At 45.5% G+C, this 72,089-nt stretch overlaps 1 protein-coding gene across 3 annotated transcripts; it reads right to left on the bottom strand.

Annotated features, from left to right (window-relative positions):
• Positions 1-46,868: 46,868 nt before the first annotated feature.
• SSR2 (signal sequence receptor subunit 2) lies at positions 46,869-67,710 on the bottom strand. Of its 3 annotated transcripts, none has more exons than XM_078671441.1 (6): positions 67,591-67,710; positions 56,992-57,146; positions 51,381-51,479; positions 50,495-50,603; positions 49,004-49,081; positions 46,869-47,789 (listed from the first exon to the last, which is right to left on the bottom strand). In XM_078671441.1, the coding sequence occupies exons 1-6, from the start codon at positions 67,645-67,647 to the stop codon at positions 47,679-47,681; spliced, it is 609 nt and encodes a 202-aa protein (XP_078527567.1). In that variant the 5' UTR covers positions 67,648-67,710; the 3' UTR covers positions 46,869-47,678. The 3 variants fall into 3 exon arrangements, with proteins under 3 accessions (XP_078527567.1, XP_078527569.1, XP_078527570.1); XM_078671443.1 differs by having other exon boundaries at positions 67,495-67,602; XM_078671444.1 differs by lacking the exon at positions 67,591-67,710 and adding an exon at positions 67,421-67,439.
• Positions 67,711-72,089: the final 4,379 nt, after the last annotated feature.

Genomic DNA, 72,089 nt, shown 5'->3' with positions numbered 1-72,089 from the left:
AAATAAATAAATTTTTTTTTCGTTTTTTTTTGCGTGGGGCGCGCCCGGTACGCGCACCGGGAAGCGGTCCGGGGAGCGTACTATGAGGAAAAAAAGAATGATAGACTTTTCAAATATTGTATTTTTATTGATTGTTCGTTTTGTTGTTTTTTTTTTTTTGTTTTTTTTTATTTTTGTGATTGTTTTTCAAAATTTAATAGAACGTCTAACATTTGACTGTCCGAAATGTCGTCATTTTCAGTGAACATAACTCTCCTTTTTTTCTTTCACTTCCTTATCTATTTTGTTTTTCACAATTATACCCTCTTCCATCTTTTCTTCGGTAAATAGATCTATTAAACAGTATCTCTGTGTTACTCCCTCTAGCTGTCTTTCTTTTAACATTACTCTCTGTTTCCTTCCCTTATACTTACTCTTCTTTTTTTTTTTTTTTTTTTTTCTGGTTCGCTTCCGGTTCGCGTACCGGCGCGCGAACCGGGAAGCAAATCAAAAGAAATAGAGGTTGCCAGAGTGCTAAACATTCTAGCAATTTTTAATAAAGGGGAGGTAGTTCTGAAAAGAACTTTTTTATTATTATTTTTGTTGCTTTATATTTTTTTATTATTTTTCTGAACATTTTTTTACTTTTTTTGTATTTTTTGAACGATTTAAAAAAAAAAAATTTTTTTTGAGGGGGAACAACGAAAAACAGGCATTAGAAAAGGCTCAACAGGAGCAAATTTTTTTTTATTTTTTGGGCCGTTTTGAGCACTTGTGGTTTTCAAATGCTCTGTTTATCAAATTGATACTCATATTTGCACATGAGAGTAGGTCACCACAATAAAGGCACACTATCTTCATGTACACAAAATTCTGTTGGATGTTTGGGACCGTTTCCCTCGCCTCTGGTCCCGACAGAGTTACCTGTGCCGATGTACTGGCCACAGGAGTTGGTGGGTTGCCTTGGAGGTGACGCATCTCTGCAACGCTGTAATTCAGTGGATGCCACCTCTGCATATGACGGTGCATAGTATAGTTACCATAACTATACTTTTCGTCTGTACCTCTAGATAAAACATCTTTACAAATGAGGCATGTCACATGTCGGGCATTCACTTTTTTTTGGCCTCGAGGAAAAGAATAAAACTGCCAAATAAAACTGTCTTTGTGGTGGGATTTCCGGGGCTCTTCACGTAAGAACTGCCTCCTCTCTACTTCCTCTTCCTCTTCTTCTTCCTCTTCCTCCTCTGGGTTGGGAAGGAACTGTGGAGGTGGTTCTTCCACTTGGAGAAGTGTGGCTCAGGGGTTAGAGGCAGCAGACCCGGAAGCTGAGATTGGTCCTGGACCAGGGTTCAATTCCCCGCCTCGGCGGGTCTTGGGCTAAAAATTCCACGGACTCGATAATTCTCGCCCCGGTGCCTCCTCGACTCACGGGTTCACACTCTGCGACTCTGGGCAATAGCTTGCTTAATCTCCACAATGGCCCCTCGTGGCGGGATGCCTGACTTTCACCTTGTGGATACCCTGCTATCTCACAGGGGAATACCAGGACGGGTTCCCTTAGCAAGCGCCGGGAAACCCACTGAGGGTAGCTGTGCGCTATATAAGCTCAACTACATTTACATTTACATTCCTTCCTAGGTGGTTGTGGTGGTGGTGGGGGTCCACCAGCTGCAGCTACTACAGATGCCATTATTTTAATAAGCAAAAACAGGTCTTCCTCTCACAAAGATGAAAGTCAGAGTGAGGAAAGAAGGTGGGGGCTTTCATCATTTGGGAAAAAAAAATGTTCTAAACCAATGAAAAGTGTTATTTTTAGGTCACATGACCTAGCCTTACATCATTAGGAAACCAAAAGTGAAATGAACCAATAGAAAGTTTTATTAACAAGTCACATGACCTGTTACGCTTACGTTACGCGCTCCGTGCCGCGCCCCGGATCGCTTCCGGGGAGCTGCGCTTCGCGCCTCGGTTCGCGCTCCGGAGCACTTACGGGTGCGCTAACGCGGCGCGTCATAAGACTCATTACGCGGCAACGCGATACGTCGCGCTTACGCGACGCGTCACGATGTTGTTTTCTAACGCGGCAGTTGCGCAAACGGAACGTTTACCGGTTCGCGGACCGGGTCGCGGCACCAAATTAAGCTAACGGGAAGCTACCCGGTGCGCGGACCGGTAGCGAAACAAAATAAAAAAATATATATATATATACATAAAAAAATTATATTAAAAACATATAAAATATATTTTTCGATTTAAAGAAGAATACATTTTAAAGCTTTTGATATTTGCTATTAAAAAAACATTGAAATTCACTGAAAAAACCATAGGTTATAGACCATATATAGTTAGGAATTAGCATTTACAAAACCTTGAAAATTCACTGAAAAAACCATAGGTTATAGACCATATATAGTTAGGAATTAGCATTTACAAAACCTTATTTTACTCAAACAAAACCATTGAAATTCGCATATATAGTTAGTTGCACTAACTATATATCGCGCACCCGCAATCCACTGCTGATCATGTCACATATTACATCATTCATGACATGGTCAGTGACATCACTGATGACATCACTGATGACATCTCAAATGACATCACTGATGACATCACTGATGACATCTCAAATGACATCACTGATGACATCACTCATGACAACATCCAGTGACTGTGCATTTCTGTAAAGTTAAAATATGTCTTACATATTGAAGAATGAGTGGATGTATAAGTGTCTGGATGAAGGATTTAGTAGGTGCATGACTCACTGTATGAGTGAGTGATTAAATGTGTCTCACTGAGTGCATGGGTTTGTGACTAAAGTGTCTTAATTTGTGCATCATTATGTCTGTTGTTCTATAAAATGCTGCATGTGTTGATCAGTAGCTATACGAGTAACTATATGGGTTATTGATTGGTTGCCCAAGTATTTGTATGGAAGACTGAGTGTGTGTGTGGGTGGCTGGGAGGTGTATGACTCTGTGCATAGATGTGTGAGCAGTTGATTCACTAGATGTATGGGTTCAAAAGTGCATGTGGAAACAGCTGTATGGGCGGTTGACTGTGTGCATGAGTGTATTGGTGAGTGAATGGATAGCTCAGTGCTACATGTCAAAGTAAATACATATGTAAAACACAGTACATGTGAGAGTTGACATATATAAATAACTGTGCATAAGAGCTAGTGAATGTGTGAGTGGCTGTATGGATCATTGTGAACTTGTGTCAGGGATTGTATGAGAGTAAATATGTGTTAGTATATGTTTGAATAAGTAAGGTGTGTATAACTGTATAGTTGAGAAAATGGAGGTGTGATTGATTCTTTGCATGACTGAATAGGTGTGTGAGTAACTCCATGGATGAGTGACAGTCTGTGAGTGTCTGTTTACACTGAATGTATCTAAGGTTATATTAGAGTCTGAAGAGGTTCATCATATTATCACATGAATAATGTCATCAGTGATGTGCTCAGTAATGTCATCAGTGATGTCATTTGAGATGTCATCAGTGATGTCATCAGTGATGTCATTTGAGATGTCATCAGTGATGTCATCAGTGATGTCACTGACCATGTCATGAATGATGTAATATGTGACATGATCAGCAGTGGATTGCGGGTGCGCGATATATAGTTAGTGCAACTAACTATATATGCGAATTTCAATGGTTTTGTGTGAGTAAAATAAGGTTTTGTAAATGCTAATTCCTAACTATATATGGTCTATAACCTATGGTTTTTTCAGTGAATATATATATATATATATATATATATATATAATATATATATATATATATATACGGGGCACAGGCAAGTCTTTAACCGCTAAACTAACTGGGTTCTAAATGAGAGTAACTTCGCCTTCGAAATTATAATAATGCCAAAAGACTCTGCCACATCATATGGTATTTTATCCTTTAAAGAAGCTCTAAGGGCACGTTGGTACATGTCACTAAGAGGGGATGAATCAATCAAAAATAAGACATTGGAGGGCTAGGACATTGTAAGGTGTCAACTACAAAGCATTATGGTTTTTGTGGTCCTCATGAAAGCAGTAAATGAGTTAAGTGAATAGTGACGAAAATTGGTGAATGCTCAGTTTTGCATTTCAATGGACTAACAACTGAATGGAATTTTGAAAGTACACACTGTTTTCACAATTTTTTGGATAGAACCAGGATGATAGTAATTACACTTAAATAGCATATTATGCAAATGAAGTGGTAAAGAGTGGAACATACACTACTTAGATCTTCAAAAATGTGCAGGGCTCCGCTTGTAACATTAACACTTATTAAAAGTAATTTTCACTGTAAAAAGATTCAACATCTCACAACTAGTTCGAGAAGCACAGATTCGATTGGGCATTGCAAGCATGTATTTAATTCCGTCCACTGAGTCTTTCAATATTAACTCTTTACAGAATCTCTCATGCCTCCTAATTATTGAATGAACACATACCTTTTTTTTCCCTTAAAGAAATCTATTTATTGTCGTGCAGAGCGATATTGATATCCTGTCCAATTACTATAGCTGTTAACTGCCATTCCATAGTTCAAAATGTTTGGAGGATAGATATATGTATATATATTCACTGAAAAAAACAAAGCTGACAAGGATGTTATAGTTAGGAAATTAAATTTAGAAAACATTAGGCATGACTAAAAAACAATATTGGTGACAGGGATGCTATAGTTAGGTTCAGAATTTGCACACACACAAACTATAGAAATTCAGCAGTCATAGTTAGAGTTATCTCAAGAAGCTATAACTCATGCCCTAAGCAAAGTATAACTCTCGACCCTGCCATGCATGGGTATCTCATCAATAATGTTACTGCAAATGTTGCAGTAACATTATTAATTATTTCATAGAAAATTTCATCAGTGATGTAATATGTGGGGTAATTAGCAGTGCATGGTGAGGGCCTTTTGAGGTTTCTTTTGCATTTCTTTTGGGACTTGGTCTGAGTCCCGAGTCCCAAGATGGCTGTCAACACTTCCTGGTTGGAGTGTTGGCAGCCAATCAAATCTCACCATGAGATCTGTTGGATCTGTGTCCTAAAACATCTATCAATCTTTTACTTTAATTACTTAAAACTACTGAACTTATGTACACAGAAATACAAAAAGCACTCTTTCTGGACGAAGATCTAGCTTTCAGCCAAATTTGGTGTAATTCTATTCAGCGGTTCGGCTGTAGTCGTGTCTAAAATCCCTATGGGAAATTGCATACAAAATCTGAAATGTCATAACTAATGACCAGACTGTACATGGAGGGGTCGCAAATTTAGTTACCCTAAGGAATGGGTTACAGTGATTAGAGATAACTACAACTGGTAAATTTCTGTGTTTTTTTTTTAGTTTAAAGCCTTACGTTGCCACTGAAATTTCCACCTAACTATAACATCATTTTAATCTTTGTTCTTTTCATTGAATATGTATATATATATATATATATCTGTGTGTGTGTGTGTGTATATATAAACATATATTTACTTCATGCAGGCACATCGAGGGAGTAATTAAAGCGGGGGTCTCATTTTCTAATAATCTTGGTATTATTTGATGAATCTGCATGAACTTTGCAAGAAGTTTAGCAGTTGTAAAATGGCGAGGTACGGATAATTAAAGGACAATAAAAGTTCAAGGCAGACACTCCAGCCATACCCGCTGCATAAGTATGGACATTGGCACTGGCTAAAAGCCATGTCCAGCACAGAATAGGTACATGGTATGCGATACATCGTAAAACAAATCTGCCATAATGTAGGCCATAACTCCAGCTTCTCGCCATAAACAACACCCTTAGTTGATGGCATGTATTGTAACTTAACATATGCAAGATAATGTAGTGACTACATTTTCTAAACCGGTGATTACATTATCACTTATGTGGGTGGAGTGCACTTTCATCCACTATGACACCATTGATATATAACATATGTTTATTATTACATATCTGATTAGCACTGGTTTCATCATCTACAGGCAGATGAAAGACACAGGAGAGCTGTTAGGATTAGAATCTCTGACCATAATGTCAAACACCAGAGCTGGATTGGATGCATTAATTACCTACTCATCCACTCATGTCAATCTTTACAGTATGAGAGAAGCCCGCCTGCCCAGACAAGCACATTGTTACCACAGTTCGGTATTCCACAAGTTAGCCCTGTGTGCACCTCCTCGTAGGCTCATGCATGGACCAGCTACCAAGAAGACATCTGGTAGCACTACGAAGCCACCTGGATGGCCCCGCTCAGCAACCACATGTGGGATTGCGGGAAATAATGAAGGTAAATAGAAAGAAATAGACTCAGAGTAATGGAATTACCAGTAATCAATTTAAACATTAGTCACCGAGCCACCAGACCCAGACTCTGTGGGGTCTTGTCAGTAATATTTTTCTCTTTAGCTAGTAGCTTTAACACTTCCCGCCTGTTGCTCAATATCATGTTAAAAAACATGAAAACTTTGTACTTATGTAGCGCGCAGAGGTTTCTCGGCGCTGTACTCATACCGCTGTAGGAACCCTTCCTGGTTTTTCCCTGTGAAGTGTCCACTACTGGGCACCCCCATGGTGAAATCAGGCATCCCAGCGCTGTTGGGGCGACTAAGCAAGTTATTGCCCAGAGTTGCAGCGTGGGACCCATGATTAGAATAGGCACCGAGGCGAGAATATCAGGTCCGAGGAATTTTGAGCCCGAGACCCGCCAAGGCGGGAATCGAACCCTGGTCTCAGGCCAGAGTTATGCATCAAGGTCTGCCGCTCTAACCATTGAGCCACACTTCTCTCATGGGCCCTAATGCGTGGTGTATTATTTAAAGTTTGCTCGATCCGCCTGTAATGTGTCTAGTGCAGCTTTGACTGGCTTGGCACACGCGGGGGCTGGTATCAACGGCCTTCGTGATAGCTGGTAAGCAGTCTGCCAAGCTGGGAGATAAGGCTCTGAAGCACTGCACCCAGGAGGCGAAGCTCACTCTGTGCAGCTACAGTTGACAATAAAGGTGGAGTTGTGTACTGAGTCTCCCGCTACGTCAAGGATCAAGGTAACCAGGTACAAAAGGGCTGGTACGGAAGAGGCCGGACGCACCCATGCACTACCACACAGAACAAAGAGATCTGACCAATCCATCACTAACATGCTGTGTCACCAGCAGAAGCAGTGCCTTGCAATTGCTCAGTACAGGCCTCTATGTATCTCCAAAGTAAATAATATACATAAGCAAAGCCAATCGGTCTGGCGTTGGTTGCTGGCTTTTCAGCACTGTCAACGCTTAATTTGTTTTGTCATGATTTTTGCAAAACACTATTGTTGGGGAAGTTGCTGGGTCCACGTCAATCTACAAATAGAGTGGCCAAAAGCAAAAATCTTTTTGTTTCAAAAAGCATGCATGCTGTAATAGATCTTAGTACAGAAGGGAACTACTTGTGGGTGGATGTGCTCCTTGTGAAAGAGCAGAATGCTGTCTTGGACAGTGAAGTTAGCCAATTTCTGAAGTAGGGTGTCCCATATCCTTTGCTATATGTTATAAGTGCGGCAGACAAATGTGACTGGCCCAATAGCATGCCAGTGGATGAAGAAGACTAGCTGAAAGCCACTATAAGTATATTTTATATATATATAACATTTTAGTACGCTCAAAAGGTCTTGGCTAACGCTAGACATAATAATATGCACACAGTGGTGATGTTTTTGAGCTTCACCACGTCTCCTTGTTTCACAAGGCTTCTTTACTCGTAATGCCTTCGGAGTTACAAAGTTTTAGAGGAAAATATAGCTTCCAATTTTAGAATTTGCACCAAACCATATAAAGTATCAGCTATTGAGCGGCTTATCCTACTTCCCTTTGTGATTGTTTCAAGTGGACTAATCTTTGATCAATTTTGAACTAATTAATTTCCGGCTTCTAATTTTTTTTAGCTTTGCACCAATCTTGTGATATTTTTTCTCAAGAATCTATGGGTAAATCTTGGAATTCTATACTTTTTTTCACAAGGAGAGACTGCCTTTACCCTTCTTTTTTCACTTAAACTAACCATTTTTCACTTTTTTTCCTTTTAACAGTTTGCCTATGTTTTTCCTCTTTAGTTCTGGCTTGGCTGCACTGCTGTTGTTAGATCTTATGTGATCAACAGAAAAAGAGCTTTCAGGAGCACTAGAGAGAGAGGCTTTGGCTGTATACACATGTCGATTTCCTTGAGTACAGCATTTGACAGGGCAGAAGTGTTATTTTATTTAAAAAGAGTGTGTCTGTTGCTTTTATTGTCTTGTGTGAAAATGTATGATCAAAACAACAGGACAGAGTTGGTTATGGAGACAAGCCAATGATCAAAGCTAAATGCTTGATCTGGTTATTATTGAAAAATATGACAAAAGGCAGTAATTGTCCTGGTAAATTTATTGTGAAAATCATTTGTTAAACCTATTAGGCATTTACGAGTAGATTGCAATTGCACTCTATTAAAGCCTGTAAGAAGGTATTGTGATACATGGACTCACAGAGATTACAGCTGTAGGCAATAGAGTTGGTTGTCCCCTTTAGAATGCCTTGAGATGGACGATTTGCACTATGATGATACTTGTTATGCCCTTTTTCAGAGGGGTTGCATGTTGTTTTGTCAACTGTCATTTTATATGTTTGTAATTTTATGAAAGTATACCTGATGGCTGGCATCTTATGTACAACACAGTAGGCCTACATTGGTTATGGTGACAAGTCAAAGATGAAGGCAATGGGCCTGGTCTGTACATTGGCTACGAGATGCGTGATGTCACAGGTCTGATCTGTGTGTTATGACAATTTGCCACAAAGGCAGTAGGCCTGACTTATTAATTTTGAAAAGCATATTTTGAAGACAACTGTACTTCAAAGACACTTAAAAAATGTTCCTTCTCATACTTCTTAGCCAAGACCTGGTACGATCTCCTGAAGCACCTCAAACCCTGCCTCTCCCTCGTAGACCTCCCAAGGAACCTCAAGACATGGCTCTTCCAGAAGAAACCAGACATGATCTCCTCCTCCCCCCTCAGGTCTGCCCTCCTCAGTCCCCTGATGCCCTCACAGGTGTTTATCTGTGCGCTACAAATTCACATAACATAACATTGGTATTGCACTGTGTTGAAACCCGTAGGCATGTATTTTGTTACATGGAATCTCATAAATGACCATAGTAGTCAAGGCCTTTGTTGTTGATTTACCGCTTTGACAAACTCTGGGGTAGAGGATTGGCTCAATGGTTAGAGCGGCAGACCCTGATGCAGAGGTCTAGTCTGGGACCAGGGTTCAATTCACCGCCTCGGCGGGTCTTGGGCTCAAATTCCACGGACCTGATAATTCTCGCCTCGGTGCCTATGCCAATCATGGAGTCCCACTCTGCAACTCTGGGCAATAGCTTGCTTAATCTCCACAACTGCCCCCACAACGCTAAGGATGCCTGGCCTCCACCTTGGGGGTGCCCAGGAGTGGCACCTCACAGGGAAAGCCAGGATGGGTTCCACAGCGTTATTCGTACAAGCGCCTTGAGACCCTTGCGGGTGAGTAGTGTGCTATACAAGTATCAATTTACATTTACATTTACAATTTTTACTGTGAAGTTCCTTGACAGATCCTCTGAGAAGGACCTGACAGGCTTAGTTTTATGCATGACCCTATATATATGAATAAGTGCAAGGATGAGTGAGTGGGTTAATGAATTCATGCATTCATGCAAGGATACGTGGCACCAATTATGCATGTGAAATGACTTATTGAGTGCCTTATCTCACCAGTGACTGTAAAGGCACTTTCAGTTATAAGCCAGACCTACTAGCACTGTTGGCTCCCTCCCACCTGTCTCACCCTTTGTGCTTCCATTCCCCCAACTGTGAACCGCTTCCTTGTTCCCCCACAGCTTTTTTGTCCCTCTCCCTATTGTATATCCTTCCCGCCCCTCACTCCGTCCACATTTCATTCCTTATGCCCCTACTCGCTACCCTTTCATATCCACCTCTTTATAAGTGGGACTTGGGTGGGGATTTTTGTTTTTTGTTTCCTGGTAAAGAAACGCAACTTCTACTGAAGGCTCCCTTGTCTTCCGTGCTTTAAATGGGCCAGTAATGTCCGGTACTACATGCCGGCACTTTTTTATTTTAAGAGGGAGAGTACCGGCACTTCTCAAGAAAAACGTAATACTTTTAATTGGAGAGTACCGGCACTTCTCCAGAGAAATTCAATACTTTTAATTGGAGAGTACTGGCACTTCTCTGAAATAAGCAGGTACTCTGGACTGCACTTCTATTTCTCCATTTCAAGCACTGCTTGTCTTCATTACTTATTCATTATATCTCTCTCAAAAGAAGATTGAGTGGCAAGGAAGACTTCATTATCAGTAAAGGAGAACTATAAAGAAGTCTTTCTAGCCATCCAAACTTGGACAAAGAAAAAACAGGACTGTTTAAAAAACGAGGGAACCTTCAATACAGTCCGCCTTTTGCTTCTTTGTCTATTCGTAGGCTGAATATGTTTAATATTTGCTTTTTAGAGCACATAGAAATGGTTCTATATGTCAAGACAGCCCTTACCCTAAATTCCCTTAAAAATTGGATGCTCAGAATCTACTCCCATGTTTATTGCCCCACCTATTATGTTCTTTTCAGGCGCATATTTGGAAGCAAACACGTGTGCAAAAGATATCAAATCTTTGCGAACAGCGACATAGTTACTACTATTTAGAAGTTCACACAGTTTGCACTGCTCACTTCCCTGTCCATGGGGATCTCCCACTTCTGCATTCCTGAGTGGCGCCAACAAAAGCGCAAAAAAACAGTCTCCATGTGTATTCCCCGCAGCCGGAAGTGACATCTACACCCATGGCAATCAGAGCTCCTGATGTCCCCTGCACAGCTTCCGCTTTTTCTACCTGTAAGTTGTATATAACGTGGTGTAAATCAGGCACAGACCCCTGTTATCGCACAATCAGCTGTGAATGTCTTTGAGTGTTGATCTGAATTTTAATTTTAATTTTTATCTAGAAAGTTCATCCTTTCTTCTATATTGAATGTTGCTTATTGATTTCTGAAAGGAAAATACAACAAACACATGCATTTTATAATGTTTCACCCGTGTTGGTCATAAAACAACACTACCTTGCCTAACCCCCATGCAATGGATTACTATTTGCAGGGCATTGTATACACATATGAGGTTCTCCTCTTGACAGCCTGTGGGAATATTAAACCAGAAAGGGTGATATATATTTCAAAAAGGTAGATGTTATATGGAATCGGAAGTCGCATCGGGCAGACTACAATACTAATATACAATTGACAAGATGCTTCACAGGTGAAGGACTGTGCCCCAGCCCACCCGGCCTCTCACTGGCACCTGCTTTCAGGAAGAGTCTGCCTTCTTCCAACGGCCACTGCCCCCTCACTGGAGGGGTGGGCAGAAGTATGCACAGGGACATTCTTCCTTCTCTCCCAACAAAAGATGGCGTTTGTCCTGCAGATGAGCCTTGCAGTTTGTCCGCCTACTTCTGGATTCTTGAGTCACCACCCTTCGCTGTGCAAAATGCTTGGGGGGCAAAAAAAAAACCTGGAATCATCAAAACAGAACTCAATCAACGCTTTGATGCCGGCTGGCCCTCGCACGCCCTGTACTTTAACCCCTAAAAGGTTCTTCGCCATATTTTTCAAAATATTACATCTGGGGCAGGGAACTTTTTAAAAATATGCGGGTCGTGTCAGAGGTGACAGAGTTGAATTCCAGCAAAAACGTCTCTCCCTTTGTCACTGTTTTCCGATCTTCCTTTTCCTCCTTTTGTGTCTTACCTGCTTCTCTCTCTTGCCCCGGGTCGAAGCCGAATTATAGGAAGGAATCCCAAACCCCACAAAAATGGGTGCCAGTGGTAACTCCCAGCCACCCCTGCGGCGAAGTGTTTGTAAAACAGATTTCGGAGATGGTATTTATGTCAGGCGATATTCTGATCACGATATTCCAGTACCATCGAAGTGGCACAATGTGTAGGGGGCAATGGGTAGGGGGCATGCAGAGGTCATGAGACGGTAGTCTGCTTCCTCTGATAACCGGAAGCGGCCTCATGGACAGCTTCCACCGAGTGGATGTTTACTGACTGTCTTCAAGATCCGGTAACTTTTCAATGCTTTGCCATCTTCATGGACCCACTCAGCCGCCTGCACGTTGTCCGCTTTCGCTCTGAGCAGCAACGTGTTGGGAGAAAGGGGGCTTTGTATTTTTAAATTCCAGCTGCGCCCAAAACAAAGAACCAAAGTTAAGGGGCTAAGAGGCCTCCTTTTGGGAATTCGGATCCTCACACCTAGACGCAAATGCAATTAAAGGAAGAGAAAGGTACAAAGCTTGTTATTATAAATTAACAGTAAATTCAATAAGTGTATAAATCAATGTAATCCATATTGACAGCACTTTGTCTATGAAGAAACAGGTGTCGGTAGTGGTAGGCACGTGTGTTGGTCTTCTGAGACAGCTCCGCAAGATCTCCCAACTGTTGTCGTTTTCCACTCTAAGAAGTGCTGTGTCAGCTCTAATTTTGGAACAACTGGACTACGGCAATGCGCTGTATATAGGGCTGCCCACGCAACAACTTGCGAGGCTTCAGACAGTAATGAACGATGCAGCGAGATTGATTTTTAAGAGGCCTAGGAAAACTCATGCTTCACCTCTCCTGCGTCAGTTACATTGGCTCCCCGTTAGACAGAGGGCATTGTTTAAAGGATTGTGTATTACACACAAGGCACTTTACGGTAATGCGCCCAGTTACATCAAAACCAGATTATCTAGCTATGTTCCTGGTAGGGTGCTGCGGTCCTCTGAAGCCACTCTCCTGGTTAATCCACGCTTCCGCCTGTCCACTTTGGGAGGGCGTGCTTTCTCCACTTTGCTTCCTGTAGCGTGGAATAAATTACCAACCAATCTCCGTAAGGAGTCCAACCTACTGCTTTTCCGTCGAATGTTAAAAACTATTCTTTTTCGGGAAGCATGGGGAGCGTTGTAAGTTAGCCACCTGTTTTCTGTAGAGTCGGTTTCTTTCCTTTTTTTGTACAAGCGCTTAGAGACCTTGGGGTGATAACGCGCTATATAAATTGAAATAAATAAAAATAAATAAATAAATACACTTGTGTTACATAAGACAAGATGAGATGGATACAAGGTGTAGGAGTCGCATGTCCTTTATGTCTCACTATGCTATATTAGAAGTATTGCAATTTTGAACTGCAAGTAACAAAAGGATCTCCATGTTAAAAGCAGTAACCCATTTACCTATCTACATGAAATAACAAGCATTTACAATGCAACGGTTTTGCCTTTGTAAAAGTTAGAGCTATTGGCATTGTAAATGACAAATTTTTTATTTATGTGTTCGTTTTGAAAACAGATAAGTAAATGGCATTGTCATTTACAATGGCAATAGCCTAATCTCTCGCAAATGCCACACACACACACCCACAGAGAGCCCCCCCACACAGAGCCCCTCCACACACTCCTCAAAAATCCCAAACCATCCCTCTCATACTGAGTGGGCGTGGCTCATTCGTGTTCTAAGTGTGATTCTTGGATTGTTCACGATCATTTCAGTGATGTAACATTGACGGCTGCTCCCCACGCTCTGAAAATTGCCTACAGTTTGCACACCACTGGTCCTTTTTCAACAAATGTGACATTTGCAGCAAAACAAAGCACAGGACGCAACAGGTTGATAGGCTGGGACATGCCATGTGACATCAAGGCGCCTAGAGTCTGATTCGAGCGCCGTGCAACCACACCTGTGCACCTACTGCACATACCAGGGTGACACCCAGGGGCCCACTACATGCCACCGGCTCCGCGGCACCCCGCACTAACACGTGGACGTCATGGATGGCGCTCGTGCGCCACTCCTGGCTACTACAGCCTTCGAGGCACCTTACATTCGGGGCCACTGTAATGACGTGTGTGATTGTGAGTGCAGTACGTTTCCTGCATAGTTACATTTGCATTCGCTTGCAGCATATTTCATCATATGTGGAATAATGAATAGAGTTCAACCAAAAAGTTTCAAAATGTAATATAACAAATATTACAAAACCGAGCATTGGGAAAGCCAACGGGTCTGGCTTTCCGTCCATGTCTGCCCACGATAGAGAGAGAGAAAACAAGAGAGAAAGATGGAGGGAGAGCGCAGGAGGAAAGAGAGGAAAAGGACGAGAAAGACAGAGAGAGCCAGAGAGGGAGAGAGAGGAGAAAGATGGAGGGAAAGGAGAAATGAGAGAGAGAAGGGACCGACAGAGCAGGGGGTGATAGGTTAGATAGAGATGGCGCGAAAGTTACAGAGCATGTGACAGACAGAGGAGAGAGAGAGGGGCGTGTCAGTATGACAGAGGGCAGCGAATGAGAGAGACGAACAGCCTGCCAGAGAGAGGGTGTTAGTGGGGATGGAGTAACAGATGGCGAGAGAGAGAGAGAGAGAGGAGAAAGATGGAGGGAAAGGAGAAATGAGAGAGCAAAGAACAGAGGAAACCGCCTCCTTCCAAGCACCAAACCTGACCCCTCAAGGCTGCTGGGTACTTCCAAAAGCTATTTTCTGCGAGCGCACAACAAATGTTCTGTACGTCTTTGACTTGAGGATGAGGTGGACTTCTAAGTGCTTGAACAGAAGAAGCCACAGAAAGGGAGAGGCCAGGACGTGCGGGCAGAGTTGTTTTATGGAGAAGGGGCTCTGATCGAGATGACCGGACACGGAGAGAAAGAAGGCAAGCACCGCAGATATACACACCCTCAAATCACAAGGATGCACATACAAACCCAAGCACCCCAGATAAACATAAATTACACATGCGATCCCAAATTGCAAATGCATGCAAAGCAGGAACCCGCAAATCCCCGAAGCAATTGTGCGCAGAAGAAACTACCGGCGGACCTTTATTCACATGTCCATTAAAACAAGGGTAAGATCGACTTCCGCCAACCATGATTGAGGGGGTGGTGTGTTTAATGTTGAAGCCTGGTGGTGATTCTGTGGCTCCCTGCGCATACAGTCCCTTAACTATGCTCAAAACAGAACTAAAAGTTCTATGCAAGATACTTGCACCACGACTGGGTGAGCTTACGCGGGACCTGGTCCACGAGGATAAATGTGGCGGCATGCAGGCTCGCAATACTCAGCGCAGACTTCGTAGGTTGATGATGCCCTGGAGCGAATCGCGATAATTTACCGACAACGGACGGGGGGGTGGGGGGCGGGGGCGGGAAAGGAACGGCCAGCGGGAGGGGCGGGAAAGGAACCGACAGCGGGAGGGGGGACAGGAAAGGAAAGAAACCACTCACCTGGACTTCCTCGGCCGGCGGTCGGCCGCCAAATGGCATAAACAAACCTCGACGAGCCCAAAAAAAAGCCCCGCCCACCGCCGCATGACGTGGCCAAAAGGGAAAAATTCTCAGGAACGCCCCCGAATCTGGTCCGGCCTTGACGGACAGATCCGGCTCCCAATGGCTAGCCTCCATTTATGGAGCTAGCCAATGGGAGCAGGGGGCGAGTAGGGGGCGAGTCCCTGTATCCCACTGTAAGACATAAGATTTTGCTAGCGCATGCGTACTTCGTACGCATTGCCAAGCAAAACCTAAAAATATGTCATCTGCATGTTACATGATGTGCTTTGGAGGAGACACATTATCCCTTTATGCTACTTTGATTCCATCAATCAATATAAGCTTTGTTTTTTAAAGAAAACCATAAATGCAGATTGTAAGAAAGTGCCCTCTTTTTGCATGGTTGCCCTCACTTTTTGCCAAACTGCTGATGTAGTTTGACTTGATGTGCCCTGGGTTCCTGCCAAACAGGTACCCAGGGCCTATGTTCTTTCCCTAAAACTTCATGAAGACAAGACCCAATTGGCACTCTTTGGCCACAAGTACCAAAGGCACTGTGGCTAGGGAAGGCCTCTAAGGGTTGCAACACTTATTGGGCCACCCTTAGAGCCCTGTACATTTACACTCACACACTGCCATTGCAGGCTGCGTGTTTTGGTGAAGAACAATATGAAGAATCTACGTGGCACACACCCCTGTGTGCCATGCCTACAACACACTGCCCTGGCATAGGTCAGCCACCCCTCTAGCTGGGTGCCCTATACCAGGGGTGAGGATACAGGTGCATGAGCCCTGTACCCCTACAGTGTCTAAGCCAATTCTTAGGCATTGTAAGTGCAATAAATCGTAAATCGTACGCTCTTATATAGCGCCTTATCACCGTAAGGTCTCAAGGCGCTTGCTTTGGGAACCCGTCCTGGTCTTTCCCTGCGAGATTACCCCTACTGGACATCCCCAAGGTGAAGACCAGGCATCCCATTGCAGTGGGGCCGTAGTGGAGATTAAGCAAGCTATTGCCCAGAGTTGCAGAGTGTGAACCCACGATTCGAGTAGGCACCAAGGCAAGAATTATCAAGTCCGTAGACATTATGAGCTCAAGACCCTGCCGCGTCGGGAATTGAACCCTGGTCCCGGGTCTGACCTCTGCATCAGGGTCTGCCTCCTCTAACCGGTGAGCCACACTTCTCCACAGTAATGCCATTAAGATTATATGGTGCTGGGAGTTTGACATTATGAACTCCACAGCACCAAAATGGATTTACAGGAAACTGGGAAGTTTGGTATCAAACTTCTCAGCACATTAAACCTGATGCCAGTATGGGATTGCACTCAGAGGGCATCTAAGAGAAGCCCCCAGAAAAACGACCTAACTCTAGTGTCGTGGCTGATTGGCTGCTCGCCAGCAGCCACCACCAGACATGTTTCTGGACCCCTGGGTCGAGAGCCTGCTGCTCACGGGGGTCTGAAACAAAGCACATACTGGGACGAGGTGCCAAGCCTCCTCCCCCAGGATTGACAGGGTCCACAAAGTAGAAGCTTCAAAGGCTTGCCGCCTTTGTGAGCTACCCCAGCCCTTTGCTGCTTCCAGCAACTGTCTGTCACCAGTCCTGACCCCCACTTTGGGTGGGAGAATCGGTTGGAAAACCAAGTGAGGAAGGGAGGTTTGCCCACTTTTGCCAACCCCATCTCTCAGATGGGGGAGGCAAGATGAAGCACAACTCTCAGTCCCCGCTATCTTGCAGGTGGGAGGACCCAGCCAATAAGAGAGAGGTATATGCGCCCCTCCCACTGGAGGGTGGCATAATAGGTGCTGTACCCACCCCAAGTAAAGGACTCATTTGTCCCAACCTTTACTTACCTGTAACACACCTAAATCTAGTATTTAGGGGCAACACCAAACCTTGCCTCCTCAAACAAGAACCGACCAGTAGAAGAGAAGAAGGACCGAAGAAGCCGAGATGAACTAAGAAGAGGAGTACGCCCACTGACTTGGCCCCCAGGTCTACTGGCCTGTCCCCACCTCGAACCTGCTCCAGCAAAATCCCGGTGTGTCCTGCAGCCAGCAGCCTCAAGAACCCGAAGAACCTGCTCTGCCTTCCAAACTCAAGACTTTGTCTCCTGTGAGCACCGGATTTGCTCACCCACAGACTCTGGCCGCAGCCAAAAGCGCAAGTCTGCACCACTCTGCACCCGACGCCCACAGCCCGAGTTCGAATGGCCCAACACCACAAGGAGGTCTCTCTGGTGATCTCTATCCTGCCTCAAATCTCCAATCGACACCTGCAGCCCCTTTCGGTAGAATCCCCCAGACAATAACTGGAGCTTGTAAGAAAACCAGACTATTAAAGACATCCAGCACCCGATGTCCCACAGCCTTGGGTGGCCCAACCGATGGTGTCCCAGCCTCCCCAGGCACCACAACTTACGTCTCCAACTGGTGGTCACCTCCAGAAGATCTTCGTCCCCGAGCCTGCAGTCTTTGTTGCAACCGGAGAATCCATGTTGAAATCAACAGGGCACCCGACACCAAAACAGCACCCTGCACCAATCCAGCCCTGCGCTGTTCTGGGTGTACTTTGGGTGAAAACTTAAAGTCCGCTTTGCCCGGAGCCTAACACTAGGAGCTTTGCTCCCACAACCTTGTGGCCTGCTCGTGAGCAGTCCCCTATCCCCCATTGGATAATATTGGGCCTCAGCACTCTGCAGCCGGCAGCCCTAGTGCCGCTGAGGGTGCTTTGAGTGCATCCTTGACCCTGGGGAAACCCTGGTTCTAACCCCAGAAAATCAACTCCCAAACCCAAGTACTTACCTTGAAACCGACAGCCACATTTCTTCCCATAGGACTGCATTGACTGCTTTCTTGTGAAAATTGTTGTGTGGAGTTGGTTTTGTATGAGAACTTCAAAAACTGCAAATATCTAAAAACTGCTTTACTTACTTTTCTTTAGGAAATGTTCCAGTGTGATATCTAGGCATATCACACTGAGTAGAAAAAGCAATCTGAGTAATCTAACAGTAATTTTAACCATATTCCGAGTATTTACAAACCTTTAATGTCATTTTCACTCAGCTTGCTTGTATTGTTCAACCTGCCTTGAAAAGTAGCATTTACACCTACCTGTACCAGGCTTGCTTGATTGTAGAAAATAAATATAACTAAATAATATTTGTAATACAAACAAATTGGTCTGAGTTCAGTCTTTGAGTGTGTGACATCATTTGCTGATTGAGTGTGTACAACAAATGCCTCACACTACCCTCTGATAAAGCCTTACTGCTCGCCCGAAATACCACAAATAGAGAGTAAGGTGCTATCTACTTTTACCCCTGCCTACCTTTGATGTTCCACTGGACTATGTGCACACTATACCTCATTTTGGTATAGTATATACAGAGCCAGCTTCCTACACAGATTTCATAAAAGCAAGGCACATGCTAAAATCCAATCTTAAGAATGTATGCAATAGTCATAAAAAACATTACTGACAAATACAATAGACATGGATTTCATAAGAACAGTAAAAAGGTATAAAAAGATATATAAAATCATGCCTTAAATATAGAAAAGGCAACTGCTACAGAGGGTCCAACAGAGGAAAATAACAGAGCCTGCAAGGTAGGAACTCCCAAGGGTAATACTTTAAAACTTCCATTAACCACCAGTGACATAAAGGTGATCAAGGCCCCCTTAAGGCCTACCAACCAGTGATTTCCCTGCTGCTAAAAAGAAAGTCCTGTACCTCTCTAAAAAGAAATAGTAAGAAATTGCCCAGGTCTCCTGTAGACAAATCATTTCAAACTCTCTAATGAAGTCCAACCACTTAAGGTCCTTGAAATTACCCGCAAGCCCAGAAATGTTCCAACTAATAAGTTTAAGCACCTTGGCATTAGGATCAGGTAGGTCCTCCTGGTGCTGAGCCGGTGAAGCCATTGTGGTCCCACCCAGGTGGGAATTTCCATCCAATCAATCGCAGTCATCAGGGGAGGCCGGGCGCAAATCTGTTGGAGGGATCCATCTCACATGGAGCTGCATGCTGGCCACCCCGGGCTGGATCTTGGCGCCTTGGGATCTGCCACTGATTTGGTTGTGGGACACGGCCACCGGCACGGGCCTGTCAACAAGAGGGTAACCTTCAAACTCCTCACCCATGCACACAAGGCACTCCACAACACCGGACCAACGTACCTCAACAGCCGACTCAGCCCCTACACCCCCACCCACCAGCTCCGCTTCGCAGACCACACCCTCACCACCGTTCCCCGCATCCGAAGAGTGACCGCCGGTGACAGATCTTTCTCCCACCTCGCCGCCGAGACATGGAACACCCTCCCCATCCACCTGTGGCAGACCGAAGACCTTCTGACCTTCAGAAAGCTTCTCAAGACCTGGCTCTTCGAACAGTAGCAGCTTCCCCCTCCCCCCCCCCCCCAGCGCCTTGAGACCCTCGCGGGTATGTAGTGCGCTCTACAAATGCCATGATTGATTGATTGATTGTAGACAAACCCCAAAGGGAGAACCATGATGGAGGTACAGGGTCTGCTAACATGAGGGCACCTAATAAAGACAATAATTCTTCCTACAACAAAAGGCCTATTAAAGTTTATGATAACACAGTCACCATCAATGGTTTTCTTGGCTTTACCTATCCAGTTAACCCTTCGTACCATGTTAATCCATCCTCCAGCATGAGACCCCAATGAAGAATTTGAACCCAGTCAATGTGTAACCGTATTCTTTAGTTGATTAAAGCTTTCCATGGTGTCTGCTTTAAGTGGAGGCATGTTGCTCAACACAACAGCATAATGTGTGGCTTCAGGGGTAGATTAAGACTAATAGTGTTAGACTGGGGGCGATGTCACATGCCTAGCGGTATTGTCCCGATCCCCTGCAATCGGACCCTACGAGGGGCCATGTTGGCGGGCACTACCCTCACTAGGCACTCCAACCCCCCACGTGGCCGTGGAGGTTGGCTTGACACCTGGAACTAGTCTACCAGGGTAAGCCTCCTCATTAGTGAGCGAGTGTGGGCTGGATGTAATAGATGAGGTGTTGCACTGTACGCTTAGCACCTCAGCGGCCCTTTCTCCTGCCATGGTTTGGATAGACAACAAAGTAGCAGCAATAGGGGAATGAGTCTGAACAAGAGTGGGTGTATAGGCTCTGAGGGATTGCACCAGCTGGTTGTACTTGTTTAGCTTTACTTCAATTATGGCCAACCGTACACAAATCGGTTCCAGTCTAGCATCCAAAGCGGCGATCAAAGTGTCATGAAGAGACTCCATTAAGATTTCCATATTGTCCTTTTCCCTGGCAGACGGGTCACTTACCCTTGGTGACTGGTTGATATTATACCTTAGGTGCTTCGATTTACTACTGGCCTCCAGTCTTTTCCACTTCCCTACCACTCCTTTGCCCTTATTAGGGGCCATCAAAACTTCAGGTCCCAAGGGAATAGTAGACATACAGAGCCTAGGTGACAAGAGAGCTACAGAAACAGGTGAAACAGGTAGGTAACCCTCCTGACCTTTATCCGGTGAGGTCACTAACCCAAGACCTAGGTCTGGGGCACAGAAAGGCAGACACCAGAGGGTCCAGGAAGCAGAGAAATTGGAGAAGAAAGGGGAATGCACGGCTTAGCCATCTCAATCTCCATGTCGATAATGCCCACTGCACGTTGCGGGAATGCGTCCACGGTTGTATTAGATTGAGGCTTTGAGGCACATACAGGTGACTTAGGTTACCCCATGATAAACACAGGCTATAGTCAGACTTTGTATGATATGTAAGGGCTACACTTAAAAAAATGCTAATTGTGTCGATGTGGTCTGGTGCCCGTGCAATGATGATCCGGAAAAAGTGGGTAAGGACCCCAAAAGCACTCTGGGACAGGATGTCATTAAAACTAAGCTTACTTGATAGCCACCAAATGGGGACCAGCTCTCATAAAGCCACAAGATTACTTCCAAAAGAACAGCAAAGTAACCCAAGAAAAAGGATAAAATGGACCTCTGCCCGGTGAAATGAAGCTGCTTATTGTAAATAGGAGAGGATAGCCAGAACTCCTGCAGACCCTTAAACACACAGGGGGTAATATCAAGGCAGATGTATGCAGAACGGTTGTAATGAGGGCCGGTTAACTCCACAGGAAGCCAGTGCCTGCACACAGAACCAAGAGAGGGGGTCCGGCCTACTCCGGGCTCTGCCGGGCATGGACGAGCTTCGAACTGGTAATAGGTCCCTCCTCTCAAGCAGCAATGGATTGTGGGACGAGAAGTCCCCAGCAGGGGAGCAGCGACACCACAGTTCAGTTTGAGTCAATGAGATAGCTTGATCTTGCTCGGAGGCCGAGGTTTGGTTGATAAGCGACCTTCCCTAGGGTTAGGGTGAATCAGTGACATCATATGACAATAGATCCTCAAGTCGTATGTGCCCAGAAAGATGGAGGTGCCTACGACTGACTATGACATAGTCAGTCGTAGGCACCTTCATCTTTCTGGGCACATACGACTTGAGGATCTATTGTCATTGAACAATTACAACTGCTGCTTTCCTTTGAAATGTCTTATACTGCAGTAACCTAGCCTGGTCACAGAAGAGTTGTGGCCTTCGAGTAAAAAAGTTGAGAGATTTGATTCAGAACTGGGACTAGACAAAACACAGGTCTCTCCAGCAAATGCGTTAACCTCCACAGTTAACATTATTATTAATCATTGAAAATTACTAGGTTCACGAAGATCTCTCCAGCAGGTCCCTTGACCCCATAAGATATTTTAAAATGCATACTTTGCAACCAATTAAGCAGAACAGATTTACTGCCACGTTTCTTCTTATTGCCATTTGCCTTGTGGGAGAGTTAAAAAAAAATAAATGTATAAATTGAGGGCCCAGATTTTGCAGCAGGATTGCGTACGTTTTTGGCACAACTCTGACAAAAAATTGCTTTGTTAAATATTGTGATGCCCTCAAATGCACAAATGATAAACCTGATTAACATATATGTGAGGTCTTAAGATCTGATGTCACTTCCTGTGAGAACATGGGGTGTGATGCCACTTCCTGTGATGCCACTTTGTGTGATGCGAAGTGTGCTGTAATGCACCGTGAATTCATGCAATGTGATGCCTTGCGCCATGATGTCACTTGCATCAGAGGCAGACGGTAATTGCAGGGGGGGGCAGACGGGACACACACGCACACATACACACTCACAACCATGCAATCACACATGCGTGCACACACACACATCCATTCACAACACTAATGACTAAATATTCAAACACGCACGCACCAAACATTAATACATTTTAAAAAATCACACTTACCTGTGGCCAGGGCCGGACTGGGAACCAAAACCGGCCCTGGCAAAGTGCTCGGCCGGCCCCCCTTCTCCCCCTGGGGGAGGGGGGGATGCCACCAAGCTCTTTACCAGGGCCGCTTTTCCGCCGAATTTGTTACAGGGCCGATTTTGCAGCTTTGCTGCAAAAACAGCCCTGTCACAAAAACGGCCCCCAGGGGCCCAAAAACGGCCCCCACCCTTGCGGCCGACCGGGGAATTGCCCGGTGCCCGCAACGGCCAGTCCGGGCCTGCCTGTGGCTCTGCCTCAGAGGTCCCAGGAGACTTGGAACTGCTGCCTTCCCTGGTTGGCTGACCTAAGGCTAGCCAATTAGGTAAGGCACAGTCCCTACATTGTCACAGAGTGGGATGGGGATAGCGAGACTGCTGAGCCCACCCCACTCAGTGACGAAGTGGCACTGATTGACACTCGACCCTGGGCACTTCAGGGTTTAAAACTGGAGTGCCCAGGTATGAGGCAAGGAGTGATGCTTCCCCGCGTCACTGAGGGGGAGGGCATCAAGAACCTTTCGGAGCTGAGGAGGTCTCGCCCACAGGAGCTGTGACATTCTCAGCCCAGCAAAGTTCAGCTCAGGCAGCCAGGAGTCTGCGCATTTAGCACATGTTTAGCTCCTGGCTTCCTGACCTGAAAATGAACAGTGTCTGTCAGGCTTGCTTTTACTCAGCCTGACAGACACGGTTCGTGAGGGACAAAAGGTGAGGGGGCGTGGCCTCTCAGCCCCAATGGACCGGCCATGGCTGACTTGCATACTGCTCAACTTGGTTAGGCCCCCCCTCACCTCTGTTTTTTTAGGACTTGTGCCCTTGTTATGCTAACATTAGCTGTCAACTCGCCCTGTGTCCTGATAGGACCTATAGACGGCCCTGGATGTTCAGCCTACTGCTAAGAATTCTGGGACTTATAGGTTCAGACCTTATAGTGGGAACAGTGATACTACAAATCCCAGCATGTTCGATGCTGCCAGCTGACCAATCAAGACTTAGGTGTCACTGTTAAGAACTGAAGCAAGATGACAACCAAGTCTGTAGTGAACCTGAAGGGCACAGGATAAAAACTCCAGGCAGCCTTGGTGTCTAACATGGAGGCCTGGGCAGAATTTGCATAATTTTCTTTGCAGACGTTAGGTGAAATGCCCACGAATACACCCGAAATTACGCGCTATGCTATTACGCGAATTGCAATCGGAAATGTTGCCGTATTTTTTCGATTGAAATGATTCCACGCATCCATTTCAAAGGCAAGGACACATTTTAAGCAAAAAAGAGCAAAAAATGGCACATGGAGGGAACAACTGTTCGCCTTCTGTTCATTCGCAGTGGTCGCATGTTCCCGCGATAGGATTTTTACTCGAACGGAAACCAAGTTACGCGATGTGGTATAAAATCGCGGGTATTTCGTGAACAGGTGTAACGTGAAATACTGGAATTTACACCATTTTTTGCCGGCATAAACGAAACTTTGCCGGGGATTATTTCTAAATTATAGCACAGATGGACTGAGGGCCCTCGTTTCATGCAGTTGAGAAAGATGCCATGGAGAGCATCAGACAGTTTAAGGCACGTTCACGATATGCTGCTGCGAGAAATGACGCACCAGGATTATTCTTGTTTAATTCATTATTTTTCTAACCAATGAGTTCAGAATCATTCAGTCATATGTAGTCGCATTTGCGAAAGGAAAAAAAAAGTAGGCGTTGATCAATGTAATTTAAAACAGATTTACATTGCATCAGAGATGTTTTCTACTGCGAATAATTGGCCTGGATGCAGAAATCTTTTTTTTTTTTTGGTTCCGTTTCAGCGCTGACATTGTTTTTTTCAAAGCTGTTTTCTTTTAGAATGTGGTTGGCTTAACCTCTAGCCAGGGTGTCGTGTTACAATGTTGAAATATGACAAAGAGTGGAACGAGGTCGCCACCGCGTGGAAGACTAGTGTAACAGCCACAGGTCGAAATCCGAGTCATGCCACTATACAAAGTACCGGTCAATGCTATTATAGCATTGACCGGCACTTTGATTTCAAACAGACTCAAAATGTATGAATTGAAATACACTATACCAATAAACTCCAAACAAGGTAAAGCATGCAGGTGGTTGTCTAACTTTAAAAAAAAAAATTATCTTTCGTTGACAAATTGATGGTGCTTTTAAATGTTGGCAATGTTTTGAACTTGTCATCAAAGACATTGGATCTATAGAAGGGACTGTCCCAGACGGAATGTGATAATGCACAGCTCCTGCAGGTGCGTTAATTCTTTTTCTTAGCAGTGGGGTGGGGGATTACGTGCTGCATATAGACTAGAGGCACAAGGTGTTAAACCTACGGAATTCATCTTTGTTCTACTGGCATGCTCGATTAGATAGCTTGTTCTCAATTGTTTTCCTCACCAAATTACTGAAGTGCATCAGAGTTCTGAAGTTTTCCAAGTCTAAGCCAGAGCAGCTCACCCGGTCTAGGTTTTTTCTTTGCATTCTGGAATTTGAAGCCCTGCCTTAAAATCCCATTAACAGGAGCACAAATTTCAGAATGCAAAAGACGACGGAAACTAGGCTGACTGAGCCATCACGCATGACATGGGAAACTGGAAAACTCAGAGGTAAATTTATACAGCCGCGGCCCGTGGAGGGAGTTCCGTGGGGCAGAAAGGCGGGGCGGGGGGTGCTAAACACCAGAATATGGATAATGTGAGGTGAGTAAACAATTTAATGAATATAACACATTTCGTAGCGCGCCCTGCCTCGCATTTTGAGATGCAGGGTGCGCTACGAAATTCGTTTTATTTATTAAATTGTTTACTTACCTCACATTATCCATATTCCGGTGTTTAGCACCCCCCACCCTGCCCCTCCCCCGCCCTGCATTTCTGGCCCACGGATCTCCCTCCACAGGCCGCGGCTGGTAAATTACATGGCGGACTTAAAGGACAAACTCTCTTGAAGCGTATGTTTTCCGATCTAAAACTTTTAGTAATGTGCAGGGTCGCACTGGGCTATAGGGCAATCAGTCAGTGCCAGAGAGGCTGGTCTGATTGGTCAGTGTGCGGGCCATTTTTAGGTCGAGCCTAGAGGCAAGCGCGCATGCTCTGCGAGGCATGCTGTATTAGAGTATGCACTGGAAGCCCCGCCCAATCTCCTCCCATATTTGTCATTTGCTTATGCCATTGTCCTTCGGAAATGCTGGCTTCTGATTCGTAAAAAGGCTTGTTAGTCCCTCCTTGGTACCGCCATGTCTTCATTTGTTACCTCCCATAACAACTGGACCTTTTAAATGTGGCGTTACACGGTCCCCTTCATAAGTCGGTGAGTACTATTTTCTTTAATGATCTTCCCTATTCCACCCACGACATCTCAGCAGGCCCTCTGGTTTTACTAATGTATTTATTTAAATTATAGCGCATCCGCTTTAACTAAAGCAGCCGCACTTATTTAATTAATACTGCAGGCCGCTTTAGTTGGGCCCGAGCAGGTGAGCATTCAGACGCTAAGGATTTAATTGGGTGGTAATTGGCCTTTCTGCTGCACTTTTTCAGCTGGTATGCAGTTTTTGTGCATTTATGCCTGGGGGATCTTTATCCAATCAGTAACAATAATCCATCGGAGGTGCGGGGGGGGGGGGACACAATGTCATAGCTATGCCTGCAGACTGAGTTACCCGGTCTCGGTGCACGAACCGAGATGGGATGTTATGAGCAAGCAAGCATTGCGTTCACTGGTGAGATCGACTTTCCGGGGATCCTCTTCCCTTAATGAGCTTGGTTACTTATTTTAATACATTAAGCCTTTTCGAGTGGGAAGGATGGATGTACAGAAAGAGACTGCTTTCTGTGGTGCAACTTGTTTATACAGGTGTGGGGCACGCTTAAGGTGAGGTAAGGCAGCCGCCTTACAGTGCTATCAGAAGGGTCCAGCGATGAGCAGCCACGGTCTCTGCAGGTAAGAGAGGTGGGGCCAGCTTGGGGGGGGGGGGGGGGGGGGTTCGAGAGACGACCACAAGGGAAAATGATTTATTTAATTTTCCCTTGTGGTCGTCTCTCGAAATGCCCCGCCCCCACCAATCTGATCACATTGCTTTACCTGCAGCGGCTGCAGTTGGCGATGAGTGCAAGCCTTTCCTGGAGATTTGCATAAGTAAGCTTTAAACTCACCGCAGCATTCCTCCTTCTGATTTTGGAATAACATGGTGTAGCGAGAGAGCGGGCAATAGACAATGATCCTTGGCTACAAGGGTCTGGCTCTCTACCCCCCCTCCATGGCTTGGCAGCAGCCGGGTGGGTGATTAATCTCTGGGGGGCATGCCAAAAACGCAGCACTGTTATTTCCACTCCCCCACTGAAGAAGAAAAAAAAGCATTTGCAATGCAATAGGTCTCGCATTTACGCAAGTTTAAGCTATTGGCATTGTAAATTACAGTGCCTTTTATTTATGTTTTAAAAACCAAAACATAAATAGAAGGCATTGTCATTTACAATGCTAATAGCAGAAACTCGTGTTAATGTGAGACCTACTGCATTGCAAATGCTTGTTTGGGGAGGTTTGGGGCCTGTTTTATGGTCTGGTGGGTCGGTTTTACTGTACATTGTCCTGATATTTCCACAAACATTGCTTGTAGCAAGATCAAGTGCATGGAGTTTCCTATGCTTTGCAGAACATCTATACCACCTGTCTTTACAAGTTCAGCACTGTCCAATTTGCAAACATGGGGCCACTTTTATTTTGGTGCCTGTGACTATTTTCTGTCCCAGTTTGACCCTGGTATTGATTATCTCATTTTAAAAGCGGGACTACATTTCACAGAAAGCCTAGCGAAAAAAACCTGGACTGCATGAACCAGTCACACACGGAGCTGGGAAACGTGAGCGCTCTGCATGCCACCAGACCTAAGAAAGCATTCTCATCATTTGGAAAAATTCATACTACTCCCTAAGACGAATTGAGTCAGAGTTTGGCAACTAAGCTCTATCAACTGCTTACTGGGGTGGAGCGGTCTACACATGAAGAATTCCAAAAAGGAGATTTTTAAGCCTTTTTCTGAAAGTATGGTGATTGATCCCAGTACAGAGACTGGAGGAGAGAGTATGTATATGTATGTATGGTAGAGCTCTCATGTTTGACCGGTAAATTCTGGAATAGCTAATCTAGTCCATTTGTTTTAGTTTAAACTGTGGAATTTGTAGTCCTTGTTTTATACTGGGATTAAAAAGGACTGTAAATCCCAGAATGCAACCATATCTACATTGACTGAGAAAGCTACTTCCACAAGGAAACTTGAAACTTGAGAGCTCTGATATGGGTACCTATGAACATGGCCAGGGTCACTGGACAGACGCAATTCTGTGGTTGCAGGGTTTTCTGCATAATTAAGGATTAGCTGCTTTTGTCATATAATGTATCTGGAAAGAGAATGGGAGCGACCCCACACCCAAGAGAAGGAGTACCACAGGTAAATAAGCACATTTCTCCTGGGAACAGATTAACACTATACTGAGCTCCGTACTAATAATTGGTCTTCACTCAACCACATTCATTCACAGCAAGCTATGGTGTCACCGAAAGCAACACCAAGAAGAATCATCTAAGGCCCCTATAGTCAATTATGTTGAACAATATTCAAAAGACAAATGATATCCAAGAGTAAACAAATTTTAATACACTCGATGTAGTTCACACAGTAATTAAAAAATCATTACCGAACAAATTTATACAAATACAATTTAAAAATTAAAAAACACCTATGTGTTAATAATGTAAAAAATATCAGATATAAGAGAACAAAGACAGTGTATAATCATAGGCACATCATGGATTAGTTACTCCATATAGAATTCATTGTGATAATATCTAAAAGGTGTCCACAAATCATTTAATCTATTAGCCACCCTATCGAATTCTTGGATGTAACACCATATAGTACGTCGACGCGTTTCGATGGCCCTTTTGTGATTGTAAGCCACCTTCTTCAGGACAAGGTTTATAATCTGTTCTCTTTCAATTAACAAAATACCAGGTAATCCGATCAGTGCAAGGTGATTGATCCTCTGATTGAAAAGTATTAAAAGTAAGCGGGGCTCCAAATCGCTTCTTAAAACTGGTGCAATAGCTTAGGGGATATGTATCCTCCCACGTGGTTTAGCCGATGTATAAGAGAGACCCACGTCTTCCCTTTGGACGGTGATGAAAGCAGGTTTTCCTTTATCAAGAATGTGGAAACTTTTGCACACAAGTGGGCAGCTCGCCTGTATCAATCCTCAATCTTCATCCACTTTCTACATATATGATGATAGAAGGGGTAGATCTGCGAGTCGGGTGACAGCGCCCTTCCGACTGTTTTATCCAAAGGGTCACTGGACAAACGCAATTCTGTGGTTGCAGGGTTTTCTGCATAATTAAGGATTAGCTGCATTTGTCATATAATGTATCTGCCACATAATCTGCAAATTGTAACAATTTTTTTTTGTTTCTACCAAGTACAGATCAAAAGTTACTTAGAACGGACCAACACATGTTGCGTAGTGGAAGGTGTTTCACAAATGTTGACCAGAAACCTTTTTTTTGCTTATTGCTGTATGTGGACGTTCAACTGGTAGCCAAACAGTGTTAATATGTGTAAAAGTGCCAAAATAATGAAGTAACACTATCACAAAATGCAGTGCATTGTGATGCATAATTTGCCTTTTGCTACGGTGTAGTTTTGTCAACCCGGTCACATAATTTGATCCTCCACTGCTGCATAATTCCTGTAGCCCTGAACATAGCGAGAGAGCAACAGCGGGCTGAACAATCGCAGAAGCCTTGAAGTACAATTCAGGATAGTTTGCACAGATACACTGTGGACTTTGAAACATTTCCAAGTGTAAAAAAAAACTTTGGCTAAAGTAAACATTTCCTATATTTTTCTTAAAAAACACAATCCTTACTGAACAGTTAATCATTTCCTTGATCTGAGGCTGAGAGGAGCCTTCCTTTCCTTTTCCCACTCTCTTACCCATTTCGGTATCCAGTGTTGCTACTTACTTCCCCCATTGCTTAACCCTTTCTGTGCTCGCCTCGGCCGTTAGCCAACAGTCGTGCGCAGCACAGGGCAGGTGACGCAGCCCTGCCCACTCTTTAGAACTCCCGCACTGTGGCGAAATTTGCACCATGGTTAAGGAGTTAATTTGTAAACAAAAAAAGTCAAGAAACAAATAAATTAATAGATAAACAATAAGTGCTGGGGCCCAAAGTATTATTGAGAAGCTTGCGGCAGGCACAGTCAAAGGCCAGGGTGCTGAATAGAAGGCTGCATAGTCTTAATTCAACCTCATGCCCCTTTAATCTATTGATTGCATCTGTTGCCTATTTAATCCATCACAAAATAATCTCTCACTCCTGCAGATTCTTTCTCATCCCTGCGTTCTCCCTTCGCCGTAGTTCTTTCTCCTTCTTCCCCCATTTTGCGTTCTTCTCGCTCTTGCTTTGGATCACAGTTGCTCGAGGAAAAATAAGTGCTGGTTCCAACAAATGAGTGCCAGTGGGCCCCACCTGCACAAATTGAGCTTCTTCCCCCCCTTTTTCCACCTACCAGCCCCAATTTTCCAGTAAGAACAAAACATAGCAGATGCTGCTCTCACAGCATGCAAAAGCTACTGTAATGCACATCTGGCACAAAGCGCCTTAGCAGAAGATAAGACTTTAGTGTTTATGCAATGCATTTTCTGTTGAGGAATGTATGCACCGACGCCTGGCTTTACAATTATAAAGTCTATGAGAAGGACGAGCTATGTTGGAATCAGTGCAACAAAAAGGACATTACATTTTTGGAAAACAAACATTTGGTTTGTTCGGAGGGGAATGTCCACTGCATGGTACAGAAGTCTGTTCTCCTGCCCAATTGCATGTTTATCTGGTACCCCGATTTCTATTTTGGCCCTGGCGTCACACTAATCTAGCGATACAAAAGGGGATGATGGACAGAGCGTTTGAACAAATCAAACACTCACCCCCAGTCAACTGATCGGGGTTTAATCCATCACCATTCTTTAGTTCACTCAGCCACCCCAGTTCAGACATGGCTATATGCAAATCAGTCTGACCCTGTGCCTCATGGGAACAGTACAGCCCGAACTGCCAAGCCATGTCTTCCCTGGACCGGAAACAAGTCAAGTCAAGTCAGAGAATTTATATAGCGCACTACATACCCAGAGGGTCTCAAGGCGCTTAGGGAGGGGAAGAGGATTATTTGTCAAATATCCACGTTTTAAGTTGCTTTCTGAATGCTAGGTGGTTCTGGGTAAGGCGAAGGTAAGTGGGGAGTGAGTTCCATGTTTTAGCAGCCAGGTATGAGAAGGATCTGCCTCCCATGGTTGTCTTGTTGATGCGAGGTACCGTGGCGAGGGCTTGGTTGGAAGAACGCAGTTGGCGGGAGGGGGTGTAGAAGGACAGTCGTGAGTTGAGGCATTCTGGTCCGATGTCGTAGAGTGATTTGTGAGCGTGGGTTAGCAGTCGGAAAGTGATCCTCTTGTTGACGGGTAGCCAGTGGAGGTCTCTTAGGTGACCAGAGATGTGTTCGTTACGCGGGATGTCTAATATGATCCTGGCTGAGGCGTTTTGGATTCGTTGGAGTTTCTTCTGGAGTTTAGCGGTAGTTCCTGCGTAGAGGGTGTTTCCGTAGTCCAGTCGGCTCGTGACCAGAGCATGGGTGACTGTTTTTCTGGTCTCGGTGGGGATCCAACGAAATGTTTTTTTGAGCATGCGAAGAATGTTGAAGCAGGATGAGGATACGGCGCTGACTTGTCTGTTCATTGAGAGTGAAGAATCCAGGATAACGCCTAGGTTCCGTGCGTGGTCTGTCGGGATGGGTGCTTTTCCAAGGGCTTCCGGCCACCAAGAGTCGTCCCATGCAGAGGGGGATGTACCTAAGATGAGGACTTCAGTTTTATCTGAATTCAGTTTCAGACGGCTGTGTTTCATCCATTCGGCCACTTCTTTCATTCCTTCGTGAAGGTTAGTTTTGGCGGTGTTGGGGTCATTGGTGAGAGAAAGGATCAGTTGAGTGTCATCCGCGTAAGAGATGATGTTGAGGTTGTGTTGGCGTGCGATGGCCGCGAGGGGGCTCATGTATACGTTGAAGAGGGTGGGACTGAGTGAGGATCCTTGTGGTACTCCACAGATGACTTCAGAGGCCTCGGACTTGAATGGTGGAAGGCGGACTTTCTGGGTTCTTCCGGTGAGGAACGAGGTGATCCATTCAAGTGCTTTTCCTTGTATTCCGATGTTTCTGAGACGTTGTAGAAGGGTGCTATGGCAGACTGTGTCGAAGGCAGCGGAGAGGTCGAGGAGGATGAGGGCGACTGTGTCTCCATTGTCCAGTAGAGTTCGAATGTCGTCTGTTGCTGCGATGAGGGCGGTCTCAGTGCTGTGTTTTGCTCGGAAGCCAGATTGTGAGGAGTCGAGGGATTTGTTGGCTTCGAGGAAAGCGGCGAGCTGGTTGTTGACGGCTTTCTTGATGACTTTGGCCGGGAAAGGGAGGAGTGATATGGGGCGGTAATTTTTGAGTTCAGTGGGGTCCGCTGTGGGTTTTTTCAGAAGGGCGGTGAGTTCGGCGTGTTTCCAGCTTTCCGGGAAGGTGGCGGAGTTGAAGGAGCTGTTGATGACATCTCGGAGGTGTGGTGCTATGATGGAGTCTGCTTTGTTGAAGATGTGGTGAGGACATGGGTCTGAGGGGGATCCTGAGTGGATGGAGTTCATCAGGCGGATGGTGTCCTCAGTGGAGATTGGGTTCCAGTCGTTAAGGGTGTTCAGGGGGGGAGAATGTTCATCATATGGTTGGGTGGGTTGGTCTCCGGGTTGGTTGTCGAAGCTGTTGTGGATGTCTGCAATTTTGTTGTGGAAGAATGAGGCTAGGGAGTCGCAGAGGGCTTGAGAGGGGGTGATGTCGTTGGAGTTGGCTGAGGGATTGGTAAATTCCTTGACGATGTTGAAAAGTTCCTTGCTGTTGTGGGCGTTGTTGTCTAGTCGATCCTTGAATGCTGTTTTCTTGGCCTTTCGGATTAGTTGGTGGTGTATGCGGGTGGCGTTTTTGAAGGCGTCCTTGGTGCTGGTGGTTGGGTCCTTTTTCCAGGCCTTTTCAAGGGAGCGGCAGAGTTTCTTGGACTTCTTAAGATCATCGTTGAACCATGAGGCCTTCTTGCTGCCAGGTTTGCTTTGACGTTTTTTCAGTGGTGCTAAGGTGTCGGCGGTGTTGGATAGCCATAGGGTGAAGTTGGCGGCGGCTTGGTCTGGGTTAGAAGAGTGGGTAGGGGTGTTTAGAAGGAGCGATGAGGAGATCTGGTCGATGGTGATTTTGTTCCAGTTTCTTTGTAGAGTTGGTTGGAGGTGGTTGATGGGTTTCGGCTTGTTGTAGGTGAAGTGAACGCAGCTGTGGTCAGTCCAGAGGAGATCCGTAGTATGGCTGAAGGAGACATGTTTGCTGGAGGAGAAGATGGGGTCGAGTGTGTGGCCTGCGATGTGGGTGGGGGAAGTGACCAGTTGTTTAAGTCCGAGGTTGGCGAGGTTGTCCAAGAGGGTGGTGGTGTTGCGGTCGTTGTTCTTTTCAAGGTGAAAGTTGAGGTCTCCCAGAAGGATGTACTCTTTGGAGGGGAGCGCGTGTGGAGTGATGAAGTCCGTGATGTCTTCACTGAATTTTGCACGGGGTCCTGGTGGTCTGTAGAGGAGGGTGCCTCTGAGTGTGGTTTTGGGGTCGATGTGAATCTGGAAGTGAAGGTGTTCGGAGTTGGTGAGGTTGGCGTCGGAGCTGGTTGAGATGCGGATAGATTTTTTATGGACGATAGCGATTCCTCCTCCTGTGTGGCCGGTACGGTCCTTGCGTGTGATCTTATAGTCTTCTGGGATGGCAATGGTGATGTCTGGGGCGGAGGAAGCGTTCATCCATGTTTCTGTTAGGAAGGCGACGTCTGGAGAGATGGTGTCTAATAGATTCCATAGGTCAATGGCGTGTCTGTGGACCGATCGGGTGTTGAGAAGGATGCATTGTAGGTGGTTGGGGTCGGGAATCTGTGGTGTGGTCGTAGCGGAGAAGTTGTCGGTGCCGATGAATTTGCAGGAGTAGCAAGAGAAAGGTCCATGGGTGTGTCCAGGAGCGGCTTGGACGCAGTTGGGGGAGCGGCCGGGGTTAAGGGCTAGGAGGGTGGCGGCATCGTAGGTAATGCGGGAGGGCTGGGAAGCGCGAGGGGCAGGGGGTCTGGCACTGGGCGCGGTCCAGGCGCGGACGGGCGTAGACGGGCTTACCTTTGGCGCACCTTCGGCGCGGATTGGGCGCGGTCGCTGCGCGTGAACGCTGCGGGCGGGAACTACTGTCATATATGGAGAGTGGAGGGGGAGGGGCGAGGGCGTCTCAGCTGGGAGGCGGGGTGGGCTATAGATAACCACAACAACAACATACACAAAATGGAGGCGGAGGGGGGAGCACAGCGGAAACGCGCTGAATACAGAAAAGCAGCGATTTTAAAAACAAAAATGCAGACTTGTCAGAGCGGCAATCAGGCACACAGCGGCAGCAATAATTAGGCAGACTAGCAACAGCAGTGCAGTAACGATACCAAGCACAGCGGAAACGCGCTAAATACAGAAAAGCGGCGATTTTTTTTAATCAGAAATGCAGACTTGTCAGAGCGGTAGCCAGGCACACAGCGGCAGCAATAATTAGCATCCTGGGACCGGTTTCGGATTCATAATCCTCATCAGCCAGGCTATCTTGAATCCAGTGGCCAAGTGAGCAAGGGACTCACGTCTGAGCATACCCTGCCACACTTAGGGCAAACTAATCTAGTACATGCACAGAGGCCTGTTTCTACGGGAGGTACTAGACCTGTCCTGTAACCTAGTGGAACACACCAAACGTGCCCTCATTGTGGGCAGTGAACTGCTGCCCCTCTCCTGGTTATAGCGCATAAAGCAGTGCGGGCTGCATACCATGTTTTCAGACAATATCAATAGTGTGACCAGAATTTTTATCTGAGTCACTGGGAGTGAGGACCACTAGCATAAACTTCCACTATTATGTGTGTGTGCCCTTGCGGTGGCATCCTATGTCTATATATTACATGTGTGCACATGTGGTGAATGTAGCACGTCACCATGAACCGTGAGTGTGAGTGAAACTTAGTAATGGAGGACAGTAGGATTCGGTTTGGGTGACACAGACTTTATAACTTCTGTTTTACTGGTGTTGATAAACAACTGAGGTCACAATAAAAAAATTTAAAATATTAAATTGCACCCCCATGCCCGGCAAGAAATGTTCCACAAAATAAATCACGGCGTCGACAGCAAATAATAAATCCGGTACGGGCTTATTCTTGACAATTGGCATGTCCTGCCCTTTTTTTCTTTTAGCCTGGCGTCGAGATCATTAATGTAAAGCAAAAATAAAACCAATGCCAGGACACACCCCTGATACACACCACACGCCAACTCAAAAATCTTGCATATTATCCCCAGATCTAGCCGAAGCAGATACGCCATGATGTTGGGCACGAGGGAAATCCAAAGAACTCCCAGTGCAGGCCTTTGGCGTGTAAAGTCTCAGAGGTCAAATAGACACTCACATGTTTGTAAAGTTCTTACACCAGGTGTATCAATGCATGATGAGTTTGCCTCCATCAAGAGCTTCGGGAGTGGATCATGTAGCCTCTTCAACCTCCCACAAGTAGAGGTTCACATCAAGGGAAGTCCATATCACGGGCGACTAAGAAGGACAAGTATGGCCTCCATTGCCAAGGATGTAGCATCCAGGCCTAGTTCAACGGTGAGCAGTCCTGCTCGGGTGCAGGACAGGCTGCACTGACTATTAGGACTCAATATGCAGATTACACTATTTGGCAGAAGAACAGATAGGCGCCGACTGGGCTGACCGTCTCCATAGGAGTTGCAGTTCCAAAAGCTGCAGAAACAACTACGGCTGAGCCAATGCAAGCAGTTGCAGCTCCAATCGGACCCACATATTCACAATTGCACTGAGCATTGAACTGATCATTACAGCATCTTCTTCTCCATCAATAGTGCGGTAACTCCAAAACGAATCCAACCTACAAAAACAAAACCATGGAACAGGAATATCAAGAATATCGATCCCAATGCCTTGATGTCCCAATGCAATTCTGCCCTGACACTACCATCAGCAGACATGGCTGACGTCCATGATCTTACGGACTTCTACAACGCCACTATGCTTAAAATCCTGGATACCACAGCGCCCCTTCAAGAAAAAAATTTCTCCACCAAAATTTCCAAACCATGCTTGCGCCTTGATTATGTTTTTATGTCCCGACAGTATCTGAGAATAGGCGATACCGCGGACTACAGGGCCAGAGGCATATCCGACCACTCACCATTGTACGTGAGAGTGGGGCATGACAGAGCTAGAGACGCGGGGTCCTGGCGCCTCGCGGCTTGGGATCTTCAAAATACAGCAATCATGAGAGACGTGAGGGCAGACATAAAGGTGTATTTTGCAGAAAATGAAGGCTCGGTGGACTCAAATATCACTCTATGGGAGGCCCTGAAACCGGTCCTCCGTGATAGGATTAGATCTAGATTGGGCGAAGACAGGCGGAGCCTACAGGCTGAGGTAGCGGCCCTGGAACAGGCTATTCTGAAATGGGAGGGAGAATACTTAACCCATAAGACCGAAGACACCCTGAGACGGTTACTTGACGCTCAGAAACAATATAGGGAACTGGTAACCAACGAGGCCAGGACCCAATCCTTAGCCACCCTTCATAGACTGTATGACGTGGGGGACAAGTCAGGGAAACTATTGGCATGGCTCAGCAAAAAAGAAAGAGCTGAGAGGTGGATAGACAGTATTGATACGGCTGAGGGTACTGCGGTTAGCACCGACACAGAGATAGCAGAGGCCTTCGCTACACATTATGAAACCTTCTATGCGGCTAGAGATCTAGCGACGCACGAAGTGGCCCTCCAATACCTAGATGATATCACCCTCCCGGTCCTCCCCCGGAAGATATGGAGGTTCTGGAAGCGGACATTACGTCTGACGACATCGCAAGTGCCATAGCCAGGCTTCGACCGGGAAAGACCCCAGGACCGAATGGTTTCCCCACAGAGCTTTTTAAGCGCACGGCACACCTACTGACCCGCCATCTTAAGGGCCTCTTCACTGGTGCCTTCGAGGAAGGTGAGCTCCCACCGGATCCCCCTATGGCCACAATAATTCCGCTATATAAGGAGGGCAAACCGCGGAAGAATTGTGCCTCCTACCGGCCGATATCCCTACTCAATACGTAAGTAAAATTGTTGGCTACCATTTTGGCTGTCCGCTTGAGGGCGGTCATCACGGGCCTTGTGCATATGGACCAATCGGGCTTCTTGCCCGATAGAGCAACGAAGCTGAATCTCAGGAGAGCCCACAACTGGCTCCAAGAGGTGAAGGAGAGAAGTGATCCACACTGGTTCCTCTCCCTGGACGCCGAAAAGGCGTTCGACACGGTTCATTGGCCCTTTCTGTTTGCAGTGCTTCAGAGGTTTGGTTTCGGGCCCAGGTTTATTAAATGGATCCGATTACTCTATACTGGGCCGAGGGCCAGGGTGAGGGTCAACGGGATACTCTCACGTGAGTTCCAAATCCAAAGAGGCACTAGACAGGGCTGTCCCCTATCCCCTCTTCTCTTCACGCTCGTCATTGAGGTGCTCGCGGCCAGAATCCGGCACAATAAAGACATACATGGCTTTACTACTGGTGATACGGAACTGAACCCTGAAAAGGGCTCGCTTTACGCAGACAATGTCTTGCTCTACATTACCAAGCCGGAGACCACTGTGCCGGAGCTCTTCCAAGAACTAGAGCGATACGGAGGGATGGCAGGCCACAATATAAACTGGCACAAGTCAGTACTCTATGACCCGAGGGGGCGCAATCAGTGGGGAAGACTGCCAGAGGAACTGATGACAACAGCCGAGGGTTTCAAATACCTCGGGGTCTATATAACAACAGATGCGACCCTCTCGTTCCAAAGAAACCTAGAACGAATCCTCACTAACGCAGTGGCGGATATGGACCGCTGGAGACAGCTCCCATTGACACTTCTGGGCAGGGCGGCCATGTACAAAATGGTCATTCTACCGAAATTCCTATACGCCCTACAAAATGAATATTACCCACTACCAGTGGCGGTCTTCACCCGGATCCACGCAGATTTGAGATCCTTCCTTTGGCTGGGTAAGCAGGCTAGGGTGGCCCTGTCCACGTTACAGAGGCACCAGTATAGTGGAGGAATCTCACTCCCCAATTTGGAGGCTTACTATTGGGCGGAACACCTGACTCCGATTAATGACTGGCTCCACGCACCAGCAGAGCACCCGACATACGTGTTGGAAAGAACTAAACTGGCACCTAACAACATACTGCGATATCTCTATGGGAGCGCTAGGGGGGCTCACACTCTCCCTGCCACGTCTATAACGCTTAGGGCATGGACGAGAGCTACACTACGCATGGGCTGGGAAAAGAAACCCACACGGCAGACGCCGCTGTGGCACTGCCAATGGTTGCACGAGCTACATAAACTGCGAGGATTCCGGAGATGGGACGACATCGGCATCTCCACCATTGGCGATGTAATAACCAGGGGGAAGTTGAAGTCGTTCCGAGTCCTCCAAGCAGAGTTCGGGTTAAATAATACGCAGCATTTCAAATATGTTCAACTACGACATGCCTGGATAGCCCAAAACATTACGCTTACTGATATTCCTGAATAAGCGCCACTGGAGGGGAGGCTTCTTCAAGAGCAAATGGTCGGAAAGGCGGTCTCCCTAACTTATAAAACACTGACTAATCACATGCTGGGTGACTTAACAAAACTTAGACATACTTGGGAGGCAGAGGTGGGGGAGATGGAGGACCTAGATTGGGAGATAGTCCTGATGCATCCTCGGGAAGTGGCTATCAAATCTAGATTACGACTTATTCAATTTAACTTTCTCCATAGAACATATTTTGACAGAGTACGTCTATGCAAGATGGGGAAAATTGAGGAACCACGATGCCTTAGATGCCTACAGGAGGAGGGAGATTTATTTCCTACTGTATGGACTTGTAGTGTAATACAGAGATACTGGACTCAGATATTTGGAGAACTGGAGGAGGTCCTCGGGGCTTCAATCCCTCTAGACCCCAAATTAGCATTGCTTGGAATGACGAACGAGGTTGACCTGACCCGCCCACTACTCACTTTCCTAGTCCTGGCATTGGTTGTTGCCAAGCGAGATAGTGCGAAACACTGGGGAGCACCAGCACCCCCGGACCTGGAGGAGTGGAGAAGGGGTTTAGACCTATATATGGCTGCGGAGAGGGTCACATATAAGGCCAGGGGTTGCCCCAAAAAAATCCGGAAAGTTTGGTCCAGATGGAGACATTATCATGGGTTAGATGTGGGGCTGTAGAAGGGTTGTTAATGGAAGGGGAGGTGGGACGCAACTCCTGGACCACAGGGGCGTAAGTTGGGTCATGACTAAATAATGATGATCTCATGGGAAACAGTGAGCCACCAGTTACTATGGGCCTTGAACAAACGAGTGTCCTTGACTGATACTGGGGAGGAGGGGGGAGGGACAGGGAAGCGTAACTGCTGCATTTCTTATTGTCTATGTATTCATTGAAGGATTTTCAACTGAGTTTTCTACCGTTCACCAAAGGGAGAGGGGGGGGGGGAAGAGGGGGTGCGATTTAAGATTAAAAATTCAGAGACTTGGAACGCCTATGACCGATTGCAGCTGGGTAATTGTGGGTAGACATACTACATCGATCATGCTCGCCGCCCGACCTCCGGGGTGTGGGCTAAATGGCTGTGTCCCCCTCCCGGTATTGTGTAGCAACAGCTGTGATGCATCATTTTGCTCGCCTGACAGATTGTACATTGGCTCCTTGTGTATCTGCAAATAAAAATGTATTTAAAAAAAAAAAAAAAATCCAAACCATGCTTCAATGAGAATCTTAACTCGGACCGGCACAAGTTAAGACTAGCTGAGCGAGCATGGAAATCAGCACCCTCCACTGATCATCTATACCAACTTAGGGCACTGAGAAACACAACAGAAAGATCTTAAAAGCTAAAGCAGACTTCTTCAAAACACAGCTGAACCAGGCCATTAACCGTCCCAAAAAACTATTCGTAATCGTAAAACAACAATCACGTAACTCTACAAACGTAGTGGAGCTAAGCAACCCGGCTACCCCTAACTGCGACGAGCTTGCCAAATTCTTCCTAGAAAAGACCAGAACCATTGAATATGACATTCAATCCAAGAAAGAACCCCAACTATCTACTGACCAAGAAAAAACTCTCTACTCACAGATCAGGGACCTTTTCAGCCTGCCGATCGAAGTTCCAAAGAACAATGCCAACTGGCACTCCTCGCCCATCACTGAACACGAAATCTATTGCACCCTGCTAGTGATCAACCCTTCCAATCATTTCTCCGATCCCCTACCCCCATCGGTATTCAAAATGATACAGTTCTCTATTCTACCAATTTGGGCAAAAATTGTCAATGCCTCTCTGAGGCAAGGTTCCATACCGGACTGTCTAAAAATAGGGCAGGTCACACCTATACTAAAGAAAGCCAACTCACTCTCCACAGACCTCAACAACTATCGCCCTTTACCCAGCATCCCCACTCTGGCTAAGTTATTGGAAAAATGTGTACAAATTAAGCTTTGCAATCACATCGAGAACTTCAACCTCCTAGATAAACACCAATCCGGTTTCCGTCAAGGCCACAGTACTGAATGAGCTCTCATCCATATAATGGATGACATTTTAAAAATGTTAGATCATAACGAATCGTGCCTATTGATACTTCTTGACCGATCTTCAGCTTTCAACACGGTTAAACACGGCAATCTACTGTCCCTACTTGTACGAAGGATGGGGCTTAACCGGTCCAGTGTTACAATGATTTGCCTCCTTCCTAAGCAACAGAACCCAAAGAATCAAGCTGAAGCAATCATTCTCTCAACCCTCCATGGTCACACTAGGTGTTCCACAGGGATCAGCACTATCACCTATACTTTTTAATCTACTCATGGAACCACTTGCTAATGCGCTTAGTTCTGCAAACATCCTATATCACCTATACGCGGACGAGACTCAACTATATATGGAAATCTCCTCACCAGATGACTTTATCTTCCTCAACACCATTCTTCATATTACCCAAAATTGGCTCAATGGCAACCACCTCATGCTCAATACCAAGAAAACTGAGTTCCTCCTCATCTCCCCTCCCAATCACACACCCAAGATAGACTTATGGCTGAAGCATCTTACCTCCTTTGATTGCGCCTCACACATCATTGACTCCGCAAAATCCCTGGGAGATACCCTTGACAAACATTTAAATATGCACGAACAAATCTACAATGCCACCAAGGGAGCCAACTTTCAGCTGATGATCTTAAGGAAACTTAAACCCTTCCTCCCACAGACTGATTTACAAATGGCGGTCCAACCTCTAGTACTACCAAGACTGGACTATGGAAGCACCACTCTATGCGGTCTTCCAAAATACAAGCTAGCTCCAATCAGGGCATCGCTTAACGCTGCGGCCAGGCTGGTCTCCGGAATAAAAAGAAATAACCACGTCACCCCGGGCCTGAAGTCTTTGAACTGGCTACCTTACGAGTTGAGAATACAACTAAAGATCGCCAGCATGACACACAAAGCCCTACATATCAATACCCCCAGCTATTTAGCGCTTAAGCGGTCGGGAGGCTGTAGACATTCAAGAAGCGCAAGCTTACTGCTACTAAAACCTCAATCCTACCACAAAAAGAGAACTGGGTGCAGAGCTTTCTCAGGTATCGCACCGAAGATTTGGAACAACCTACTCCCGGACGTGCGCAGAATCTCTTCTTTCACTGCCTTAAAACAAGAAGCAAAAATGTTTCTCATGAACAAATTAACATTCTGATGCCTACTAGCCACTGATTTTATTAAAAACAGCAATGTCTACCTCATGGGTCATGTTCGCGCTATATAAAACTTTATAAATAAATAAAATAAATTGCAAATGCAGCCCCATTTGGACGAGGCATCCAGTTTCAGCCCAATCAGGCTGATATAGTAATCATGACAGATGCAGCCCCTACTGGGCCAATGCAAGCAGTTGTAGTCAAGTCTGGTCAACGAATGCTTGAAGCAGCTCCTGCCAGGAACTTTTTCTGAAAGGATATGGGGGCCCTCTGCAGCTTGGTCACTCCTGGATGTTCTCTTGTCCAGTTGGATGAGCCAGACTTATTCCCACTCCCAGCAGGCTTCTAGGCAAGGCCTCATCTCCTCCAGCAGCCAAGGTCACTCACCTCTGGCAGACTGTCTTTTAGACAGATACTAACAGCCATCCTTCAAACACTGTGTGCAGGACTCCCTTCCTTGGTCATAAAGATAGTGAAACTGGAATAAAGCGGGAAAATGTGGTCCCAATTTTTAAACACATTTCCTAGACAGGTCATGTAGGTAGAACTATTTATTTTAAAACAAACATCAGTTGGGGGTAGTTTTCTTTTCAAATGCACTTTGCAGCCTGCTCCCCAGACACTGTGAATAGGCAAGTTTTTTCAAAGAAGGTAACGTGGTGGTTTCAAGACGGACACCCAAAACACAAGCAAAACGAGGTTTGTGCACCTGGCTGCCATCAGCCTCTCTGATACCTTAAAAGGGTTGACAAAAGAGCAAGCCCGACCTAGAAACTGCCTCACCTTGTACAAGAGAAACTGTAGCCCCACTCCTCACCTCCACCATCAATCAAATGGCAATACGCAGAACTAATCAGCAGGCCCTTGCCAACAAAAGACCTCAGAATTTCTAAAGATAGCCTTGTCTCCATCTTCCTCACTTCAGGGCCTAGATCTCCATCCTGCAACAATAGCGAGAGGGGCAATGCATCTCCACAGTCTATGGGAAACTGCCACCATCCTCCAGGCTTTTATTTGTATTTTTGTAGTTGTAACTGCACTTACACAGCGCTTACTACGCCTGACAAGGCAGTGAAAGCTCTTTCATCCAAGCAACACAATGCTCCGGCACCCAGGGTTAATGGTTCATTCAGTGGGTTTAGTGATTCGTCTAGTGTTAAAGGATCCCATTCCAGGCATTTACCCCAGCGTTTGTGTGGTGGATTAAATTGAGAGGAAAGAAGTGATCAAAAGTGGGGGCTAGGGTATGTGATTTCATGCAGATGCAAGGGGAGATTAGTAGATGAGCTTGCGGATATAAGGTACTGCTAGATTGAAGGGTATGACTTTCAAAGAAGGACAGAGCGATCTTTGAGGGAAGGTGTGGGCAATTTGCAGAAAGACAAAAAAATAAATAGACTTAGAATGAACTGTACTCAGGGAAAGAATGCAAGTTGTGCTATTCCCATCCACAGATATCCAATATGGATCCCACTGGCTCCAGTACCCAGACTCACTCTGAGTACTACTACTACTGCATTTTATTTTAATGCAAGAATAAAATGAATCTAATGTTACTATGTGTTTTCCATTTATTAAATTCTCTTTTTGGAATAAGTGATGGCCAACTTTTCCTGGACAAGCACTGTTTTCCTGGGGAGTAGAGACGTCCTCCTATGAGAAACTGGGAATACCCATAAGCATCCCTTATGATCTACCTACTTCGTCAAAATAATTTTTTTGCTTCCTCTCTTTAAGGAGTTGTGGATCGAGCAAACCGCATTTCTCATCTGTGGTAAACTCCTACAAGACCCCAATCAGCACAAAGTCTGGGTGAGGGCCAGACAAACACACCCATTTCGGAAACGTTTGAAATCAAATGTCTGCAAAAGATACATGCTTTCATGTTGAAAAATTATCCATTGCGCCCAACAATCTTATGGAAATACAATTAACATCACTTTACTCCTTACGCTTGAGCCTGTGCTGCAATGAAAAACATAACCTATATCAATGCCATGGGTGGTACCTTTGACACGGGAAGTCACTGCTGGGGTAATCCTTTAGCCGATGTTTTGTTGGTGCAGACATGCCTTCTCTTGACACCGGTTGAAAGCATTGCTGCAATCCAGTTTATTACCTAAAGAGGAGGAATCTTCAGGAATAAGGTCTCCTTAGAAAGAGGGGTGCCCACTGCATCCTAAAAGGTGAAATCCAAGCGTGGCAGTCTTTATTCTCTCCGCTACGGTGGCGGAGGGCATTACATCGGCCACCTTGACACACTGACAGCAGCCATATTTTGAGTTCACCACCAGCCCAGCAGGTGATCTGTTTTCTCACAGGAACCGCTGAAGTCACTGGAAGTTTGATGCATGGTGGCTGTCTTTTAGACGGTTGCGCCCCAAAAAAAAATTTAATTTTCAGAAGCAAACTACCAACGTGAGTTTGTTTCTGAAAAACAAAAAAACTAATGGCTCCAACACCCTGAGAGATTTCTCCCAAAGTGAGGGTGGTTTTTGTTTTCCTGTTTGTGACCGTCAAGTTTTACCTAGAGGTGTCGGACAGAAAAAGAAAAGGGTGAGGAACCAACTTCTCTAAATAAGGTCTGTGTCTGATGACCTTACTCAGACAGCTCCTACGTTTTTTTACCAACGCCATCGGAAAACTGACAACCCTTCCCCTGAATCAAAATAGAGAAGCCAATGATGGCAGACAGGGTATTCCATCACCGTGATAGAGCACCCTGTCTGCCAAACTCTAAATCCGACACTTCATCCGGTTTCAAGGTTATCTATGTAATGTTATAGCGCATACCACACGGTAACTGCCTTATAAAAATAACCGGGCTGTCAGAATGCAAACCTGTGACACATCCAGGCAGTGGTGAACAGCACTCAGAGCTACCTTACATGACAATTTCCACTTTTATATTCCAACAAAACTGACAGCATCATTAACTTCAAGTCAAATGTGGCTTCTGGAAGGGTGTGTACCAGCTCCCCTGGAATGAGATCCTGTGAGCCTCTAAAGTTTTTTGCAAGGGATATCTTTATGATCTCTTCATCATAACCAATATTCAACTGCAATTGTTCCCAAGTGTCCTATTAACTGTAGAGATTCCATATAATTTTGTGCCATAGTACTGATATCTTGCTTGTGACTGCTAAAGAACAAATACAAAACATAAGAGCTTGCCTACATTTTGGAAGGCGAACACAGAGTACTATGGGAACCACATAAAATAAGAGGATTAAAAAAAAACCTGTTTTCAGGAACCTGCAGAATCCAAAAAGCTCACTAATGGATTGCAGATGGAGGGGCGAGAGTTCTACAATGTTGGAGACAATGGAAATCTCCATCGTTCAAATGGGGAAATTGAAAGAAGCCAATTATTAGACATAGAAACAGCACCAAAGCTGATATTATACATGTTGCCAAAGTCTTACCAAAAAGGTATCTACTGAGCAGGCAATGGTTTTAAAGAATACATCAGATTGGGAGTAAGTAACATGGACAAATGTGTTTGCGTGTGACAAAACGAAGGGAACGTCAAACCCATTCTTTCCACCTAGTTTTGATTTACTTGCAAATTTGGGTAAACACAAAATTACCATAATCCACACTTGTGCAGATTAGTTCAAATACTACTCTCGATGGTACGAAAAGTGCAAAACTGAGGTTAAAGATTTAACCCAGAAAAGAAGCCAATTATTCTGAAAAGTGGTCAGTGTCCTCGAATTCGGAGAACAAAACGGAAATTTTTTAAATCATGTTAATTTAATTTCACCAACTGCGGCTGGCCACTCAATGTAGGAGTTTTTGCCCATCCAATCTAGGAATCAGATTACTCCCAACAACTTTACACTTTCATGGCTTAGCAATTTAGCTTGATATTTACAAAGAACAGTGGGTCAACACAAAAGCATCCCCTTTCCTGGACAACAGAACACAACAGAGGCAAGCCACTTGACATGCATCATATTTAGAGGATGAATATAATTTTAGCCTGCCAAAATACCGAAGGAACACCTGAAATAAAAACAAGCATTTGTAGAACAAATTAGTCCCAATCAAACCAGCCTGCTTATCTAAAGCAGGCATCCAAAAATTGTAAGATAGTATTTACTCTATGTGCCTATACTTGGGTGTTTAGGAGAGGGCTTACTTGTACACTGTCGGAACAGTAACAGAGAGAAGGGGGACCCCACATCAATACTAGGCAGGTAGACGGGGAAAATACAAATCAGGTAGGGGGGAGAAAACCTGCCTACCGAGTACAAGGTGGCCTCAGATGAGGTCCAAATATATTTACACTAACCTCAAGCCACACAGAGGATTCAGGAAGTAAAACTGGTGCCATATAAACAAGAATAGTGTTTTTCGTTTTTCTTTATTGAATTATTTTTTCAAGGTAAGATATTTTCAAGTCATACATTTCATGAAAACAGCTGATTTACACAGGGTTAATAATAGAAAACATGACACAGCATAACAAGTAATTCTTAAATGGGGAGATAATTTAACATCAATTGAAAAACCAATAAGTCCTCACCATGGCCCACACACAAATTACCACAATCTAATCTCAACAAACATACACATGCATACTTCTCACATCCAAATAAATGAAAAGAAAAACGAAAAACACTATTTTTGTTTATATGTCACCAGTTTTACTTCCTGAATCCTCTGTGTGGCTTGAGGTTAGTGTAAATATATTTGGACCTCATCTGAGGCCACCTTGTACTCTGTAGGCAGGTTTTCTCCCTCCTACCTGATTTGTACACTGTCGGAGTCATAAGAATAAAGTCGTTCTGCAACTATACTAAGATGCTTGTTAGATTACAGTACTTTTAAAACAAGGAAGATTCTGCTGTTAGCAGAAACAAGCTGCTTTTATCACATACGCCAATGTCGGTTGTCATAGAGGAGTTTTTGAATAGAGACAGTTGAACAGAAATTGCTCTCATCCAGGAGAAAGCAGTATCTTCGACCATATTATGTCAAAGTTCATGGCCCACATAGACTAAGATCATTCTGAGGCATAGTCTGCATGCAAATCGGTGACCTCTGCATGCGAAGATTTGTGGTCAGAATGGGAAAAAAGGGTTATCCTCTTCTTGACATACCACACAAACAAGACTGCACAATCATGAAGTCAAATGGAGTTGGCAACATATCGCACTCAATGTTGAAGTGAAACAAATAGCAACATTTACCTTTCATTTTCATCTGGTTGTCTTTATTATAAAAACCGTTTCACATTCAGCTAAGCACCCAACAGTTAAGTTTGTTTAATGTAGTTCTGGCCTATGAACTAAACATGTTTCTTCCACCAATGTACGAAATGTTTAATCAAAGCCTTATCCTTAAACACACTGATAGAAAATACTTTTAAGACTGGTTTCTCGAAGTCTGCGCTAAATTGTTCGGTGGCAACCGGTGCATTAATCAGGATAGTCTTTTAGGTCTTGTTAAAAATGTCAGTAAATTTCCATGGTCACTCGTATACTAGGTTCAAGAATTGCAGTAAAGCAGGAGAAAGGAATGGGTCCACCGCAAAATAGGGAAGATAATGTAGCATTACTGCCAGTGTGTGACAAGCTGATGTAGATTCTGGAAATCAAGTCACAACAATGTACAAATCATTGTAACAACTGTTATGAGTAAAGCCAGTGTTGCTTGAAATGAGAAAGTCCATAATAACCAACTCGGTATTCTTCACGTTGAACTAGATGGACATGTGAAGACTGACCCAGTAAAATTCATTTATAAGAACACATCCTGACAATTCTGCACAGCACTTTAGTACCGAGAAGTTCATAAAATAGCATTAATAGTGCAGATCGGCACAATGACTTGTAATACAAGTGTTCACTTTTACAATATTTTATCCAATATTTGGGGCTTGCAGTTTAGACGCGCCAAGAATTCTGTGAGTTAAGTCATCTTGGGAGAATAAAGTAGGCTGATTTAGAACCAGGTTTGTCCTTTTCCCTGAGTTTCAGGATGTTTTGTTAAGGTGTCGCTTCAGTTCTTCTTAGTCTTTGGTGTATCGTACTTCCTCTTGCTGGAGTACCAAAGCAATAATGGGATTCCGATGGACGGTAGAGTCATGACCCCAAAAGCAGACCAGTCCAGCTATGTTTGTGAAAGGGATACAATTAATTAGTTAACTAGACTTTTAGACTTTGAAAAATTACAAACCAGAGAAACATAAATCCTGAATTTTGATGACATTTTAAATATCCAAGCTCAACCGTTCCTACCACAACACATACAAATAAAAAGTAAAGATGCTTCCTAAAAGGTGCTCAAGCTAGTTATGTTTGGTGAATGTATTTTCTATGCCACCTAACAATGGTAATCTAATGTCCTCTTAACAAGCCACAGATAAACTTTATTGAACAAAAAAGAAAGAACATAGGATCTTGGATAGAAACAGCTTTAGAATACTTAATCTAGTAAAATGTTCCCTCACACCACCAAAAAAGCCCTACTTAACAACATCCAGTGCGTGATAAATTTGTTCCGTTTCGGAAGATGCAATACAACCCCTCTTCACCCAAAAAAGCAGTTCAATACTTAAGGAAAACCAAGACATTTACAATTTCTCCAAGTGCACTCCTATTACTGTAATTCCATCTCAGAAAATTATCATTTTTTGTTCCTCTTCCATTACACTTTCTGTACTAAGCCTATAAATAGCATAGCTCGATTTCAGAGATATGCAAAACTTGCCATTTTTATCCCTTTTGAGGACCACTTTCAGTGTCCTATAGTAGATTGTACCTTTAAAGGTTAAATATATTTTCACAGACAAGAGCTAAAACAAAAAAGTCTGCGAGGGGCTGTGTAACGTATCTACACTCGCTCTGTACCTAATAAAATTTGACAAATATTCCAGGGGTTTAGCCCATTTACCAATATTGGAGTATTTCAGTAACTCTTTATGCATTCTTTTTTCATTACAATCTTAGAGATTATAACAAGCGTTGCATACCCTCTTTAATCAAACAGGTGGAGGTTACAGGCTCCCAAAATTATTTTATTCTTTTATCGTAAAAGTGTGGACGAACACAATGAGGCTCTTAATGCGTTATTAAAAACATGTCTGGGAATGGCGCCACTGGAAAACACACATTTTTCAACAGCAGGCTACCCCCAAGATGTAAACTGAGAGGGTACTGAATCCCCAGGCCCCGAGACAAGTAACATCCCAGTAGCTATGCTATGGCAAACTGATCTGACCAACAAGTCGGCAAAGAAAAGCAAATTAGTGTTGAGAGGCACTGAAGATATCTTGGGAAGGTAATTAAAACAACAGTATAAGCATCCACCAAAGAAATACTCACAAAATGGGGAGAAAAACGCCGGTCAAATTCCCTTTGAGCCAGAATGCCACCTTGCCCTGGAGCGCTGGTGTACCCCACCTAAATGCAGATCAAAGCAAAGTTAGAAATACAAGGCATGGTGCTTTGCTCTTGGTTCTCTGTTAAAGTATGCCACGCTGCAAGCAATGAAATCAACTCCCATACTACCTTCCAAACACTGCAGGGTTGACTTCCAAACACCATCAGGCACTGTACGTAACCCCCTTCTGACACTTCATCGCCTACCACCACTTGACTTCACGCACACAAAATTATATTTCTAAGTATGTATTTGTCCCTTACTCTTCTTTTGCCAAACATTAACTTGCTCTCATGTGTCTGTGCTCCCTTTCCGCATGCTTAAGTAGTGACACCTTCAGAAAGCCCCTTAAAAGCGGTGACTTAAGAAAAGCTTCACGGGATAATCCAGTCTTTCCAAAGGCCATATTGCAGCCAACACAATCACTTTCACGTCCTTCAATTAATTAAGTGCAAAGAACACTTAAGCAGGTTTCACAAGTTATACCAAGAAGGGTCAAGAAGGGTCATTATCGAAGCTTGTTTAGGACATGGCCGGTCACTGCACCTGAGAGTTTTGCTCACAGCACGCTGGGCTTATTGGTTTGCCAGAGTTAGTTGTGGGTGCTGGGACGGCTCCAGGTTACTTAGAAGTCATACTCCAGGATTAAGTCTGAACTAAACAGGGGGGTTGTCCATTACGTTACATCCGCAGTCATTGTGGCCAAGAACGGATAGGAAAAATCAAAATGTAAGTGCACAACTTACCTCCAAAATTTTAACCTCTAGCCCACGCTACTACAGAAAATCACCTTGATCATGTCAAGCAATAATACTGTTCACCCATATTGCCCCAAACATGGCTCGCCGTGCCACAAGTACCACCGCATCAAGTATGAAAGGCACAAAGCACACCCCATGACATGAAACTACAACCATAAAAGAAGGCACTAGGACATCGATTTACCCCATTCTCTACACTGTAGATCACCTCCCTCCACTCCTTATCACTGGATGACTGAATTTACAGCTGCTTTTGCTTCATGGAAGTGAAGCAAGGGCACACATTAAAAAGAACAATAATAATAAAAAAAAGAACATTAAAGCTACTCCTGCCACAAATGTGCTGCCCCGACAGGTTCACTGCACTCCACTTAAAAAAAAAAAAAACCATGCAGGGCAGACTAGTGTGTAAACTCCATGGAGATGACTTGGCAAACTTTGGTGGGGCAAAAAAAAAAAAAACATTTACCCCTACAGCAGGCCCCTCCCATCTGAGCTCCAGACCTACTGCACAAGTGGTAGCCGAAGACATGAAAGTATGCCCACACTACCGCCCCTCCCACTATTCCTATTTCACCGAAACATAATGCTTTGCCCAAGTGTTATGGTGAGGACACTACATGGTATTCCCTTCCACACAGCTACCCAAGTACTTAGTCTCTGTATACTCACCACAGGCTGTCCTCCTTCCTGAGCAACATATGTGATAGTGGCAGAGGTGAAATTGAAGTATCCAGCTTTGAGAGGCCTCAGGACAACAGTGTGGGTAACATTGCTCGCTCTAGGAGGGACATGAGTTAAGGAACCATTGGAAGAAACACCAGCAAAATTTTGCAGAGGCAAAAGTCTCTATGACAGACAACCGACAAGTATCGGAAAAGACAGATCTAGGTGTGCTCTAGTAAAGAGACACAGGCAAATCAACAAGAATAAAACAAATTCAAAATGTATCTTGGAGCCGACCCTGGCTCTGCGATTTAGGGCCCACTTGCCATCCCTCTAGGCCATAGAAAACTTGTGTACACTGGGACCCATGTCAAACGGCAGAGGCTTAGCTGGCCACCTGCTGGTGCGAAGGCAGGCAGACAGCTGTCTGATTCATAGTAGCCCTCCCACAGCCATGTAGTTAGTAGCCGAGTAGACTTCATTGGCTGGATGGAGAAAGACTTAACAGTTCCGTGCTCCAAGGCATATATAGGGGCCACTTACTCGAGCCTAAGATCTTTTTATACAAAAGGTGATTTTCAGAAGAGAAAATGTGTACGTACCTAGTATAACAGAGCTAAAAAATAAGGGGTCTCTTGGATGTCAATAAAAAAGCGTTCAACAACAAAATTACTAAACACTGCTACATTAAGGTATCAACACACAAGTCAAACACTGGTGTCGCATGGTCGACATACAATAATTGAAGTGCTAAATCTGGTGCAAACAGAAAACCTGCACCTTGAAAATGTAGTTTATGTTCCTCAAAACAAAGTGCAATCGTATCTAGCGCAACTCCTCAGACAGGCAAGTGAACACAAAGGACATTTGGAGTTGAGAGGCACAAGGATACGGTGCAATCCGGTCCCATTTCACAGTGAGCATTCCAGAGACAATGCCAAAGTCTTCTGGCGGGAAAGAGTCATCAGACAAATCAACATCAAGGGCAGCGCTGAAAAGACAAAACAAAATAAGTTATGAAATAAAATAAAAGGCAAGAATGGCCACTAAGCAGGGATACAATCCATTAAATCAACAAAGAAAAAAAAGCCATAGATTGAGATTCAGCTGTTCTGTAGCCAGTACACATTAGTAAATCAAGCGCACAGAATAATTGTAAACACTTTGAAAAATAGCAGAGGGCTTATGAATAAGGGTGCAAGTCACCCACCCAAAGCCCTTTTAAAACAAGCATTTACAATGCAATAGGTCTCGCATTGACGTGAGTTTGAGCTATTGACATTGCAAATAATGCCTTATTTTTTTTATTTTTTTAAACAAATAAAAGGCATTGTTATTTACAATGTCAATAGCTCCGACTTGTGTCAATGGGAGGCCTATTGCATTGCAAATGCTGGTTTTCATTGGAGTCTAAATGAGCATCTTAATCTGTAGCTGCACTATTATTCTGAGCCTTACCCAAAAGAAATGTATAATGATTACTAAGCCTAACTCACATATTCGTGCACAAATTTCAAAATTTTGCATTTCCTTGACATATAGCCATCTCCTGTCTAGATGTACTGGCATTCCCACAAGCTACATGGTGGCAAATATAATTGTATTCTAGCTCACTATTCGTTTATCATCAAAAAGGGATAATTTGTGACTTTTTTTTAGCCATCAGATCATGACGGAAGTGCCAATAAAATATTGAACAGATATAGTCCGTTCAGTTTGTTCTAAATAAAAACACTTCGCACAAACCCACCAATGCAGGGCTTCTTACCTATGACAGTGGAGAAATTAAGGATAGGTCACCAAAGATCCCATTCCAATCCATTTTGCTGGCTCTGTACAATCCATCACAACCTAGAAGTACATAGTTCTTCACTAAACAACAACTATTGTTATTGATAAAATTATTAACTGGAGCCGACGGGCCTCTCAAAGAGGTTAAGTTCTCCCTTTTTCCATGAATGGCAAAGGAGAGATGTGTTGACACCTGCTTCAGGACCTCATTGCTCCCTTTCACCAAAAAGAAACATTCTTCGCCAGGGTAACCTAAAGGCCACCTCAGGAATCAGGGAAAAAGTTATTCGCTTGTACCAGCTACATCAAAAGGAACAGTAATGCTACCATTCGTTTCACCTCACACGAGCCACATTGAGTAGCAGGAACGAAACCTTCTACTCCCTAACACTACTTGCAGCCACAACATCAACCACAACCACTGCAACCAGTTATAACACCCTCACTGCCAGCCCGAGTCATCAAAAGAACTGCCACCAGCAAAAGAACTGCCACCAGCAACAAAACTATGCTCATTTGCCACCGCCAGTGATCCTAATAAATCCCAGAGCACCTGCAGCAGCACAGTCTGAGCAACGCCCTCCAGCCTCCCCCAAGCAGCCGTGCCACCACTGTCAATATCGCCACTACCTCCAAGACCAATCCAAAAGCACATGGGTAACGCAAGTGGAGGTTGGTTCTATGTTCGCCGCCCCGTTCTCAGACAAGCAGAGCACCTCTTACCTCCTGCACTGGCCGCCCAACAGAGAATCAGCAGCAGCGCTCCAGGAGCTGCCATATCCGAGAGCAGGGAATGCTGTATTGGAGGTTCCGCTCTCCCCCTCTTATTACGCTTCCTTCTTCTCGCTTTGTTCGCTGAGCGCCCGAGGTATGGGCCGGGCACACACACTGTGCGGCGGCCCTTTCACCGCTCCCAGTGCTACCCTACCCTCCCTCCCCAGCCTGACGTCATTCACCCGCCATATTCCCCCACCCTCAAAGGTTCAAGAGAACCACCCTATGCACTGCACATGCGTAAAACCAGCGGCCACGTTAGGGCCAGGCAACGGGCCAAGAGCGCTTATTTTAAACAGCATGCGCTTTTATTCTACTCGCCGTCATTTATAATTTTGGCAAGTCGCTATTGCTGTATAAGGGCGTTCTTTATGTGTGTGTGTATGCACGGCGGGGGGGCAGGGGGGTTCTCTGTGTGTATGCGCGGAGACGGGGGGGTCTGTATGTGTGTGTGTCTGCTTCCAAGGAGCCATGGGAGACAGGAAGCGCGCGCGACCTGATCCGATTCAGCAAGGTTCCGCGTGCACATCACTTGTCTCCTGTCTCCCTTGACTCCTTGAAAGCAGAAATGATCAAATTAGAGTCTCACAGCGACGATCGCTTCGCGATCGATTCGCAGTGCGAGACCTAAAAAAAAAGCTGAACTGTTGTTAAAGGGCACATTTTTCCACAACAAAACAATTAGGTATATCAAATTGGTAGTGCCTACATAACAACCGGATCTGCGCCATAGGGCATTATACAATCCCACTACTGAGTTTCTGAAATACTTTTCATTCACGGTTTATCACATTGTTCACTCATGTTAAATGTCACTTGCACATTAAAACACAGGAGAAGTAATATTATAACAAGAAAATGTATACAAAACTGCAACTTTCTGAGCAATAACACAAACTAAGCATAACAATTTGAAGTAAAAATAATAACTACTAACTACTAGAGACCAAACTGGCATGACAGAACAAGTAGCTTGTAGACATGCAAGTCTTGTAAATCTCAATTCTTCCACAACCTGCCACCATGTGAGCCCTCTTAACCCCTTAAGTGCTGCTGTTGGCCATTGGACGTCGCGAGCACTACCTTCGTAGTGCTGCGCACGTCCAACGGCCGACGCGGCCCTGCCCGTTTTTGAGGAAGTGCCGCACTGCCGCGAAATGGCGGCCAACGGGTTAAAGTACCCAGCAAAACACCACATCAACAGCACATGCTGACCCACTACACAATCAAGTGGGCACCGTATGCCACCATTCCTGCTCCAGCCCACTCTTCACACCAAGAAAGGCCAGCTTAGCTGGACAACCACCAGGCTCTGTGGAAGAGGACGCAGAACATGGGAAACCTACAGGCCTAGCCAAGGCATCCCTGGCAGCAGAGTACAATGTAGCCCCATTCAAGAGATCTAGTCAGGGAGGGCCCTCTATAAGGAAGATTGCTTTCCACTCAAAGGAATGGCAGAATACACCTTTAACACACCATCACCCACTGATTGCAATGGTAAGTTTCTGCTGCGGTCGACCTTAGAAAAGCAGCACTTTAACAAAAGGGAAGGTCCACGTTAACATTGGGATATGCCCGTGTATGCTCACTGGATGTGTTTTTAACAGTATCAGTGATATTCTGACCATAACATTTGTAAATGTACTTGAGTACTTCTACTTGATGTACTTGAATGCAGTATTTAATAAAAAATAAGTAAACAAAAAAAATTGGGATGGAGAGAAGCACCGACAACGGGGCTTTAATGAAGAGTCTGGGACAAGAAGACACTAACCCTAAGGCACAATGACATACTGGGGCATGCGACAAAGGGTCACAAAGGGAAGCATACACCGTGAGTGAGACAGGCCTGGATTACCGGCTAAGCGAGGCAGGGTCATGCACACGGGAACATGTCATGCAAACAGGCATAAATGCAGCAAGACACGCAGATGTGAGAATAACGGTCAGTGAAACACCATGTCAAGCACTAAAACAGGAAAGCATAACTCAAGTACGAGACACTTCCATACAGATGGGACAGAAAAATGAATGCATATGACGACAAAAAAAACACAAATGGAAAAGACTGACAAATAAGATGAAAGTGTCAAACAAGAGCGATGCAGGCCTTGCATGCATCGGCAGAGCAATAAACAGGCAAATAGCCTCAAGGGGCATGGAAAGACTGGAATGGGATAGGATAAGAAAAACATGAACAATGAGGAGGAAGCCACAACCAATGGTTTTCTCTTTGTAGCAGTGACAGCTCCTCCGCAAAGGCAAAGGAGCATTGCCCCATTGCTGAAAAGGAAAAATAAAACGACAACGTATCATTATTATCATTCTATTTTCCCAATTGCAGGCAATGGTCGGTCGGGGCTGGCAAGAGCAGGGGAGGGGTGCTGTGCACTCAAGTGCGCATGAACTGTTTGTGCGGCCGTTTTGGGCCGACAAAACAGTTCATGCGCACTTTGAATGCTCCTACCAAGCTGCAACATGCACAGGCTCCCTGTTGTAGTCTAAGTGTCGATCTACAGTGCTCCGACAAATCACAACGCTGCAAATTATTTCATTTTCCCGATTGCAGGCAGTTATTGGGCAGGGCTGGCAAGAGCAGGGGAGGGGTGCTGTGCACTCCTCAAGTGCGCATGAACTGTTTGTCCGGCCGTTTTGGGCCGACAAAACAGTTCATGCGCACTTTGAATGCTCCTACCAAACTGCAACATGCACAGGCTCCCTGTTGCAGTCTGAGTGCCGATCCACAGCGCTCAGACAAATCACAACACTGCATTGCAGCGTTGTGATAGGCTCAGGGGAGCCTGCGTGCTTCCTGCTGCCAGCCGAGACAGGAAGAGAACAAGGACGGAGGAGAGGTGGCGGCCGGCTTGCCGTTAAAGGTGTTCTTTTTATTTTAAAACTGAACTCCTCTCTTACTCCACCACTCCCGTCTGGTAGCAGCCGCTGCTGCTGTGCAGCCCACAATCACCTCTCAATCAGCAGCAAGACGACATGCAAATTGCAGTTTATGCACTTTGCAAAAAAGTCTAACATAACTAATCCAAAATCTTGACAGCATGTTAATGCAAATTAATAAAAATAATATTTTAAAATGTAGCCAGGAATGTACTTAATCTATTGAGCAATTCACGTGAAAAGCAATTTCAGGGCAAACCCATAGGGCCCTAGGTATCTGGAAACATCGGGAGTACCCCGAGTAAGACAGAACATAGCCATTCACCAACCATCATGCAAATCAATCGTCAAGAGACTTAAGCTTCTTATTTTACACTCTGTCGTCCCCCCCCAACCTTACTTTGAAATAAAGACAAATGTGGCCAAATGTTGATCACATCTACTTCCTGAAGGTGTGTACAATTTCTCTGCATTTCATCCCCAAAAAATTCTAATGAAACGTTTTTAAAGCAAACACAATTACTCTTTCAATGCTTTCAAACCTGTTGAGTCCTATCTCAATACATTTTTAACATGGCTCTAAACTAAAAGAGGATCTGCATTTTGGGAAAGACAAGGGTGTGCAGGTGAGAAACTCAAATGATATATGAAACCTTTGTGTTTCTCTTTGTCAATGTAAGAAATTATGTTTTCTTCACCGCTTTGAGTAAATAACTGCTTTGTAATTTTCAGATTAGCGCACAAATCACCCGTATTAGCCTCACAATACAACCTTTTGGGGGAAAAAATCTGTTAAGCGAAAGAAAAGGATTTACTATTGATATACTAGCATTTGGTCATTTTTGTGCACTTTGGCAGCAGATTCTTGGAAATCCGGGCCATGTATTCCACTTGAGAGCAGTTCCAATAGTTTAAATTACAACCAGATGAATTTAAAGAGTGAATGCCAGTTTACCTCAAGATCAACAAATTATGAGAAATACACACAAATCAAGACTTGTACTTGTAGCGGTTTAGGTTGCTTGTAGAATGCCCCAACTCACCTTGAGCCCACGTTGTAAATGTTGTATTGCAGGGTCAGATCTTTGCCTTCCACGGCATACCTGTTCAAGAGGGACTTGGAGGCAAGCAGCCGAGCTCCCTCTTCACAGTGGACAAAGGCAAGGGTGGCCACCAGAGTGACAAATAAGACCTTCATCTGCAAGTAAAGAGGATTTTTTTATGTTGTGAACAACAAAAATGGCAAGCAGGTTTTTTTTCAAAGCCTATTTGCTAAGACTGCAAATCATTAGATTTGTACAAAATAACATTACACTGAGGACAGAAGCAAGTAACATCCTTCACTGACTGAAAATTGTAGTAAATCCATGTACCAAAAGCAAAAGGAAGTGGAAATCCGTAGTTGGGAAACAATTAACCCATTCTGAAATGAAGTCATTGAAAAGGAGCCATACTTTCATAGACCTAGCACCATCTCCACACAAGGAAAGTTATGAAACTATCTTCGCCGAGATCAAGGACCACCAGACCAAAGGAGACTATGAATGGACATACAACATGTCTATGGAGACAGGGTAAATTTAAAACACAAAATAGGCTAGGCATTAGATAAGATGCTTCCCTGATTGATTTGGCACCGCCACCATTTCTGCTGCTGATGGCGAAGTGCGTTTAGGAATCAGGGGCACCCGGTTGATGGCGTTAAACGGATATTGTATATACTTTGCCTCCTAATGAAAAGACTTTGTTAAAGGACTACATACCTGCACGAGCTTCTAGAAGTATTTTCTTGTCACAGGTTGTCTGAGTGGTGTATTTTAAAAACAACTGCTTAAAAAAGTATTTTCACAGTGTACATCAAAATATCTACAGGTCTTAAACAAGCATTTGCAATGCAATAGGTCTCGCAGCATTCAAGTTTGAGTTATTGGCATTGTATATGACAATGTGTTGCATGAATTTTTTACAAACTCTGTATTGGAGGCAAGGCGCTAGAGGGGCGCTGATTCTGGGCGGCGGGGTGCAGAGGAGGGTGGAGATAAGCGGGCAGCTGCAGGGCTCGTTGCGATTGGAAGGGTAGTGCTGTCAGAGGGGCAAGAGGCCTGCGGGGTGGCAGAATAGGGCTTGTGGGGGGTTGTCTATGCAGGTCGGGAGGGGCCAGGAACGAGTGCTAGGTGAGGTCGGCTTGGGTGCCAATCAGAGATAATGGAGGTCTATGCGGGACACTGCCTATTAGCGGGTGGCGAGGGGAGCCGGGTGCGCAAATGTTCCAGGATATGCAGGATGGCGGTCACAGCCTCCCGCCCCCCCTGCTGCGGTGGGTTGGGCAAGGCCGGCGATGCACGGAGTCCTTGGGATGTGGTGCCTGGTGGAGTGTATGGCGCTGGGGGGAATCGGGCGGATACGGGTGTCGCACGGAGGCAGGAGCCCATCTGCGGGATTCTCTCGTGGCTAGAGTGCTATCTATGGCGGGAGGTAAAGGAAAGTTGTTTAGTCACTGCCCGCAATTTCAGCCGACCATTGACGGCTCAGGGGGGGGCGTCGGAGGATGGGGGAGCTGCTGGGGTCCTTGGTGCGGGCTTCACTGGCTCGGGACGGTGGGGGTAGGGCTGGGGCTAGTTTGGGGTTCGTTTCTGGGCGGCTTAGGGGCAAGAGGTCTAGTGCCGCACGCAGGCAAGGACATCGCGGAGTTTGCAAGTAATTGTGCAAAGGTATCCTATACAGGGAAGGACGAGGCGGCGTCTTGCGGGGCAGTGGCGCGCGTCGGAATAGGGCAACAATAATAGCAGCAGAGGGGATGAGGCCGAGCACACGGAGGGTAGGTGCGAAGGCTGGGACAGGCGGGCACCCGGGAGGACTAGTGCGCAGTGAGGGGCGCTTGGGAAAGGGTTGGCTGGTTGAAAATTGTTGGGGGCTCAGGGGAGGGTCGTGGATGCGTGGTTGGGGTCGGGAGCACAAGGGTGGCTTAGCAGGACAGTGGGGAGGGGTGTTCGGTGGGGGTGCGGGTGGTGGACTATGCGGAATTGCCAACACGCGGGTGATGGGGGGGGGTGCCGCGCAGACAGTTGCCCTCAACAGTAAGGGAAAGAAAATAAATAACGGCGCGGAGGGTTTGAGGCAGGGGGCAAGGAGTAGGGGTGTGCTCTGTCACGGGGCGGGCAGCATTACGGTGGCATCCGGGGTGGGAGCTCAAGGACAATAAGGGGGTGGATGGTGATGCGGGCCAGGTGGTGGAAGTTTGCAGGGCAGGTTGGGGCATGCGGCATGCTGGACACAGAGGGAGTCAGGTTTGATGGAGATGTGTTGAGAGGTGCGCATCCGTCAGCGGGGGGCGGCTCGCTAATTGGTGGGGGCTGTGTTTTAGGAGGGAGGACTTGGGTGGAGACAAAAGGTGGATGGCTGCAGGGCGGGCACTGGCGAGGCGTAGGGGGTGTCCTGGACCTGGGGGGGGGGGGTCAAGGAAAGGGGAGGGATGGGGGGGCGCGGGTTGGGATCACGTGGCGGTGGATGAAAGTCACGGTTGGGTGGGGGTCTATAAGAAGAGTGCGGTTTCAAGGAATAGGGATGGTGATACAAGAGCTGTGGGTAGAGGTCTTGGCTGCTGTTACGAGGAGAGGTAACGTCATCTGAGTAAGAGGGCGATTTCACCTCTTAAAGATGATAGCCGTTTAAGTGACAATTAGGATAAGGAAGGGGCAGGAAGAGGTGGGAGCAGGGAAAAGTTGGCGACACTCCTCCTCCTCCCCCTTCCCCTCTGGGGAAAGTTAAATAAGGAGGTATGGGTCAACACAGCAGGGATACGAATGTCTGCATGACAATTTGGTAGTTAGGAGGTTCACTTGGGGAATAGTAATAACAGACCTCTGCCTCTCGATAGCGTGAAGATCCCACTCCTCTTATTGGCAGGGAGAGTGTAATAAGCCGAAGTTGAAGTCGGAAGGATTGTTTCCAGGAAGCGTGTGTTGGCGGCATTTATGACAAAGGCATGAGTAATGTGCCCACGGGGGCGGTGGAACACAGCCCGGCAGGAAACGGAGCGCAATAGTGGTTAGAGAGAGGGGATTAAAGGGCGGCGCGTGAGGGGGCAGCGCAGTGGAGCAGCGCAGCTACCAGCACCTCAGTCAAAGGACGTGTGCACATCTTTGGGTGCAAGGGCGCCGCGGATGTCAAGTCAGGGGTGCACCGTGATCAATGGTGCTTCTGCACATCATGCCCCAGGGGTAGCGCTCCACCGTACAGCACATGGACTCCAATTACATCTGGGTTTCCCCCTCCCGCTATCCTCATTTTTCCTTGGTCTCAGGTTGAAGGGGCGGGGTGGGGCTTCCGAGGAATGTGGAGGAGTGTGGAGGGTTGCTTTGCCAGGCACTGGTGAGCGCTACACCCACGGCTGGGCCCCGGGTGACTGGGAGTGAAGGGCTGTGGGGGAGGGGGGGGGGGGGGGGGTGTTGGAGTGGGGAAAGGAAGAGGTGCTATGCAGGGAACAAAGACTTCGCGTTATCCGGTGGCATCGTTCAAAACATACAGGGCCCTTTAAAGACTTTAAAAATTCGTAAAGCAAAGTTTCCGCTCGCAAGTTTCAAGAGAGTCGAAATATTTTAAGTTGTACCCTATTCGTTATAGCTGCTGTCGGGATAACGTAGAAAGATTCAACTTCATGAAGAGCCTTTAAGAAGCTTCGAGAGGTAGAGTCAGCACATCCCGGCCTCTGCAAGGATGAGGATGAGGATGAGCGATGCCGGCATCCATAGTTGTTATGCTTCCGGGTGATAACATTTGCTGCGCGTGCGCTCTGGTGAGACGCTAAGGACACCATGCCGCCTGTGGTGCTGTGTGGGTTCCCCTGCAGTGGGAAAAGCCAGCGTGTGCGGGAGTTGCAGGAACAGCTTTCTCAAGCGGGGTCACGGAAGGTGCTTGTGCACACACGCTTACGCACTGAGCATGCGTGCTGCCACCTTGCCTGGGACATGGGCGGGGATGGAGTGCGCGGAAGTCCGGGTCTGCAGTGAGCTGAGGGAGCCCCGCGTGGAGCGCACCCCGCAGAGGAGACAGAATAAGTTCGGAGTGGCGGTGAGTGGGGCTTAGTTGTAGGGGGGGTACAGCCGGGGGGGGGGGGGGTCTCGGTGCGCGTGTGTGTGTGTGTGTGTGCGTGCGTGTGTATGTGTGCGGCGGCTCTGTATGTGTGTGTGCGTGCATGTGCGCTCGTGTGTGTGTCTCCGGACGTCGCCTTCCTTACAGAAACCTGGATGAACACCTCATCAGCGCCCGACATCGCCATAGCCATCCCGGACGCTTACAAGATCATCCGAAAAGACCGCACCAACCAAACAGGAGAAGGCATCGCCATCGTCCATAAGAACACCATCCGAATCACGACCAGCTCCGACGATAACCTCGCTACCGCCGAACACCTCCACTTCCAGATCCACACCGACCCCAGGACCACACTCAGAGGCACCCTTATCTATAGACCACCAGGAACCCGCTCTCAATTCAACGAAGACATCACTGACTTCATCAGCCCACATGCCCTCAACTCCAAAAACTACATCCTACTGGGTGACCTCAACTTCCACCTGGAAAAGAAAAACGACAGCACCACCACCACCCTTCTGGACAACCTGGCCAACCTCGGACTCAAACAACTTGTTGACACCCCCACCCACCTGGCCGGACACACACTCGACCCCATCTTCACCTCCAGCAAGCACATCTCCTTCGACCACACCACAACTCTCCATTGGACGGACCACAGCTGCGTTCACTTCAGCTACAAAAAGACCTTGACCTTCAACCCCCCACAACCTGTTCCTCGAAGAAACTGGAACAAAATCACCGCCGAACAACTCTTTACACCGCTTAACCAAAACCCTCCTGCCATATCATCGAATCCAAACCAAGCGGCCTCCAAATTCACACAATGGATCGCCCACAGCGCTGACAAACTAGCACCCTTGAAAAAACACCAAATCAAACTAGGTAGCAAAAAGGCCCCCTGGTTCAACGATGACCTTAAGAAATCCAAGAAGTTATGTCGTACTCTCGTGAAAACCTGGAGAAAAAAAACCAACCACTAACAACCTGACCACCCTCAAGGCCGCCACCCGCAAACACCACCAACTGATCCGATCCACCAAGAAATCAGCATTCAAGGACCGACTCGACAAAAACGCCCACAACAGCAAGGAACTATTCAATATCGTCAAAGAATTTACCAACCCCACCGCCGGCACGAATGACATCACTCCCTCCCAAGACCTCTGCGACTCCTTATCCTCTTTCTTCCACAACAAAATCGCCGACATACATAACAGCTTTGAAAACAGCTTTGAAAACCAGTCCGAGGAACAGTCCTCTCCACCCACCCCCGAACCAAAACAGAACTCACACAACCTTCGCGCCTGGAACCCAATCACTACTGAAAACACCATCCGCCTGATGAACTCCATCCACTCAGGATCGCCAACCGACCCATGCCCCCACTACATTTTCAACAAAGCAGACTCCATCATCGCACCCCATCTCCGCGATGTCATCAACTGCTCCTTCAACTCCGCTACCTTCCCAGAAAGCTGGAAACACGCCGAACTCAGCGCCCTACTGAAGAAACCAACAGCAGACCCCTCTGAACTTAAGAACTACCGCCCCATCTCACTCCTCCCATTCCCTGCCAAAGCCATTGAGAAAGCCGTCAACAGTCAGCTCGCCGCCTTCCTGGAATCCAACAATTCCCTCGACGCCTCACAGTCCGGCTTCAGAGCCAAACACAGCATCGAAACCGCACTCATCGCAGCTACAGACGACATCCGAATGCTACTGGACAACGGAGAAACAGTTGCCCTCATCCTTCTTGACCTCTCCGCCGCATTCGACACAGTCTGTCACAGCACTCTCATTCAACGCCTCAGCAACACCGGAATACATGGAAAAGCATTGGACTGGATCATCTCAATCCTCGACGGGAGAACCCAGAGAGTCCGCCTCCCCCCATTCAAATCAGAGGCCACCGAAGTCATCTGCGGAGTACCACAAGGATCATCACTCAGTCCCACCCTCTTTAACGTTTACATGAGTCCCATCGCGCGACAACATCATCTCCTACGCAGACGGCACCCAGCTGATCCTCTCCCTCACCAAAGACCCAAACACCGCCAAAACCAATCTACACGAAGGAATGAAAGAAGTAGCCGAATGGATGAACAGCCGCTTAAAACTAAACCCGGACAAAACGGAAGTCCTCATCTTAGGTTCATCCCCCTCTGCCTGGGACGACTCGTGGTGGCCACTGGCCCTAGGTACAGCACCCATACCTACAGACCATGCACGTAACCTGGGATTCATCCTAGATTCCTCCCTCTCGATGACCAAACAAGTCAACGCCGTCTCATCCTCATGCTTCAACGTACTTCGCATGCTCAAAAAAATCTTCCGTTGGATCCCCACCGAAACAAGAAAGACAGTCACCCACGCTCTGGTCACTAGCCGACTGGACTACGTAAACACCCTCTACGCCGGAACCACAGCCAAACTACAGAAAAAACTCCAACGCATCCAAAACGCCTCAGCCAGACTCATACTAGACATCCCTCGTCAAGCTCACATTTCCGGCCACCTGAAAGACCTCCACTGGCTCCCCGTCAACAAGAGAATAACGTTCCGTCTCCTCACCCACGCACACAAGGCCATCTACGACCTAGGACCCGAATGCCTCAACACACGTCTGTCCTTCTACACACCCACCCGCCAACTACGATCATCCAATCAAGCCCTCGCCACAATTCCGCGCATCCACAGATCCACCACGGGAGAAGATCCTTCTCCTATTTAGCGGCCAAAACCTGGAATTCTCTCCCCACTCACCTCCGCCTTACACAGAACCACCTTTCCTTCAGAAAACAGCTTAAAACCTGGCTATTCGATCAGTAATGCACAACCCTCCCCCAAGCGCCTTGAGACCCTCTGGGTGAGTAGTGCGCTATACAAATACTTGAACTTGAACTGTGCGCATGCGTGTGTGAAAGCAGGGGGATGTGTGGCTGTGTGTGTGTGTTGGAGCTTGAAAGGAGATGGCCACAGCGTTCTCGCGCGCGTGGCCCGCTCCGATCCCCTTTTGGAAAATGCGCGTGGCCATCTCTTGTCTCCTGGACAGCTGAGTCGCTCACAATAGGTCTCTGGCGAGACCGCGCTTTCGCGCGGTTAACGCCACGAGACCTAATAAAAAAGTTGGAAAAGAATAAGAAAGAATGAAATGGGGAGAATGCACTTCACCGAAAATGACAAAAACTGCACCCAAAATATTATTGTGTCACCCCCTGATTCTTGTAACAGGGCATGAATATGTAATTGCAACATTAATGCCAGATTAAAACGTAGCAATACTGTAACTGTAAGGTGATTTATGTAAACAAGCAAAAGGAAAATAACGATGTTTTAGCAATATTAAAAACCCATTGCAATCTGGTACACAACACAGTCTACAGCCATGAGGTTGGCTCAGCTCTGCAACATTACATCAACATTTTTTTTATAGTGCAATTTTCAAGGAGTCTTAGCACGGAGGGTTCCTGCTGGAGACTACTAAAATAAATCTATTGATAACGTAAAGAGAAAAGCCAGGTCTTAAACAATTTTCTGAAAAAAAGATACTGGATTGCGATCTCAAAACAATAGGTTAGGAATTCCACGACATGCAGGTCAAAAAAGAGAAACTTCCTCCTACTCATTTTGATCTCTTGATTTTGGGGACCACTACTAATTTAGCAGTTCTATCACTTAAATTGCGATTCAGCACATGCCAAGAGAAGGACTGCTGAAAATATGCAGGACCTCCGGTGTACAAGGCCTTGTGAACAATACAGAGGGCTTTAAACGTGACCCTCTCGGTCACTGGTATCCAATGGAGGTCACAAATGCACTTGGAGATCGAGCTAAACCGGGGATTTTAAGAATTTATTTGCCGAGTTTTATATAGCGCTGGCTAGACCCGGAGGTATCAGAGCACTTTACATGAGGATTAGCCATTTACAAAATTACGTCAGTTACAGGAGCTCAGCATAGCATAAAAAACAGTGTTACACAGTAACATGAATTGCTAGAGCATAGCTTAACATATACCCGATGGTGTATAGAAAAAGAGGGGAAAAGTAAAATGGGGTTGGAATGAAGATCGTGTCAGGAAAACCGGCAAGGTAAAAAGTAATTCAGGGGAACCTAAAAGACAAAGTGAAAGTCAAACAAACCGGCTTGTTTGTCGGAAGGCGGAAAGGAGACACGGCGGAGAGACGAAGATAAGTCTGCTCAATGTACGGCTGGGTAGGTGACGCCAAGGGGGTGATCCACAGCCAATCTCCGCTATAGCTACCTAGGTAGCTCCACCAGGCACTGGCCATATAGGTAGGTCTCCGCGGTGTGATCCCACTGCAGCAACACCCATGTTCTGGCCAAGTAACTGCGAAAAAGATTCAACGACTCATCAAAAAGCAGACCGGTGAAGAATCGAGCGAGCAGCCGCATTCTGAAGTGAGCGAGGTTTCACCTGGTACTTTTTTGTATGCCTAGTTAAAGGGTGTTGTAATAGTCTATTTTAGATAGAACGAACGCAGCAGTAACAGTCTTCTGCAAGTCTACCATAATAAAAGGAAACATCTTCCTCAGGATCCTAAAGAGATGGAAGTAGGAAGATGTGACCTCATTTATATGACCTGAAAAGCAAATCTTTTCACAATAATTCTACTTTTATATTCCATCCATATTTACGCTAACTGGTCAAAGCCACACAATCATCAAATATGCCATCAAAATGAAAAACCACCAGTCGAGCTTGGTGGCTGCGCAAATTAGAAAAATGATGCAAGCTTAGTCCTTTGGCGCAAAAACACCTACCTTGCCAGAGAAATAACAATCTAGTAGTTCACTATCCAATACAGTTCATTACTAAATAATATATTGTTGAATTCTAGCACTGCTGACCACTAACCAATATCCTATTGGTTAATGTGCATCTAAATGGCATTATTAGGCAACTAAATACTAGACCAACAGACCAGTTGAACTCCAAAACGAATCTTAAAATGCTACGCAAACCCATATTCAAATTTTACAACTGGGCCATACAATGGTAGAAATGGGCTATACTAGATCCGTTTCCCACAAATCTGTCACCAGAAGAATGATCGAATCACATCTTAAAATATCAGTTGTTAAAGCTTCGGCTTCAAACAGTCTTTACTTAAAAATAAAGCTCCAATATATTAAAAGTGTATTATGTAGTTTGTGGTATTCACCATACAAGTTTACTGAACTAAACCAATGGTTGGAAAGAACAGAAGACAAAAGAAAGCATTTTTTTTAAAATCGGAAACAGAAAGGCTTTTCAAAATTGTTACTATAATTTCTTTGCATCACCTTTACTGCCTCGCAATTCGTTCATCGGAATTACTGTGCACGTACATATGATATACGTTTATATTCAATTTTAAATTGAATACATTGAAAACCTTGTGAAAAGGAAGCGCCTATTGCAAAGAAACCGGACAATTCAATTCCTCAACAAACAGTAGAGGGCAGTGTTGGACTGGCTAAGGAAACCTAACCAAGGTGGTTAGCTGACGTGTCCTTCTACGAAGAGTTAATACAACCCCATCAATCCAATACCGAGTAGGGCAAGCCATCTGAAATCAAAGTAAACTTTTGAAGCTGCGGAGTAAGGACTATGCCAGACTCCAAAATTGGAAAGTTCTATTTTAAAACGTAGAAAGACCGCTATTGTGAACGGCCACGCCAGAAAGCACACGTTTAAGCGAAAAAAACGATGCAGCCTGGCGAATGTGGAACAAGTCCGAGAAAACAGTGTGTAATGTTTCTGACCGCAACTTCTTACTTTGACACGATGCCTATAGCCTGGAAGCGTGGCTCAGCACCACGTTTACAAACGTGTCAGTACCAAGGTTATAAATACTAGATATTTCGATTTCCCCAAATAGGAGCACTATGTTAAACAACATAGTGAGCAATTATACGACTCAACACACTGGCAGGATAGGTTCAGGCTACAGTGTCACATGATTGTTTAAAGCACAATCTCCCCCATCTATGCCCGAAGTTGGTTATAGCCTGATCAGTCCCAAAGCCCATGGTGACGTGTACCTAGCGCCTAACACAGCCCCTTCGGTTGAGCTCGCTGTGTAAGTATCCCACACATAAAATAACGTGCACATCAGCCACCTCGTTGCTGGTCGTTCCAAGCCTCAGACTGTGAAGCCTCGACAACCACTGCATCCCAAACCCTCCACCCATCCTTTCCCAAGCCAACATATTTCCTCCCCCATTAATCTGGGTATACTCTACCAGTTCCTAAGTAGTCTTAAAGTAGTATCCCGCTGCGATGCCCACACACACCGAGTAACTGCCTCCCGGCCACTCTGTAAGTCCCAATGTAACATCAAAACAAGCTCCTCAAAGACCTAACAGCACCTTGCTCCAGACTACTGTTTGCTGACGTGTCGTTTTAAGCCATGCTAGCGTCTCCCACCATAGCCGTGGCTTACTCTGTCCATGACAATAATGCTGTGCCTCTACTCCCTCAAGCACGGTGCTGTGAATCCCACCCGGGGCACCTACTGCTCCAATCCACGGCCTCTCACCTTAACGACGTCTGCCACTGTCCACAACATGAACAGGAGGAAAGAGGGTGCGCGCATGCGCGTGAGTGAATAGCCCTGATCCAGAAGGCAGGAAGTCCCGCCCACGGAAACACAAATGAAAGAGAAGACTGGTAGGTGGCTTCACTTATCCGTAGTTCGCTATGTTGCGAACTGACATGGATGCCATCTTGAAACTGCAACTTTTTCATATCATAAAGAAAACTTACTATTAAATTAAGATTTTTACGGGTTTTCAAATGTATTCATCTGAAATCGAGCCTGGGTAATAAACACGAATCTTTATCAATTTTAATACAAAGTATTCGAAAGTACACGTATAATTCCTTTTTTCCCCATGAATAGGGTATTTGCTATATAAACTGTACTTGTATCATAATTTCTGGATAAGAGATTATATTACTCTAAAATATATACCAGCCGCTGTTTTATTATATTGTATAGTGATTGAATTGATATAGAGCCTACTTAGTGCTGTAAATAGGAAATGTAAGTGCAGCACTAAATTAAGCAGTGGACTAGGGGTTGGGATTTTATTTATTTATTTATTTATTTATGCGTTTATATAGCGCGGACTTTACCCAAAGGCATCAGAGCGCTTCACAGAAGGAACAGAAAATTACAAGTGAACAAATTACAAAAGCAGACGATAAATTGCATGAGGTAAAAGTGCCAATTGTGAGAATACAAAATACATGAGGTAGCAAACAGTGCAATACAGGAGGAGAGAGTGACAAGTGTGCAGGTTACAAGAGAAAACAGAGTACATTTAGAGGTAATATACTGCAATATATGCTAGACACAGAGGCACAAGAACAAACGTTACGTAGGCAATGGTGGCACTTGTGCAAGTATCAAAAGCAAACAAAATGTGAGAGGTAGCAAACAGTGTGTTACAAGAGAAAAGTGGCGTGTGCATGTTACAAAAGAGAACCAAACACAGATACAAGGATAATACTGCAATAAATGGCATACACTCCAACCACATGAACGCACTGGGAAGGCACTTCCATAGTCATGGAGAATAGAGTTTTCAGTGATGGGAGGTCTTCCTTCAGATAATAGAGAGGGCGAGAATTACTTTAGGAGGTGTCTTTGGAGGAGGAGAACTTTGAGGTCCGTTTTGAAGACCTGGGAGGAGGTGGATGTTCGGAGCTGAGGCGGAAGTGAGTTCCATATTCTCACCGCGTTGCCTGAAAAGGATTGGGCCATCGATCTTTCCTTCTTGAAAGTGGGAGGTTCAAGCAGTAGATTTTCTGCATTACGTGAAGGTCTAGAGCCTCCAGAACACTTTCAGCTTGTTCACCGGGTAGCGAGGGGAGGAGGAGTGCAAGGCTTTGTGGGTGATACAGGCAGTCTTGTAGATAGCTCTAGCCTTGATGGGAAGCCAGCGGAGGGTGGATAACATCGGTGTGATGTGGTCGCTTCTTTTGGCCCCATAAATGAAACGCGCTGCTGAATGGAGAACAGATCTAAGGGGGGGACAAGTGGGATTTGGGGAGGCCAGTAAGAAGAGAATTGCAGTAGTCCAGTCTGGAGAGGACCAGCGATTGCACCAGGGTTTTAAGGTCCTGCTCCGGAAAAAAGCGACGAATTCCCCAAAGAAGGTGATGGAGCAAGGATTCGCACGAAAAGCGACTTGCCTGTATTCAAGAACCTCAAATAACACTAATAGTATTAATCAACCTGTTTGTTTATTAATTTACCCCTTATTCCGACATTTTGGGTGTCCGAGAGACGCTTGCCTATGTGTTTACTAATCCTAATACGCTTGCTACTTAAGATGGCTGCAGCTACGCGGGAATTTCTTCTGTGCATGCGTCGGTCATACCCATGTGACGTGACGTACTCGCAGTTCTGGTGGGAAACTTTTTGCACTTGCGCAGTAGAACTAAGATGGCTGCTTTGTGTCTTCACATGCCTGAAGCTTGCATCGCTGCTTTTGCTATGCTGTTTGTTCTGCATTAATCATTAAGGCTATAGTTATTATGAAATAATGGGAATAATATAGGGATTCCTGGTATACAGTGCATTCATTTTTTCTGTGTTCTAAAACTGTTTCTTTTCCATTTCATGGTACATGATGAAATATGGCCTGCATTCCCCTGCCGTATTCCATTCTGCTTGAAACTGAGTCTGCGCGAGATATGCGAGTCTCCACAGCAATGACCTTTGGAACTTTACCAAGAGGCAGTCCCAGCCAAGATGTGCCTGGGAAGAAGCTCTCTCACCTAGTCGAAGAAGCCAAATTGTACCGACAATAATACATTGTATGCAAAATTGAATTCACCATTGTTATGTGGGGAGCATGTGTCATGGGAACCCAAAATTCGATGGGCGGGTATGAACCATTCAAATGAGGGGCTTGAGAAAGTCAAATCCTAGGTGATGTGATGACCTGTCCTTCCTTTTGTCCAATCGAAATTGGGGATCCTTACACTTGCAACATTTGGGGGGTGGAACACTGACCTGAAAACAGTATAACTAGCCTAGGTTAGCTAGAGAATTTGTCCGACTTGTCCGAATAGCTGACCTGTCACTGACCCAACGCACTCAATAGCTGATCGAAACAGAGGTGTTGCGGAGCACTCTGTCAGACTGATTCACAGACCCAATCGGGGTTTTGAGAACCTTAAGTGCTGGCGAAGCACTTTGCTGGGGAATTCGAGAACCCAATCGGGGTTTTGACTAATAGCTGCAGAGAGGGTGTAGCGCAGGCGTTGCAACTGAACTGCGGGTGCTGGTCTCAACTTTGGTGGTCCTGTCCGTATCCTAATCTGGTTTTCCTGTCCTGGGTTTCCATTCTGCACCTGCTGGCCTACTGGCGACTGCATTCTTTGGGGTTCCTACTGTCCTTAACGGACCCGTGGCCAGGGTTGGTCTCCACACCGTTCTAGGTAAATATAAATCTGTGAGGGAACCCATTCGCGTACCTTATTTTCTTTGCTTTAATAGTTAAAGTCTTATTTGTCCATTGTTCCCTTTTTCCTACCCTCCTGATCAATAATAAAGTCATACGTTTGGTGGTTTATTAGCATGTTTCATTTTTCCCTATCCTTTAAGTAAATGGTGACATACAGTTCATGAAATATAGATGTTCCTTTTCCTTACCTTTAGCCAAATTAAAGTGGTTGCTCTGAATTATTAGCGTGTTCTATTTTCTTACCTTCCCTATAGCTACATGGTTATTGCAAAATTTTCGTCATATCAAGTTCTTTCTCCTTATTCACCTTGCTAAGGGTACTCAAACTGTGACATTCTAGCATGTTCCTTATTTTTCCCATCCTTTAGACACTATACCAAGTCTAAATTCTGAAAATTCTTACTAGCATGTTCCCTGTTCTTACCTTCCCTTTAGACTTCTAAATGGTTGGCATAATCTATTTTCTGCATGGTTATACGCTTTTCATGATTTTGGTCATTGATAGTTTGCTTGCTGTGAATTTCATGCTTTCAAATCTTGACGAAGAATAGATAAAGGTTTTCAAAACTTCCTGAGTCTGTGGTTATTATAAAGAGTGCAAATATTATAAATGTTATTGTATTTTGGTGACTGCTTATTTTTTCAGCTAGCTCCCTGATCCATTGTGGTCATAGGTACCAGTGACAAGGATTGGTAAGTCAAGTATAATAGGAAATAGGTAGAAACGAACTAGGGTTACTGGTAGTAGAGTGTAGGTTACCCGATCAGAATAAATCTGGTAAATTGAATTTATGGGCCCAAGTGTGCATATGGTGAAATTGTTAGTCGGGTGACCTGCGCGCTCTATCAAAGGCGCAATTGGTATCGAGCAGACTTTGCAATGGAATTGATGTGGGAGATTAGATTGAGTTTTTTGTCGAGTATGACACCAAGGGATTTTGCGCTGTCGACAATGATGGGTTCATTGTTAAGTAGATTCATCTGATCCATCCATGATTGAACCGGGGAAGGTGAGAGTGAGGAGGAGAGGAGGAGGAATTCAGTTTTGGAGGGATTCAGAATCAGTTGATGAGTTGACATCCAGTTTTGAATGGAGTCGAGAGTGGAGCTTAGGATGGAGAGATCGTGAGTGGAGGCGACCTTGAGGTAGATTTGAGTGTCATCTGCATAGAGATGATAGTGGATCCCGGATTTGCTTAGGAGATTTCCCAGTGGTTCTAAATAGAGATTGAACAAAGTGGGTGCAAGTATAGAGCCTTGAGGAACACCTTGACCTACTGCCACAGGAGATGAAAGACTGTTCTCTATTTTGATCATTTGGGATCAATCTGAGAGGAAGGAGGCAAACCATTTAAGCACAGTGCCCTCCAAGCCCATTCTCTGTTGAAGAGTGTTGAGTAGGGTGTTGTGATTGACAGTGTCAAAGGCTGCAGAAAGGTCAAGGAGAATTAGAAGACAGGACCCCCCTGAATCGAGTATCCTCAGCGCGTCATCAACCACTTGCAGTAGGGCTGTTTCAGTACTGCAGTTTTGGATGAAGCCGGACTGACAATTGTCA

Source organism: Lissotriton helveticus, chromosome 12, assembly GCF_964261635.1.
Source record: "Lissotriton helveticus chromosome 12, aLisHel1.1, whole genome shotgun sequence".
In the NCBI taxonomy this organism is placed as follows: Eukaryota; Metazoa; Chordata; class Amphibia; order Caudata; family Salamandridae; genus Lissotriton; species Lissotriton helveticus.
This window is presented reverse-complemented; position numbering and strand designations above follow the sequence as displayed.

Coding starts and splice junctions, on each gene's coding strand:
- SSR2 (XM_078671441.1), bottom strand. CDS start 67,647: ATGCGCGCACCCTCTTTCCTCCTGTTCATGTTGTGGACAGTGGCAGAC. Junction 51,480..56,991: donor ATTTACAACGTGGGCTCAAG/GTGAGTTGGGGC, acceptor TTGTCTTTTCAG/CGCTGCCCTTGATGTTGATT. Junction 49,082..50,494: donor AGGAAGGAGGACAGCCTGTG/GTGAGTATACAG, acceptor ATCTGCATTTAG/GTGGGGTACACCAGCGCTCC.